The 60,948-nt window shown below is 40.4% G+C and overlaps 4 protein-coding genes across 4 annotated transcripts in view; all 4 read right to left on the bottom strand.

The window, feature by feature from the left end:
- Positions 1-1,362: 1,362 nt before the first annotated feature.
- Positions 1,363-9,090, bottom strand: gfral (GDNF family receptor alpha like). Its single transcript, XM_061837759.1, is given in 11 exon segments — positions 1,363-1,453; positions 2,044-2,116; positions 2,225-2,305; positions 2,393-2,649; positions 5,139-5,451; positions 5,543-5,599; positions 5,755-5,897; positions 6,214-6,331; positions 8,363-8,422; positions 8,425-8,426; positions 9,029-9,090. Coding segments are annotated over 11 exon segments (1,257 nt in total).
- A 5,264-nt stretch (positions 9,091-14,354) lies between these two features.
- hcrtr2 (hypocretin (orexin) receptor 2) lies at positions 14,355-28,862 on the bottom strand. The gene is made up of 7 exons (XM_061837758.1): positions 28,652-28,862; positions 21,198-21,376; positions 19,121-19,364; positions 17,072-17,187; positions 16,735-16,955; positions 16,503-16,624; positions 14,355-14,557 (listed from the first exon to the last, which is right to left on the bottom strand). Exons 1-7 carry the CDS (start codon positions 28,860-28,862, stop codon positions 14,355-14,357), a joined length of 1,296 nt encoding a protein of 431 aa, XP_061693742.1.
- A 2,061-nt stretch (positions 28,863-30,923) lies between these two features.
- Positions 30,924-41,783, bottom strand: fam83b (family with sequence similarity 83 member B). Its single transcript, XM_061837036.1, has 4 exons — positions 41,316-41,783; positions 39,240-39,404; positions 36,323-36,447; positions 30,924-34,446 (listed from the first exon to the last, which is right to left on the bottom strand). The coding sequence occupies exons 1-4, from the start codon at positions 41,775-41,777 to the stop codon at positions 32,502-32,504; spliced, it is 2,697 nt and encodes an 898-aa protein (XP_061693020.1). The 5' UTR covers positions 41,778-41,783; the 3' UTR covers positions 30,924-32,501.
- A 16,690-nt stretch (positions 41,784-58,473) lies between these two features.
- Positions 58,474-60,948, bottom strand: part of mlip (muscular LMNA-interacting protein) — an 11,718-nt gene continuing 9,243 nt past the window's right edge. Inside the window, exon 10 of the mRNA XM_061837757.1 lies at positions 58,474-58,989. Within this exon, the coding sequence (XP_061693741.1) occupies positions 58,780-58,989 (210 nt within the window). The 3' untranslated portion in view covers positions 58,474-58,779. The remainder of the gene's footprint in view (positions 58,990-60,948) is intronic.

The raw sequence follows: 60,948 nt of genomic DNA, 5'->3' as shown, positions 1-60,948 counted from the left end.
ACGAAAATAACACTAACAACGGTGAAAGAACGAAAATAGGTGTAGAAAATGGGAAATAGAACATTGTGTGTTGGTGTAAAATGGAAAAGGTGTTTCATGCATTCATTGCAGATGGGAGCGAAGGGGAGAGCGAGAGGAGAAAGTTGAGATTTTGTCCGAAGCTAGTAATTTGCTCGTATTGTAAGTCTGGCAAACGCTTGCAGTGCCTATTAATGAATCCAGATCAACCAGTCTCTGGGAGTGGTCTCTCTCTGGGCACATCACAAGAAGCACCGAGACCAACAGATTTTGTTGAAGACCAAAAAGATGTAGAAAAGCAAAACAAGAACCATAAATTCATAACACCAAAAATGGTTGTTCTTCAGGCTTCCTTTGGAGAATATGAAGGTGAAAGGGAGGAGGGGTGCCTGGGGAGCTGATAGCAAGACAATATCTAAGGAGTTAGAAAGGCAAGAGAGCGGGAGTTAGTGGTCAAATACCCTCAGGAGGTGTCGGAGGGGTCTATACCAGACCACCCCCATCAGTTTTTGACCCATAAAATGGGTTTAAAACAACATATTAATATCAATTCCACACAGGTCAAGCATATCAATAGACAGTTTAAACTTCATTCTTGGCACATCAACTGTTAATGGATCAAATCATATTTCATTCTCCTTGGAGTTAAATCAAGTCAAACAGTTCTCGAAATTTCACAACTGAGCTTGCAAAATTGACACAATGATACATCATGGTATACATTTGAAATATTTCTTCAGAGTGTGTGAAATATCAAAACAGACATTTATCCTTGGTTTCGCTGGTTGCAGTGCTCAATTGCCAGTGGCCACCTTGCATGCATGTTTGAATATCAAGCAAATGGTTTGTTGCTGTATGTGCATCCCATAGTCCATCGGGCCCCTCTTGGGTTCCTGCCAGTTCAAATGAGAAAAAGGTCTTGGATGACGGAAAACCAAAATTGCTGCTAATTACTTTAGGGTCCACTAGGGGTCTCCTCGTGGGATTCTCACAACAGGACGGCTACGAAGAATGCAGTTTATCAAGCCTTGGGGAGTCACTGTGTCACCTCAATTTGCGGGGAGCGTGTCCATTAAAACACTTCATTGTTGTTATACAAACCATTTAACACACTTTAGACATCTTGCGAAACATGTACATTAATTTATTCATGAACTGAACACTGATGTTTATAGTTTAATGCAAGGTTACTTTTTTCCAGGCAACATTGCAAGAGATGTACGAAAAGAAGTAAACGAGGTTAAGGATGGATACCAATAACAATAACATCTCATGGCAATCTAACTGGGTCATCCTTCTAGTTTGACAGGAGTTCAAAGCGGTACAAAATGACCAAAATCATATTTACGGAAAATCTTGCGTAGTAACAATGCAATGACTTTTTGGAAGAGGTTGGAATCTGGTTTTGTCTTGCTTCTTGGCTCTTCTCCCCACCCTACAACACAAAGATTTATTTTCACAATACAATACATGGAAGCCTCTAATTTCAAATACCCCAAAAATGTACAGTTTGGAGTTCAATCTAAATGTTTTGATAACATATGCCCCAAAATTATTGTGTGTGACATCCCCACATTACTCCGTTTAGTGGTTGTTCTAAAGATATCACTAATTTCATAAATACTGATAAATTGCCACACGGTGAAAAAAAAAATCCCTCTGCATGCACCTTCTGTTTCCCTCACCTGAAAGGTTGAGTACTAGGAATTTATTTTGTTTATTGCCTTTATTATACAGTGGGTACCTTATCTTTGCATAATTATGGGTGCAATGCATATTCAAGTGTTACATTAAACATATTCATAAATGTCTTAATGATGGGATAAATTCATTCACCATGCTAAAACACTATTGTACAATCCTATATTACTATTGCTACTATTCAAACACTGTTACATTATTTTCCATGAACACATTTTTTTTTAAATTGGAAGTGATTCATTTGGTTGTCTTGGACTTTGGAGGTTCCACTCAAATGATAACATTGCTTATCAGGTGTTCCTTATCAAACATTGATGGACTCACCGTATTTTACACAAAAGTGCCATTAACAGAATTCCCACCAGCAGTGCAGCCGCGCAGCTATAGATCAGATAATCTGATAAGACAAATAAGACATGCATCAATTAGATTCAGATTCAAAATGCACGTCTTGTATAACAGAGATGGTTTTATAGCAAAGTTGAATATTTGCCTGGACCATTACCAGATAGCCTGCTCTGTCCTTCATCTGATTCACTGACTGGGGGAGGATTAGAAGGACCATTATCCCTCATCCATTGGGTCTCTTGCCATCCAAATGAAAAAAAAATCCTTGAATATTGGGTATAATTAATAATAAGGGCTGGCTGTGAATCATGGACACCTTACTCACTGAAGTGTGATCTGTTGTGAAGCACATCATGAATCATGTTGCACACGTAGAGATCAGCACCGTGCACTTGTTGACATGAGCACGGATGGTGCAGTGCAGTGCCCAGAGTGGCCACGAATGCCTTTCTGCATTCCAACTCTCCTCCGAGGATGAGAGCTGGATTCATGAGGCGGAAACATTCACTTTGAAGAGCTACGTCCGTGCATTTTGACACCTTGGAGCTCCAGCACTTGCCTTGAAAACTTGCTAACAATTCTCTGCAAGACAACAGAAGCAGGCAAAACTTCTTAAAGGTCAAGTGTCATCCCTATAAACATTCTAAAATAGATACTGTAATGAAAAATAAATATAACGTTATTCACTTCAATGTCTATACGAAAAAATAAAGCGTGTAAATAAAACAAGTTGCGGAAGTGTCATTTGACGACATCCAAGTGGTCACCATATTGCATCCCTGTACGTGACATCACCCCGGACATCTGCATTTGAAAACAGCGGTGGCCCCTATTGTGGGAGATGAACACGCCCCTTCTGACACAGAAGCTCTTTTCGAAAAGGAGAACACCACATAACTGAGTGAAGTTACCGGGGCAATATTACACTATTGTTTCGAGCCATATTCAGATGATATACGATCACGGCCAAACCGCCTCCCCGTCCGATCCACTTCCGCGGTGGAGATGAGCCATCGCAGTCCTTGTCAGCCAGGGTGGCTCAACTTCGCTGCCGAGCAGGGCCGCTTCACAGCATTGGCGTCGCACGCGGCTGAGTGCACCATTGCGGGCAGCGTTGTTCATAGCCGCTGCCATCCACAAGGCCAATGCGGCAGCAGCCTTGTCAGCCAGGGTGGCTCATTTTCGTCGCCGAAGTGGCTTATCACGGTGCCGAGCCGGGCCGCTTTACGGTGTTGTCATCGCTCGTGGTTGAGTGTGCTATAAACAATTGTTTATCACTGCTGCCATCGGCGGTGTTGTTCATTGCGGACAACAGCGGCGACTATGAACAACCCTGTCAGCAATGGCACACTCAGCCGCGTGCGACGCCAATGCCGTGAAGCGGACCGGCTCGGGAGCAAAGTTGAGCCACCCTGGCCGACAAGGGCCACGATGGTTCATCCGAAGGCTGCCGCGTTGTGCCCAGGCTGCCTGGCTGAAGTCATGCACGTCCGCGAGGCATGATGCGGCAGCCTTCGTGGGCAAGCCGATGTGGAAGCCGTCCGACGCGCACATCGACACATTTAGCACCCCTGTCATACGTACGCAGATCTTTTCTTACATTATGAGAGACGGATTACGTGGTCCGCCCCAAACTATTAGTTTTTTTAGTAGCTGTATACACGCCTATCTGTCATTTGGAACCCATGAAGCTCTCGTTATTTGCACCCGTGCAATAAATTTTTCATGAGAAACGGGTCTCTTGCAAACTTATGAAGGGTAAATCCATCCTCCTGAGTGTCAAGCAATGTCCAGCAATGCAACGAGCCGGCGTTTTGGCTAACACGAAGGAACAACGAGCTACCTTCCCGGAGGTAAAACTAATAGAAACAAATGAGTCCACTTGAGCGCGGTCCTGCCATGCACGTGACTTCCTTCTTCTTCTCGAAAACAAATCCCTCGAGAGGATTTTCATGGCGGGAGTTACAAAAAGCGAAAAAAAAAGGCATGGGTACATGTCGGTTGCTGTTTTTTAAATTAATAACATACTAAAAATCATGCATTTCATGACAATGGCCCTTTAATCATGGTTTTAAAAAGTTTTTTTTTAATTGTAAAAGAAAGAAACAAAATGAAAAATACACAGAATAAATAGTCTTGTTTGCCATACAGTCCTAAAACTTTTTGGGGCTATTATATAAAAGTAAAACTTTGATTTTAAACTACACTACAATCTTAACTGACCAACATAATCCAATTCCAACCTCATAAAAAAATAATGGAAATGCAATCAGTTCTGAGTAAAAAAAAAAAAAAGAAAGAAAGAAAGAAATCTGTCTACTGTGTTGTGTACGGGCATGTTTTAAGTTATAACTTTACATTTTGATACATACAAGTGCACAATTAAATAACATAAATCGATGTAAAAATAATAAGAGTAAAATAATAAAGCAGTCTTGACAATAAATTCCCGACTGCAGGAGCCACACGTGTCCTCAGAGGTAATTGGCAAACTGCTTATGTCACAGTAATGTCCTTCATTTTGCAACGCTCCTTCTGTAAAATTATTCACTCACTTTGTCCGTTATTTTCAAACTTTTGTGTCCATCCTAAACACGCAACAAAGAATCGATATGAAATCCTTGATTCCGTAAGCTGTTGGCTCTGTCTTGCGTGTGACTGCCACAGTCTTGTTTCTTTGCTGTCTTACCTCATAAGTTAACTGACATGACATAAGCGCTTCAAAATGAAATCATTTTTATAAAATGCTCCTACTTTGATAGAATTAGTGATTAGTGAGCTCCGTTTCATTTGTTCTGTGTGCTTGGGGTAGTGCAAATGGAGGTCAGGGGGTCGAAAAGCATGAAGTGATGCATGGGATAATGGTGGTCTAATTACAGATTTTAATTGACTTCATTTATTTGTTCCCACATTTTTGCAATAAAATTGAAGCTCTAACTTAATGTATAATCAATAACAAAATAAGACCCATTATGAATTTCATCTCTTCAGATGTTTTTTTTTTCCCTTCAAAAAGGAATAATCGATTTGAGCAGTTTATTGTTTGTCAGTAAATTATGCACCGTGCCTACCTGCAATGATGATCCTCCACACAGCGTCTCACAGCCTCCTGACAGACCCAAGGGTCATCTTCACATGCGCTGCCATGTATAGCCGCTTTCATTTGTACGCAGCTTACATCTGAAGGATCACAGTCACACATGGCCAGCCTCATAGCTAAGTTGTGTTCCACGATACTGTAGAACTGTTGAGTTTCTTGACCGCATTTGTCATGGCCACACCGGGCCTTCATGCAAGTCTGAAGGACAGGTGCCAAACGCTTGTTACAAACAGAATCACTCACACATAGTCTCACTTGTTCTGTGCATGATTCGGCAGCATCCTCTAGAAAAAAGAAAAAAAAAAGACGTGTACACATCAACTCCGTGAGTGAGGTAAATGTCACGTTGCTTGTGCGAAATTTATAAATAATTACCAATATCTATAAAACTATTTGATTGCCCGTCAGTCAGTGTACTTGTCTTGTGTGGAGCTATAAAAAAAAAAAAAACAATCAGACTGATTAGTTTCATCAAATTCGACGAAGGTCTGTTATTCCAGTAGCTAGTGCCACAAAAGGCATTATTCATACATGTGATCGCCTTTGGTAAACAACAAATGTCATGGCTTGTGTGGCGGATACAGCACCTGGCTTCAGCTCGCATTGTGCCAACACCTCTCGTACGGTCCCGCCTTCATCCCAGGCACACACACAGTCTTGCGACCCATCAAATCTGAGTAATGCACCCCGGATTGTCATGTTACACACTTCTGAGCCTGTCGTGTGACAAGAGAGCGGAAAAAAAGCAGACGGGTGGAGAAACAGGTTTTGTACATGTGAGCATACGCTTGTTTGTTCAAAAGGCTGTTTTATGTTTTATGCTACTCCTCAATGCACAACAGGGAGGATAAGTCACGGCTATTGTCTCTCTATTAAGTTATATAGACTTTGCTCCGGGCTATGACCCTTGCAGTTCAAACTTAAAAGCAAATCAATTCAAGAGCTGCAAGCGCTGAGGTTCCTGAGGAAACATAATTATTTCTCCAATAATGCATCAAGAAAATTCAAATAAAGCTTGAAAGTGATGGAAAAAAAACATAAATTTACCTTCACAGATGCTCTTAAAGAGAAACTTTTGCTTTTTGCATAAAAGTGAAATGCATGTAGCACAATCTGATTGGGAAGTGCTGCTGGCAAGGCTGCAAATGTGAGGCACTAGAAATCCTAAAGTGCAAAAAGAAGAAGAGAAGAAATAATTTAATCTCCTGACCAAAATTATTCATGTGCTGCCCAAATTCTGAGTGGAAACAAATTCTTAATTTATTGAAGGGTTGGTATCTCTCAGGACATAAATTACAGTATTTGTAAATTATTAAAATCCCCAACAATTTTAAGGAAGCGGTAGATATGGGAATGTCATCAGTCTTTGCCAACTTGAAGTTGTATTTTGATTTCGGACAAGACAAAAAAACTTGACTGGACTTTCAAGGATCTGCTAAGACATACCCTCCTCCTTGAAGTATCACCTTATCGTGGTGGAGGGATTTCAGTCTCCCAGTGACCCGAGGAGGGAAGTTGTCTGGGCTTTATGCCTCTGGAAAGATTACCTACGGCAATGAGGTCCTAGGTGAGGAATCACACAAAGCACAGCTCAGAAGACTCCTTTGATGCACTGAAAAACAATTTGCTTGGACGTGGGTCATCGGAGCGCGCCTCTGGAGTCAGACCTGAAGATGGGGCTCAAAGCCAAGCACCTGATGGCCGAGCCTGCACCCACAGGCTGAAACGGGTAACATGGGTTCCCTTCCCATGGGCTTACCACTTGTGGGAGGGTCCGTAGGAGTCGGGTGCCATATGAGCTGGGCGGTGACCTTGGAGATCCGATCCCCGGCTAAAGAAGCTCGTTTTAGGGACATGGAGTGTCACCTCACTGGGAGGGAAGTCGCCAACTGTTTGTATGTTGGGATTCACACTAGTGGATGAGGGGATAGCCTCCCATTGCCTTCAGGTAGTGGGACAGGTCCTGACTATCACTTCTGCCTGTGCACCAAACAACAGTTCAGAGTACATATCCTTTTTGGAGTCCTTAGAGGGGGTGCTGGAGAGCACTCCCACTGGGAATTCCCCCCACCCCCTCCCATCAGAACCCGAGTGATGTTCTGAGTTCAACTATCTTGGGGTCTTATTCATGAGTGAGGGAAGAATGGAACAGGAGATTGACGGGCAGAATGTTGCTGCCTCTGCAGTGATAGTGACTTTGTATTGGTCCATTGTGGTAAAGAAGGAGCTAAACTGAAAGGCAAAGGTCTTAATTTACCGGTCGATCTACGTTAGTACCCTCACCTAGTGTCACCAGCTGTGGGTCATGACTGACAAGATCCTGGATACAAGCAGGCAAAATGAGTTTCCTCCACATAGTGTGGGGTCTCCCTTAGAGATAGGATGAGAAGCTCGGTCATCCGGGAGGGGCTCAGAGTGGAGCCACTGCTCCTCTGCACTGAGCAAAGGTGGGCGGGCCATCTGATTCGGGTGCTTTCCGGATGCCTCCCTGGTGAGGTGTCCACATCCCAGAGGGAGGAGACCGTGGGGACAACTCAGGACACGCCTGTAAGAGTTGAAGTGAAGTCTGGGCATCCCTGCTGAAGCTACCGCTTGGATGGATTATTTTCATTATTTTTATTATCTTTTGACAGATGTACAGGTATTGAAAAGTGTTATGAATCATTTTGAACATGGAAGAAAATGTGAGTGAGTCACTTAAATGTATATCTTTTCACAACCACCTGTGGTATTTCCACATCTCAGCTCAGCTTTGTAAACGCTCTTATTTCTTTAACAACAGTTATACAAGTGTAATAAAAGTCAACCAATAATAACATTTAAATAATGAAGCGTCTACCATTGATCCTAAATAAACTATCTGATTTTTTTTTTTTTTTTTTAGAAAATATAAAGAAATCCAAATTTTGCCCACTACATTTTAGAAAATATTGGGCCCAGATTTGATCATTTTTCTTTTGTTTGTCTCTTAGGGAAAACACCAATGTAGCAAACCTTATTTGTTCATCCATCCGTCCAACCATCCATCCATTTTCTGAGCTGCTTTTCCTATCGTACTAAGAAAATCGAGCTGATGACTCACTCTGGGCCAAAACAAAGACTCGGTACAATTCTTCGTCATGATATGATGCACAGTCTTCAATTTCTCCACATCATCTGAGTGCTGAAATCAATAGCGAAATGAGTGTGACTCACCGAGAATGACAGCAACTTGCACACGTGTTCTCTGCATGGTGGCTGCTGTGAGGACAAACAAGCACTGCTTTAAACCCCTGTTGCTGTCCTTATTCTGAAAGCTGAGAAACACGCCCACATTCAGGCCAAATGCATTTATAAAGGCTGCACCTTTTCTATTATAAATAACAATATAAACCCTTCCCCCTCAAGTCAATGATATGACAGCATATATTGTAATGTAGTGTATCCTATTACCTGTATTATCTTGTTATCACATATAATGCAAGGCTAGTTCAAGCCCAAATTTTATATTTTATATTTTTATATTTTATTATGGTTTGTGAGTATGGAGAGTTTTGAGCACAGCAGGAAAAATGAGATATGAGAAGAAAGCAGACAGTTTATTAATCAAAATCGCCAAGTTTTTCAATATGTGTCATAATTATGAACGAGGGTTAATTGCGAACCGGCAGAGAAAACAGCAAGAGTCAGACACCATTATACTTTATAGTACGGCTGGTTGTCAGTGTAAGCTTGGGAGAATGTCATGGTAAGGAAAGAGAGTGACCATTATAAAGATGTGAGTATTTTAATCTCAAAATGGTGAACTACTGTATATTAAATGTTGATTAACAGAGAATTTGGAATATAAATGTAGCCTCACTTCAGAAATGCTACACCCACTCGAGTCTCTGACCAAAGCCAAACCCACTCACCTGGACTGTAAACAAGCCGACGTTAGCCATGGTTGCTACATTGGTATTTATTGGATTTACCGTATTTGTAATACAGCACTGCTATTCCGCAACAAATTGTTCATGGTTTGAAGTTTTATTTTGCACAATATACAATCACTTAAAAATAAAAAATGAGATAATAAACTTACCTGTCACTCAGAAATGTTGCTTATTTTGCATTGGTTCCAAATCTTCTCAAATGTCTGTGGGCCTGTCTCCTCAACCTTGTTTTGTCTCAGGATCTTTCCAATTCCTTCTTTTGAACTTCTGTTGGACTAGGTGCATTTTTACCAGTAATTTCAGGAAAGTTCCTGAAGCCCAAGGCTGCGGAGGTATACACTTGAGTTCATGGCAAATGACTGACACATCATCAGTCACAACTCATTATTTTTTCCCACCCGGAGTGGTTTTTAAAGATAAGGTACCAGATGGGGCCATAGAGGTTTTGTTTATTTTATTTTATTATTAGATCATTTTACTTATGTACTACTGACAGGTTTTAGACAAACAGACAAAATGGGCCTTTTTTGGGGGGATTCCAAACCCTCCCTTTATTGTTCATATCAGTTATGGAAAAAAAAAAAAGTTTTGAGATTATTCACTTGTGAGATAATAATCCCCCAGAAGGACTTTACCCAGCTCAGGAAACAGGAGATCTTGTTGTCTGTCAAACGGGAGAGACAAGACTTTATGATCATGATTAACTCCCTGGACTGTCCTCTCATTTAGACCCGAGAGTACCTGCAGAATTTCAGCACTACATAGTCAAGGCTGAAGAATTTGTTTCTTATCTAATCATATTACACTTCAAATACGGCTCATCTCCTATAACGCAACATGTTTTTAGACAATTTCCACTTGTTCCAAGCACATATTTTTCTTTAAATACATAGAATAAATTGTCGGGGGTTTTCTTTTGTTATTCCATTGGTACATTTCTTGATTTTCCCTGATTGCAAATTTTGATTTAGTTAAACTCAAATTTTCTCACCCGTTACTTTTCAGGTGAGGAGTCTTATTTTAAGCATGACGTTCCTTATTTTAATTGTAAACAGGTGACTTTTGACTATAAATAAGACAAGACATGCTTGACAAGATTTGAAAATGTTGTTGGTTACTGTGTTGTGTTTCTTGCTCACAGGATTTTGTATTGCATTTCTTTCACAGATTATGTGATAGCTTTATAGTAATTGGAGTACTAAACTGGGTTGTGTTCTGGTTTCTCTTTTCTGTCGGTCTGTCCCCATCTGATGACGTTCCCTCTAAATAACTAAATAGAAACAACCACAGAGAGAGTGTATGGATTTTGGAAACTCCCATGGTGAACAGACAAATTGCTCCAGCATGGGATAAAAATCCACGATTCTGCTTAATCAAGCGGTTGGGCATCAGTTGATGAGGATAATTTGATATTAAAGGCATCTACTTTGACTCCCTGAGACTTTGTAAGTCAAGCACAACGTACTGTAGTTCTGCAGATCTGAGTGAAATATCTCTCCGAGCAAACAGATGCATTCATTCAACCATTTTTTAAAGTAAAAAACAAATTAGAGATGACATTTTCACCAAAGGATAGATTTTTAATACAACATCTTTACTAAGCAATGCCAACATGTACATAATCCAATCTTAGAACAGATCCAACCCTCATTTACTAAAAAAATGTCAACATGTACATCCATGTAATCCATCCAGCCAACCATTTATCCATCCATCCATTTTCTGTACAGCTTATCTTCATTACAGTCACAGGCGTGGCGCAGCCTATCCCAGCTATATATCTTGAAAAAGATCAAACCCTTCATTAGGTTCTTATGGCATCACTTTTTAAATGTATTTATTTATTGTATAGAAATGTTCATAACTTTGAAATGTTGCCAGCACCAAAGAACAGTGAGAGTGCAAGAAGACTTTCTTTCATCTTCTTTAATGCGTCACAAATGGCACCCTTGCAAGAAAATTGTCACATTTATTGTCTCCCAGATCAAGAAAGTTTTTGTAGTGAGATGATGTGGGCCCAAACTGTTGCTTCGCCTCACAGGGCAAAATGCCCATCTTAAATCGCATGAATTCATAGCTTGCTTGTCAAAAAAAAAAAAAAAAAAAAACGGCGCTGGTGGATATACGAACATGTTTGGTAAAATGTGCTTTTCAATCTGTTGCAGTACATGAAGGAGTCCTTACATTTTAGTATTGCATCATCATCATTCATTGGCTACAGTGCCTCTGAATTGACAGACTGAGGTGGTGGCCCCCGTTTTTAAGAAGGGGGACTGGAGAGTGTCGTCCAACTAAAAGGGATAATGAATAAGCCATTCGACTGTCTCCCTTGGATAGTCCTCTGGGGGGTGCTTCAGGAGGGTGGGATACTGGATCCCCCTACATGGGCTGTTCAGTCCCTGTACAACTAGTGTCAGAATTTGCCCCACAGCTGTGGCAATGAGTAGACTTGGTTTCCGGTGAGGGTTGGGCTCTTCGGTTCATAACTTCTATAGACAGAATTTCAAGAACTTTCTTTGCAGCCAAGCTGTAAAGGGAGTCTAGTTTGGTGGCCTCAGTATTGCATCTCTGGATTTTGCAGATTTTGTGGTTCTATTGGCTTCATTGAGCTGTGATGTCCAGCTCTCACTGGAGCGGTTCACACCTGACTGTGAACCAGTTGGTATGAAAATAACAACCTCCAAATCAGAGATCATGGTAACCAGTCGGAAAAGGGTAGAGTGCCCTCTGAGGGTCGGGGATGAGATTTCATCCCAAGTGCAGGAGTTCAAGTATCTCGGGGTCGTGTTCATGAGTGAGGGAATTATGGGATGGTATGTCGACAGAAAGATCAGTGCAGCTTCTGCAATGATGAGGACCTATCATCGGGCCGTTGTGGTGAAGAAGGAGCGATGCCGAAAAGGAAAGCTCTCGATTTACAAGTGGATCTACGCTCCTGGCCTCAACCATGATTATGAGCTATGGATCTTGATAGAAATAGCAACATCCCGGATATAAGTAGCCAAAATGAATTTCCCTAACAGGGTGTCCGGGCTCTCCCATGGAGATAGAGTGAGAAGCTCAGTCATCCAAGAGGGGCTCACAGTAGAGCTACTGCCCATGGAGAGGAGCCAGATGAAGTGGCTTTGGCATCTGATTACGCTGCCTCCTGGATGCCTCCCTGGTGTTCTGGGGGAGTTCCATCTGGAGGACACCCTGGGGACAATCCATGGCATGCTAAAAAGACTACATCTCCCAATTGGCCTGGGAACGCCTCGGGAATCCCCCCGAAAGAACCAGATGAGAGGGAAGTTTGGGCTTTTCTGGTAAGACTACTGCCCCCAAGACCCATACATAGTTATACATACATACAGTACATACATACATGCATACAAAATCAAATTTTAAAAAAGAACTAACCCTCATTAGTTTCTTATGAGATCTCTTTTTAAAAAATATCTCTTCAATCCAATGTCTCATTTTGAAGAGGGAGTGCATGACTTTGAAAACTTGCACCAAAGAACACAAGAAGAGCGCAAGAACACTTTCTTTCATCTTCTCTAGTGCATCACAAATGAAAGCCTTTCAAGAAAATAGTATCTTTCCAAAGAGTCTGCATTTCCCAAGAGGAAGAAAGTTTTTGTCAAGTGATGATGATTTGGACTTTTGTTTCGCCTCGCAGCACAAAATGGGTATCAGAAATAGCCTGAATTCATAGCTTATTTGTCAAAAAACAGTAATGGTGGATATGTGAACATGCTTGGCTAAATATACCACTCTGGGCAAAAATTTTTTTTTTCTTCTTCAAAATTTTAATACAAATATGACTGGTGGTACAGTGGGAGACTGGCTAGCACATCTGTTTCACAGTTCTAAAGACCTGAGTTCAAATCTGAACTCGCCCATGTTTGTTTTGCATGTTCTACCTGTGCCTGTGTGGGTTTTCTCCAGGTAATCAGGGTTTCCTCCCACATTCCAAATCATGCATGATTTGTTGATTGAAGATTTTAAAATGCCCGTAGGTGTGAATGTGAGTGTGAATCGTTGTTTGCTTACTTGTGGCCTGCATTTGGCCGGTGACCAGTTGTGGGTGTACCACGCCTTTCACCCAGAGTCAGCTGGGATAGACTACAGTACACCTGCGACCCTTGTGAGGATAAGCAATTCAGAAAATGGATTGTAGCCCCTAATTTTGCTTTGTATAACAGTAAAAGCACACTGTTTTAAAGAATTGTACAGAAACTTGGTAACTTCAAACTGCTAACAAGACAGGTGTGACAACAGCAGGAGCAAGTTTACAAAAGTACAAAGCAGTACAAATCAGCTTTTCTTTTTTTTTTTTTTTGCCACGTGCAACGACAAGAACAACTCAACAGAGTAGCAACAAAGTCAGAAAGTATGTTGTTCTAACTTCAAAGAGACAACTTTAAAGAACCCTGTGTGTCCGTATTACCCACCAAAAGATTGAAAAAGAGGATGAAACATTTGCCAAAACAAATAAGATGTTTTGTTTGCACTGTTTGATATACGGTATAAACTGTCAGTAAAAAGATTGGATAGAACTTCTCATTCACAGTAAGAGTGACCACAGTATGTTCAAACTTCAGTTTTTCGTTTTTTTATTTTTTTGTTTTTGCTAGTATTCCCACTAGCTAACTTACAAGTAATAAATACATTAAGTGCTTGTAAATGAGGTCCCAAATTGGAATCTTTACAATTTAAAGCTCATTATTCCTTATGAATGCAAATTACCAATCAATTTGAAATGGCAGTTCATTAAAGATAATTGGATCAACTCACAGTTAGCCACGTCGGGGCCTAACCTTATTTGAGAATATGGTTCAGGTTTATGACTTATATGTCTGAGAAAGTCACTATTGATTAAATTACAACCAAATAAAATCACATCTGAATTAGTTTGAATTGAGGTAGAGCTGTCGCAAGTCGTGTCGGTGCACGTCCGGACTGTCCTTGCCTGATTTTCATCACTGACAGGCGTTAAGCTTAGGTGACGTGATTGCTTTCAAGAATGTCAGCCTTTGCTTTACAACTGAGGTAAAATGGATTTGCTTTTTTTCAGGATTTGTTTTGAAGACATGCAGTAGTGTGCTGTCAACAGGTGTACTGTATATTTGAGAAGTACAGTAGAGAGAAAAACTTGAAGCAATACAGTGTGAGCTGAAATGAATTCCCCGTGGCTGAGCTTCGCTTTGGAGCAGGTGTGCGCGTTTCATCAAGGCTTCCACAAAATACTGTATGAAAAAATCAAACCCTTGTAAGAGCCCTGAAATGTTTTATGCATTTAAAATCTCAATCTGCTGATGATCTTGCACTATTTGATCTGATATGTGTGACACGTTGTCCATGTTGTTAACGTGAGTGGACAGCGACTTTCGGCTGTCCGTGCTCATTCGTGTGCTCATTCTCTTCGGTCTCTCCTGGCCTTGACCGTGACAACGGCAAGAAAAGGCTGCTTTGAACTCCCCACGGAACTTCCCTGACCAAACAGAAGGAAAGTCAAATGCAGTCAGAGACATTTCAAATGGGATCCTTTGCTATTTTCTCAGTCAATAAACCATGACATCTTTTATAGAAAACATAACTGACTCTGAATTCATTATAATAGTCAACATCTTTAAGGATGAAATGCCAATGCTGTGATATGAAATCCTTCTTTGAAATTCCAGGATGTTCAAATATCTAACCTGTCTACCAATTGTTCTGCTTCGGTTAGCACCCCGATTCACTTCGTCTGTTCTGTCCAGTTTTGCCAGTTATATTGAAAACTGACTCACTTTACTGATTACTTGATCTTTAAATTAACCTAGTTACTTAACTAATTACTTTTCAAAAGTAACTTTTTTGTAAAAAGTAACTTTTTAGTTACTTTCAGCAGCTGTCAAGTACCAGGAATATTACTTAATCACTGTACCAAAACAAAAAAAAAATGCATTAGCTGGTCCCATTGACAATACTCATTTACGGAATGGTGTCATCAGCATGAAAAAATAACGTGAATATGAGTAAAGGTGAAGCCACACATTAACTGAGTAACTGAGAGCAGACTTGAAATACAAAATACAACTTAGATAAATACAAGCAGAACATTCTCAGTGCATCTAAATGATCTCTCTGAACAAGATAGATAGATAGATAGATAGATAGATAGATAGATAGATAGATAGATAGATAGAGATAGATAGATAGATAGATAGATAGATAGATAGATAGATAGATAGATAGATAGATAGATAGAGTGTGCGTGTGTGTGTGTGTGTGTGTGTGTGTGTGTGTGTGTGTGTGTGTGTGTGTGTGTGTATTTTCTCTTTGAATAAACTCAGATTTGTGACTGTATTTCCAGTTTTAGTATGCCAATCCCTCATCAGCACGCTTTGTGTTTGCACCGCTGGCGGCTTAGGCACACGTGAGTGGACTGTCGTGCGGAAAATGTGCAACACGCTAGGTGATGTCATTGCACCAGATGGCTCCACTCAAAAATATTACAGCATTTTAGATATTGTACTCAGTTGTTGTGTGCATTTTAGTTATGGATAGTAAAGAATATAGGGCGTTTCATCCGTTTTATTCATCATTACTAAAACAAAGGCGGAAAATTGGGCTACACTTATGACAAGCAGTGTGACTGAATTAAATGTCTTCATTGACTTGCCTCATGTTCCTAAGCAATACAGTGCATTTATTTGACAAATATCTGTTGTCTGAACATAAACATCATATATTAATATCAAAAGTATATTTAACAATAATTTTGTGAACAACAAAAGTAACTATTGGCAGCCAAATGAAAACAACAATAATCTAACGTCTCATAAGTAACACTTTTATAACACCAGTCTGCATTTTCTCCAAATATCAGAATAATTAAAGAAAATTAAAACATAGGCAGAGCAAGTAATTTACATTCCCCTGCTGGACACCAATACTGTCATAATAATATAATAATAAGTCAAAGAGATCCACCATCTTGCATGGCCGTGTAGCTGAACAGGGCAGTTTGAAAATAAATACATTTTTAATATCATTAAATCAAATGCAAATATATCTTGGCTTGTGTATCTATCACTGTGATGTAAAATGTGGAGTAGAAAAAAATGAATGTTCTTCCATTAGATGGAAGAATACAGGAGATGATATCATTAATAAAGTTAAATAAATCCTGCCTTAATGTGAATTTATCTGTTTTGTGTTTAGTTTTGTTTGATTAAACAAGCGCAGATTTCATACTAAGTGGGTTCATTTGTGAGTAAGCCAAGACAGGATCAACATCATTTTAGTATTCATACTTTTTGTGATATTTTTTTGTGGTAGTGTGTTGTGAGATTCAAAATAGGTGCTTTGGCTCAATTAAAGTTGGTAAACACTGCACTAGAGGGCAGTAGGGAGCTAACACACGTCGTCCACGGGCATGTGAACAAACTCACCGCTGAGGAAATTGTAGATGATGGGGTTGAGTGCACTGTTTGCATATATGAGCCAGTGTGAGAATGTAAACCAAGCGTACACTGTCTCTCGGTCAGTTGTGTTTCTGAAGGTCCCAAAGACTCTGTGGAAAAAGTGCAAATCAATATCAATGAAAGAGTAAATCTCTTTTTATCATCTTGAATTGAAATCACCGAGCTGAGCTAGTGTTGACTGCTCTGATTTATCTGACACCTTTTCATCACATTGAGTACGCTGATCGGCAGGTAGCACACAGCAAACACAAGGAGCACCACAATCAGCATGCGAGCAGTCTTGCGCCTGGCTCGGATCTGTTTGATTTCGGCGCACACAGTGCTGGTCTTGACTCGCACGGGCTCTCCCGGCCCGGCAGCCGACGCCGAGCATTGCATGGTCTTCCACTTCCTCTGCAACACTGACGTGCTGCCAGGAATCTATCGAACATAAATCAATCAAATCATACAGCCAGCATACATACCGTTCATTTAGTGGCGAAGGCCGGTGTAGCGGTGGATTGAAAAGGTGAAAGTTTTCCGTGTGATCCGCTCACCTGTTGACACCACAGCTTGTGACAGATCTGTATGTAGGCCAGCACCATGAGACATAAAGGTGCAAAGTATGTGACAATGAAGAAACAGCTGTGATATACTTTGGCGTAGATCTCATCTGGAAAAAAAAGCAAAGAGCACATCAATAACATGGCTTTTGACTAATCTCAAGGATTGACATTTTTGACCACCTGATGTGTTTCCCAGAGAAATTTGTGTTTAATTGTAAAATAAGGATGGGCAAAAATGAGGGGGAAAAAAAGCCCCTCATGTCTCCCCATCTGTTCTTTGGATACACTGCCTCTAGCTGTGAAACGTAATCAGAAATGTGAAGTAAACAATTTATGTAAATGTTTCCTAGCTGGTGATTTAAGGTACTGCTTACCCGAAATATATTATCGGAATTTATCCTATTAAAGTGGGCGGAAATTGTTACCCCACATTTATTGGGTCATTATTTTTTTTTTTTTAACAGAGGTTTTTTTTTTTGTTTTTTTTGTTTTTTTTTTACATTTATGATGACACTAATAGCCGTTTTGGTCTCATTCCCTACCCATCTCCATTACGGACATTACATTATTACAAACACTGTTTTAAGAATCTCTGTCATGAAGTTTTTTCAATCTTTCTTTTTTTTTAAGTCGCTCGCTGTACTGTTTTTGAATCGCCTTGTCTACTGTGTTGGGAGTCTAACAAATCACTGCAGATGTAAATCAATAGCTATAATGGTGTCTCTAAATGTAGAATGGTTGGAAAGGTATTATTACTCTTGCATGTTTGAAACATTCATTCATCTTCCTCGAACAAAAAATGAAGCTCACTTATATTTTGACACTTGCTATAGTAAATGGTATCATATTTCTGTGATGGATTGACTATATAGTTATTTTGCTATCACTTTCTTATGTGTATTTAGCTTGACGCTACTTGGGTACAATGCGTTCACATATTTAACTTCGGATTCATTACTTGTCATCAAGCAGCTGCACACCATCGCCGTGATTAGCACGAAAGCGCTTGATTTGACTATTACCTTTCTGTGTTGAGTTGAAGATATCAGAATGATGTTTTTTAACCTATATTCTTCACATAATCCAGCTTTCTGTCACAGTGCAACAATTATAGACTTGTTGGACTATATCATCATAACGCCGCATGTGCAACTTAATGTCGCATTCAAGTTATAGCGGTGCCAAAAATGGAGCTTGTCGTTAATATTTTGCTATAATTAGGCCAGTAAATGAAGAAAATCTTTTGTGCAAACCGGTGACGGTAAAGGTAGTTTGTACACAGGCCAAACTCGGGCTAAGATCATTTCAAAGTTTATGATAAATACAATGAAGCTTTCACATCATGACCTTTGTGTAAATATCACATCTCAAGGATAAGCCCATTGAAAATGTCAACATTATACCAACACATACAACATACTTTGTACATATTTATAGTTCAGATGTTAAATCTAGCCCTTCATTGTCGCCTATGTTGTGTTTTTATATTTTCCCTTTCTTCTAAAACACCATCGGACGATTATGATTGAAGTGAAAAGTAATTTGCTATTCAACAACAGCTATTTCCTCTTTTTTTTAATGGTATATTGTGATTGGAATGTATTATTCAATGTTTTTCTTCCAGTAGACTAGCACATGCATTATTGTGTATTTGTAGCGATCCCCCAATTCCAGGCAACCTACTGTAATGACCAGCTGCTCATCAATTGAAAACATATTGAACTCTTACTTTATTGTTAAGATGGGCAAGACAATGGCAGAATCCATTTGCTAATCAAAACAGCAGCAAGTGCAAAAGGACACCAACAGTCTCAGCTGAATTACTGAAAGTTACAAATATGTTGTAAATGTGTTCCTGTTGTAATATTAAAGGGAATGTGTTACGTAGAGACAGCTGCATATAGCATATATAGTGTCCAGTTTGCACCCTTTTGCATCATCCCAAAAGACCCGAAGAAGCTTCGATAGGTTTCAGCGTAAACTATGACTACTGAAAACAAAAAGTAGTGTTAAAAAGGGATCCGTGTGTCAATCACGCACCTTGCCAGTGTTCATCACACACAGTGAACAAACTGGTCTTGTTGGTGAGGGCCGGCAGCAGACTGGTGCTTTCCATCACGATGGCTTGCGGGATCATGATGATGCACGACACTACCCAGATGATGACAATGCTCTTGCAAGCCCTCTTGGCGGTGCTTTTGAACATCAGCGGGTGGCAGATGGCGTACCACCGGTCTTGAGCAATGCAGCTCAGAGTGAGCACTGACACGGAGACGGAGATAGTCTAAAAAGTAAGCAAGGGAACATCAAACTCTCAAGCTATGCACAAACTTGAAATAAGGCGACTAAGCGAGGTGTGCCACGAGAAATTATTTAGATTTTTTTATCATTGGTCCAATATTGATATTTACCTGTAACAAATAATTTATCTATATTGTTCTCAGTGGCTGCTCTGGGTGGTGGGGATCCAAGACATGAAAGGGGGCTTCTGATTTATGTTAACACATTTTATGTCAGGTGAGTGAAGGTGCAGGCAGGAGGGTGTCAGACGACCGAACAAAACAACTCCCCCGAACAAAACAACTCCCCCGATCCGACACACTTGTCTGTTTCAGTCACTTCACTGTTCACTTCACTGTTCTTCACTGTTTAATCTTTTTGCATCCTACCGTGTGCGCTACAAAATGCGTGCCACTGATCAAGTTTCCTGTTTTTCAAAGGTTTTGAATTTTTAAACTAACTCTCACAACATTGGGGCACATCATTTTTACAGCAACACATTAGTCACTTCAAACTGCTGTAATTACGAGAGGACTCTTAATCTTTTTGGACAATTGTAAAAAAAAAATGGCATTACCAAATTACTGGCAACTTTTTCTTTCTCGGTGACTGACTATTTTTTTTAAATGTCTTCATGCCACAAATGTACGGAGCCCCAAAAGAGACATTGGGGGAAAAAAAACGAACTGGTTTCTCATTTTAATAAGTAAGTAAATCATTACAATGAATAATTACTCATTACAATGAGAGTGTCAAAAAACGGCTCCCTATGGGTCGTAGCCTATTTACCTGCTAGCGATAGCTTCTTGAATAAGGAATAAGGGTATTTTATACATGCTCACATGCAATGGACTAGTTACTCATTACAATGAGAAACTTACTCATTACAATGAGAACGTTTCTCATTACAGTGAGAAAGTTTCTCATTTCAATGAGAAACCAGGTTTTTTTTTTAATGTCCCTTTAGGGGCTCAATACAAATGTATGCTCTGTCAATTAAATATCAACCTTCTTTCCTGTCTTCCTAGCAAGTCAAACCAGACTCAAATCTGAATCAATCTCAAAGTGACGTTTGAGGATGTTAAGCTGCAGCCAAAGTACTGTTCTTAAGGTACATGTGGCAGCGTTTGGTACCCGTAAATCCAGTTTGTGCTGCTGTTGTCACTAATGAAGACCAGATCTGGGTAATCGGCCGACCAATTTTTATAGGCAGCCACTCGTGGGAAGGTTCACCACTCTTCCATGTTTTGGAGATAATGGCTCTGACCATGATCTGTGGGACTCCGAAAGCTTTAGAAATGGCTTTGCTTTTCAGACTGATGGAGGTCAGTTACTTTATTTCTCATCTGTCATTGAATTTCTTTGACTGTGCCATTTCATTGCAAATTTAGAGATGTTTTATTTGACTTTTTTTTTTTCAGACATGTTCTGTTTAAAAGTAATTTCTTGGATTGAACAAGTCTGGGTGTAATCAAGCTTAGGTGTCATCCCTGATAAAGAACTTTCCAAAAATGTGAGCCATAATTAATTCATTACATAACAAGGGGGCAGGGAAATTACTTTTTATTATAGGGTCAGGTATGTTTGAATTTTTTTATTCTTCTTAATACATAAAAGCACAATTTTATGTTTAATTGGGTTATCTTTGTCTGATATCTAATTTGTTTGATTATCTTAAAATATTGAATAAATGAGAATGGACGAAGCCTTGCCAGTATAAATGACACCCCCTCAAAAATAGGCAATCGGTCCCGAAACAAAATACTTTCAATTTATGGCCTGTGTTTTAAAAAAAAGTACTTTTACAACTCATCCATACAACGGGTTGATTTCGTACCTGCAGGTAGGGCACAACTTTGCAGAGCATCTCTCCAAAAAACCACGTCTCTGTGATGTCCACCACTAGACTTGCAGGCAGGCAGATGATGGTGACCAAGACATCAGCGAAGGAGAGGTTCACTATGAAATAATTGGTCACAGTCCGCATGTTGCGGTTTTTCCAGACTGCAAAACAAACTAAAAGACAGAAAGCTTTCAATTACAATACTCTCCAAGACAGGATGTGTCGCTTTCACATGGGTGGTGTTGTTGACTTCTAATTGGGTCAAACGACATAACACCCTCTGCCAAAAACAAGTAGTAATAAGAACAGAGAATGTGTGTTTGTCTGTGGATGTACAATTTGGAGTCTGCTGTACAAGTCTACTTTTAATACCATATAATACTCCACTTACTCATACTTATTTAGCGGCACGATATATGCCGTACATATCTTTATCCACCTACCAATGCATTTTCTGAGCCGCTTAGCCTCACAAGGGTCGTGTGAGAGTGTGTGTATACAAATTAGATTGCTCTTGTCCTCATTAGGACGAGAGCTCAAGTAAACCCAAACTGGTCCCTCGTCAGTCCCTGGTAACACAATCTATACGTGTATAATATTCGTCCATCCATTTTTTTTCACCGCTTATCCTTCAAGCGTCGTGGGGAGTGCTGGAGCCTATCCCAGCTGTCAAAGGGTAGGAGGCGGGGTACACTCTGAACTGGTTGCCAGCCAATCACAGTCACACCTATGGGCAATTAAGAGTGTCCAATTAATCTTGCATGTTTTGGGGATGTGAGAGGAAACCAGAGTGCCAGGAGAAAACCCACGCAGGCACGTGGAAAACATGCAAACTCCACCCTGGTGGGGCCGGGATCGAACCCGGGACCCCAGGACTGTGAGGCCAACGCTTTTCCAGCTGAGTCACCGTGCCACACATGCATAATATTTTCCTGTAAATATATGGATCATACAATTATTTTTTTCCAAACTCCTTCTGTCGCTTCTTATATTAGCTGTGGTGTCCGTTTTGATGAGAAGACATCAGAAATGACCCAGAAAAACAACCACCAGCGTATCAATTATTACTTGGAGTTATGTGATTAACATGCAAATTCCCCTAGAAATTAAAAAAGTGGGGGGGGAGGTGAGGCTACTGTAGCTGCAGTTGTGACCAACGTTAACAGGCACAGGGCGATGTATATACAGTGGGTTGTCGTTAAAAACCACTTTGAAACGTTGTGACTAGTTCCTTTAGTGGGGGGTGAAGGGCACACTACTCTGTTGGTGCATATATGATTGGAAACCCCCTCATCATCATTCTTCAGCCTATTTATAACAGTAACAATCAATTTAATTTCCACATATTGTATGATTCACTGTAGTGTCTGATTATCTTAGTCTGAGGGATAATTTTAAATCAGACGTTGCTGATGTCGGACCCAGGAGACTCTCTGTCATTGTTGTTGTTCATTCTAAAGGTAATTAATGGGGTTCATTCAAAGCAAACAGTACAAAGCATGTTTTTTTGGAACTTACATTGAACAACACCAGAAAATTGTGTAAGATACACTTTAACATAAAGGGTAGGGTTAACTAGTTCATTACAAGAATCATTAAGTACGTGAAGCATACCAGGTAATATATTTTATGCGTTCATTAATGCACTCTACAGGCTCTATTTTTGTGACAAGCATGAATCTTGTACAGTCGCCGACGTTCAACTGTATGGAGGCAGATCAAACCGGTAAACTGACATACAGTGAAGAAAAGAAGTATATGAACACCCTGCTATATTGCAAGTTCTCCCACTTGGAAATCATGGAGGGGTCTGAAATTTTCATCGTAGGTGCATGTCCACTGTGACAGAGACAATCTTAAAAGAAAGATCCACAAATCAAAATATATGATTTATTTGTGTGATACAGCCGCAAATAAGTATTTGAACACCTGTCTATCAGCTAGAATTCTGACCCTCAAAGACCTATTAGTCCGCCTTTAAAAGTCCATCTCCACTCTTTGTATTATTCTGAAGATGACCGCGGTCATGTATGGTGAGATTTTGGGAAGAAACCTCTTTCCATCATTGAAACTGGGTCGTGGCTGGGTCTTTCAACATGATAATGACCCGAAGCACACTGCCAGGAAAACCAAGTAGTGATTCCATGAGAAGCATATAAAGGTTCTGGCATGTCCTAACCAGTCTCCTGACCTAAACCCAATAGAAAATCTTTGGAGAGGGCTAAAACGCTGTGTTTCTCAGCGACAGCCCAGAAACCTGTTTGATTTAGAGAGGATCTGTGTGGATGGAGGAGTGGGCCAAAATCCTTCCTCCAGTGTGTGCAAAGCTGGTGAACAACTATAGGAAACATTTGACCTCTATAATTGCAAACAAAGGCTACTGTACGAAATATTAACATTGTTTTTTTCAGGTATTCAAATACTTATTAGCAATTGTATCACACAAATAAATCATTAAAAAAATCATACATTGTGATTTCTGGATTTTTATTTTTGGATTATCTCTCTCACAGTGGACATGCATCTACGATGAAATTATCAGACCCTTCCATGATTTCTAAGTGGGAGAACTTGCAATATAGCAGGGTGTTCAAATACTCGTTTTCTTCACTGTAAGAGTCCAGTATTTTTAAAGAAGGAAGTCTGAGTCTCTCTAGGCGTGAAAACAGCCAACTTCAATCGTGTCCATTAAAAGCGGTTTCTCTCATTGCCTTTAAATGCTCACACTCACAGTCTTATATTGAGACTGTCATGCTCCTGGCTTCCTGCCCAGGCTGGGCGTGGCCAGCCAATTAGTCAGACCACACCTGCCCCTTGTTCCAGCTGATGCCTCCCAGTATATATAGGACTTGGGGGACGACTTGTCCTTCGCCAGATCGTCATCCTTGGTGCTTCGTTCCCGCAATCCCGTTCGCCTGACTTCTGCTCTCCGTGTACCGACCTACGCCTGTCCCTTGACCCCACTCTCGAGCTTGCCGCACGATTACTTCTGCCTTGTTTGGACTCCCTGCCTGATCCCTGACCTTGGACCGAATAAAGGTTTCCTCTATACTGTCTGCCTGTCTCTGGAGTCGTGCATTTGGGTCCACCCTTGAGCCCCGTTCGTGACAGAGACGAGGATGATACGTAGTTGTACTGTTTGACTTATTTTCACTGTTCTTGCCCAGCTTGGCACAGAACGGTGTAAAAAATAGGCAAACGCAGATAGCCTCGTCATTGCAAGAAAAAGGAAATGCCAGTTTTTAACAACCCGCACTAGATGTAGAATAGAGCCCATCCATCCATCTAGCCATTTTCTTAACCGCTTATCCTCACAATAAAAAAGTAGAAATACACACCCATATTAATGTTCTGTGCCTAAACACATGCATGGGACTGATCTATGTTAACTACCCACTAAAGTCCGATTTCTCACCAAGTCATAAATAAATAATAAAGCAATAATTACCAATAAATAACTTATTAATTCCCACAACTGCTATCATGGAAATACAATACCCATTCATCTCCCACTGCAGGTGCGGGTTGTGGTATAGAAAGACAGCACAGTATTTATGTGAGATGTAAATGGCTCAAGCTACTTTAAGGAAAATTTTAGTATTCACAGGTGGCTGACAGACTTTACAAATCCCAAGAGGAAAATATGGATATTGGAGGAAGAAAATAAAAAGTCAGAGTCCCAACATCCATACAAATCCAGAGGCCACCTTTTATGTAAAGCTTTCTTTGCGTATGGCAGTATTGTCTAATGTGATTAGGACAGCAAACTCAGTGTGTGCGTGTGTGTGTGTGTGTGTGGTGTGTGTGTGTGTTTGTGTGTGTGTGTGTGTGTGTGTGTGTTTGTGTGTCTGTGTGTGTGTGTGTGTGGTGTGTGTGTGTGTGTGGTGTGTGTGTGTGTGTGTGTGTGTGTGGGTATGCGACAATGTGTGAATGTGACGGAACTGTGCAGTTGTTTTGTGGTGGTGCTGTGGAGAAGAAGAAGGAGCGCGGAAGTTGCGAACGTCGACAGTGGCAACTCTAGCAACGGCAACCGGGAAAGAGTAGTGATTAGAAGAGGATTAAGTGAATGTGCAGAGCGGATAACAAGGCGGCTAATGGGGCCATTCAGGCAGCAAATCGGTGCTCCGTGCCTTGATTGTTGCCGCAATTCAGCTCAACTGTGCAACGAGAGAACGGAATTAACCCCGAGGGAGAACATCGGCTCCAGCATGCCCGCAACCCTATTGAGGCTGGGCGGTTCGGAATAGTGTTGTTATGTTCGCAAACGATTTGAACAAATATTTTGATGACCGAACTGAGCCGCATCAGGGATTTGTTCTTTTTGCCTGGCCGTTGCCCGCAGGCTTGAGGTGAGCGAGTTGTCTGGGAGCAGAAACTGTTGAAGCGGAATATTCAGCAAATGACCGATGAGCAGCCATCGTCAGGCAGTGCTGTGCAGGAAGAGGAAAGAATTAAGTGAACTGAGCTATTCGTTCCTGAAATGCTGTACTGAGGAGCTGAGTTATTCGTTCACTGAACTCGTGTACTGCGGAACTGAAGAGTGATTCTTTATGGAAAGCGGCTTAAGCGAACTGAGTGATTTATTTGCTGAAGTAGTGTGCTGAGGAATTGAAGAGTGATTCGTTCTTTTGTGATCCGTCAATCCGCGATGTACTAGTACCATGAGTGATTAGTTTCCTAGGGGAGTGATGTACTGCGCAGTGAGTGTACTCATGAGTCATTTTAGGAGCAAGTCCTGACATCTTTGTGGGGATAGCTTTCACTGGCAGCTGTTTCTTCAAGCTAACGGCTAATTTTGAGTCAATGAAGCACACGTTTAAAATAAATGTAAATTAATAATAAATGGACATCATTCCCTCTGTCTCCAATGCAATTATTAAAGCCTTTTTATTTCATCATCACAATAATAACATACATGCAACTTTTACACCGTTTCTCAACATTTCACTAATCAGATGACAATAACAGTAACGTTCAGGACGCCTGGGTGGCAGAATGCAGAAAAGCCACGCCGGGTGGCGAGAGCCTACCTGGACAATAGCAAGCATGTAACGATGGTTGGTAGCTGAGCTTGTTATACACTAAAGTTTTATTATTATTATTATTATTTTTTACCTCCCCACCTTTTCTGCTTTACAATACATGACAACAACAACGCATATTGTGGGTCGGTAAATGTGAACCTCAGGGATGGGTCATAAATGGAATGAGGAAGCTCTTAAATGATTTTATGAAAAGAAAAGAGCAATTCAGTGAACAAATCTTTTGAAAAAAAATTATTTGAGTGGGCGGCATGGTGCATCAGCTGGAAAGCATTAGCCTCACAGTTCTGAGGTCCCGTGTTCGATCCCAGACCCACCTGTGTGAAGTTTGCATATTCTCACCGTACCTGCGTGGGTTTTCTCCCGGCACTCCGGTTTCCTCCCACATTCCAAAAACATGCACCATAAATTGGACACTCTAAATTGCCCCTAGGTGGGATTGTGAGTGTGGCTGTTTGTTTTAATATGCCCTGCAATTGGCTGGCAACCACTTCAGGGTGTACCCTGCCTCCAGCCCACTGACAGCTGGGATAGGGTCCAGCACTCCCCGCGACCCTCGTGAGATACGCGGCTAAGAAAATTGATAGATTTGTGTGATTCAGTGCACTACAAAGAACTGCCCTGCCCATCACAAGTTTGGAAAATGGATTGATACCTCTTTTTCATCAAGTCGTGATCTTCAACTCTCATAGGAGCAGTTCGCAGCAGTGTGAAGCAGCTGGGATGAAAATAAGCACCTCCAAATTTGAGAACATGATCCTCAGTCGGTAAAGGAGAGGCCCCGTAGCTCAGTGGTTAGAGCATTGATTTGGTAAACCAGGGGTTGTGGGTTCGTATCCCACTGGGGCCTCCACTCCCTGAGAAGGGTTGTGTCAGGAAGGGCATCCGGCATAAAAATTGTGCCAAACAAATATGTGCGTTCATCTGAGATGACACTCTGTGGCGACCCCTAACGGGACAAGCTGAAACAAACTTACTATCCCCAGTCTACAGTGATGTGGACTTTTTATTGGTCCGTTGTGGTAAGGAGGAGCAAAGCCGAAAGGCAAAGCTTTCAATTTACCGGTTGATCTATTTCTCAATCCTCACCAACGGTGTGTGCCGTGGCCAAAAGAAGAAGATATCAAATACAAGCAGCCGAAATGAATTTCCTCTGCGGGGTCTCTCCCTCGCAGATAGGGTGAGAAGCCCGGTCATCTGGGAGGGGCTCCAATTAGAGCCGCGGCTCCTCTGCATTGAGAGGAGCCAGATGAGGTGGCTCGGGCATTTGTTTAGGATGCCTCCTAGACACCTCCCTGATGAGATGCTCTGAGTACGTCCCACCAGGCAGAGACCCTGGGGACCCCCCAGGAGATCGTGACATGATAATGTATTCCAGCTAGCCTTGGAACACCACGGGATTCGCCCGGAAGAGGTGGATGAAGTGGCTGAGGAGAGGGAGGAGAAGTCTTGGCATCCGGGCTAGAGCTATTGCCTCCACACTGGATGGATGGATGGATAGATGGCAGTATTTCAAACTCCTTTGTGACACAGCAAAACTGTTCCAGGGCAATGGCATAGGGATCTACTATTCTGCAAGACCATGCATCTGAACATTAATTATTTAAATAAATACATGAACCATCAAATTTAAGAGGTGATGTATCCCATGAGCTTTTACACTCTCTCATGTCCACAAATTAAAGTAGAAATCCTGGATAATGTAACACACTTTATGGACTGAAAACAATCAGATGCTCATTTTCCTTCCCAGAATGCCAACAAACATTTATTTACACTTCAATCAGTCAATGGGGCATTGTTGACGGAAAACGCATGTTTGATGGGAAGGGGGGGTTCAAATAAAAATGAGTAAAACCGTACACAGCCCAAAATTTAAAAATATTTTTTTTTTTTTTCGGATAAACGTTAGTTAATAACAGGTTTTATCATAAGCTCAAGGGTGACAGTAACATTCATGCAATCAACACTCATAAATTACAGCATTAGGAGGGAAGGAGATTAATTTTTAAAAAATGTGATCATCAACTACTGTAAATGCAGTGCAGTTCGACAAAACGGTAATTTGCAACCACAATACCTGTTGAACCTGTAAATGCACTTGGTTATATATGTATGTATCTATGTATGTATGTATGTAGGTATGTATGTATGTATGTTTGTATGCGTGTGCATGGGCTTGTGCGTGTGTGTGTGTGTGTGTGTGTGTGTGTGTGTGTGTGTGTGGTGTGTGTGTGTGTGTGTGTGTGTGTGTGTGTAAATATACCGTAGTACATATATGAAGCAGAACAACATACAACATAACATATTAGATTAACTGTACTCGAATGTCTAAAACTCAATCCTCAATTATTTGGACAAAATCCTAGTGACATATCACTGAAGAAAAAAAAAGAGGAAACTCACCGAGTGAATTGCCGATGAGTGACACGAAGAACACAAAGATGTAAGCCACAATGAGAACCCACTCATAATGCTTGGGGTGCAAATATTCAGTCCAGATGTAATGGAGAAGTTCATCATCATCCACGGTGGAGAGCGCATCTAACTCTGTGTTGTTGTCCCCTTGTGCGGAAAAACAATCCTCACAAGTTAAGTCCCCGGTAGCCCCCGACATGATAATTGTTGGTGTAATATTCCTGTTTTCTTCTGGGCTGGTTGAGTCGCCTTTGCAATGAGATAGCGACAATCTTAGTGTAGGCTGGTTTCAGGTTGACTTTTACAAATAGAGGCTGGTCTGACCACACTGCACTGCCAACAGACACCGTGGCCACTTGCTCACTTAACAAGTATGAAGCTGATGTTGCTGTTCATCCCTTTTCTCTGGCTCTCTCACTCTTGTATCTCACTCTCTCTCGCTCTCTCTTTCTCTCTCCTGTCTCTCTCTCTCTCCTCTCTCTCTCTCTCTCTCTCTCCTCTCTCTCTCTCTCTCTCTGTCTCTCTCTCTCTCTCTTTCTCTCTGTGTGTCTCTTCCATTCTTCCCTTCCAGCCCCCACACCTCCAAAAAAAACAAAATTCTGAGATGTTTTTAATGAAAAAGATACAATTTTATAATTTTGTCCTTCATAAAAATATACACGGACGACATACTTGGCAAAACACAAACCCCTGTAACTCTGAACAGATTATTCAGTGCACTGAACTCACTAAACTGAATTGTTCACCTTTCTAGTAACCTCAACCACTTTTAGTCTGGTTAGAAAAAACTTTAAAACATACAGAAGGGTCGCTATCACGTCATAATATTTTAACATGATAGCGACCTTTTTTGTTGGGGGGTGGCAGCAATACGCTTCCTTACAAACATGTTTTCACCCACTAAAGCACATTTTAAACTCTGATGCCCTTGTGTTCATAATGGTAAATACAGGTAGCAAAAAATAATCTCAATTAAAGCTCAGATGTCTCAAGATAAATATAATATTCCTAATATGAGGAAATGATACAGAAAGTATGAAGAAATCTCTGCACGAAAGCGGTAAAGAGTAAAAACCAAAATTGGATTCCCATGACCTTTGATCCTTCAGGCAGCAATGAATTCAAAATCAGCATGAATGTATACAAGATATTCCCACATGGGCTCAGGAACATCTGTAATTCACCAAATGGTGTTTTCGCAAGTTAGAAGTGGGCTGCAATGTCAAAGTATGGGCAGTCACAATTTAAGAGTGGCGTGACGAAATATTTTATATATTATTTTTAAGGTGTGATTAACGTATATTGGGTATTATAACCTACTGTATACAACGCAGCCTTTCAGGTAAATAAAAAAAAAACACGCAAACCGATTGCTGCTTCCAAGTGTGGATAAACGCAGTGTGTTGTGTTAGGAAGCCATCAGTATTGGAAAAGAGGAGAGTGACTCATTACTGGCATCAGTGGTCTGTTACGACCCGGACATTTTTGTGATGTCATTTTGAAAAGGTCAGAACCTCATTCCGATTATGAAGTGTGGTGGGGGTATCGTGCTTTTGGGACTGCTTTGCTGCCTCGGTGATCGGTGGCGCAATGACCCAAAGGACAGAAGTAATTTAACAACTAAATGGCTTGAACAGAAGAAAATATACCGGATGGAGTGCCCCAGTCAAAGTCTTGAATTCGACCAGATTTGTGGGCTGGAGCATGACCGGATATTGGAAGTGAAATGGTCTTATCTGTAACTTTCTGTCTACGTAAATGTTGGGTTGAGGCTATTGCGGCCAAATGAAGCTCAACCAATTGGTTCATGTTTCCCACCCTTGGCTGTGGTGTTTAAATGTTGTATTCGGTAATATGATTGTCCTATCATTGTGTGTTTTTAGTTTAAAAAAAAATGTCTGTTGTTGTGATTTATTGCAGATCAGATTACTTATTATGACTAATTCATGCAAAAATCCAAGCAGGTACGGAGGAAGGAAATTGAACAAGTGAAAGACTGCTTAAGTATTGGGCTTAATTTGTCACTTTAAATTGACATTGTCATTACACTTTACATTTCCAAGAGCATAGAACAAAGTTCCAGATAGGTGACTGGAATGTATTCATGTAAAGTACATTCATCCATTAATTTCCTATGCACCTCGTTTCATTCAGGATTGTGGGGAGCTGCAGCGCTATCCCAGCTGACTTCTTGAAAAAGGCAAAATACACCCTGGATTGAATGCAAAGTACATGTCTATTTTAATTCAGTTTACCGCGTCCACATAATACAATAATGATGAAAAACAACAGTCGCAATGACAAACCTGCAATGAGCTTTAATAGATGCAGTTTGTTGGGATCCATTCACAAATTCTTGAACACATTTCCCTTGTAATTTAATTCAAAACAGCAGACAAACATTTATAAGAACTTATTTTTTCAAATACTGCAACACTGCACCCTGGACCAGAGCAGTATAGATGGTGACTGACCGTTCATGATTCCATTTGGTATATCTTGAGTCCTTTAGTATGTTTATAAAGCTACACTTATTGCCATATTTATTAGCATAAAGGCAATGCATTTTGATGCAATCCTCATGGAATGGCTGTCCAGCAATGGTTGATTTGACCTCGGTCTTATTTGCATAAGTTTGGTTAACATTGTACTTCAAGTTTGTACGCGTTGTGTACAGGTAACTGCTATATTTTCCTGTCAAATGTATTGTCACATGTAAATGTGCAGTATAGTGCATAAGTGCACAGTAAAAATGGTCCTAATGTAAACAGTTGGCTGGAAGCATCTCCAATATAAACAAAGTAGTACGGACCTACTGTACATACAAAAACTAAAGGTTATCTTTCCAAAACATCTCATGTGATATACTGTATCCTGCCTGTGTTAAGATGTATACAATGTGCCACAATTACTTTTATATAAAGTCTTTGGCACTATGTTGACATAGTCCCGGGGAACTTTGACCTTGACACTATCCATCCATCCATCCATCCATTTTCTGTACTGCTTATCCTCGCTCAGGTCACGGGCACGGTGGAATCCATCCCAGTAATCTTTGTGAGAAAGTCGTTCTACACCCTGAACTGGTCACCGGCCAATTACAGGCAAACAAATAACATTTGCAGTCACATTCACACCTACGGGCAATTTAGCGTCTTCAATTAACCTGGCATGCATTTTTCTGGAATGTGGGAGGAAACCAACGCAGGCAAATCTCGGCCCTGCCTGTGTGGAGTTTGCATGTTCTTTCCAGTTATACATACCTATAACAACCATTGGCACATGTATGGAAAATTTAGAGAGATTGTTGAATATGGGAGGAAAGTGGACTACCCAGATAAAACCCACACAACCACTGGGAAAACGTGCAATCCCTGCAGTGTTAGCAATCCCACTGTTCTGGACAAAAGATCCCCTGCTGCAGCATGATTGGCTTCTGCATCATGGTACGAAAGGGTTAAGAGATGACCATGCCAATTATGTGTCATATTTGTACAAAATAAAAACAGTCAAGTGTGTTATGTTCAGTGAGAGTCGTAATAACACCCCCACACTGAAATCACACACTTCATTTCCTGTCTGGAAGCAGTCGGGCATTCCCTCCCGAAATTCAGTTGCCAATCACAGTGCAGCCGTGCGTGTCCTGCAGCTAATCCTAATCATTTTTCAGTAAGTTTTTACTTGCGTAGAACACAAGTGGGATCCCTAATAACACGCAAACTCCACAAAGCAAGGCCCGGATTGGAATCCCCAACCTCAGAATTTACCCCTTGGTGACAGGGATGGGGAAAGAAATTCAAACAGGCCCCAAATAATAAATTACCTCTGTTGAAATACACTATTTAGTCTTGTGAATGAGGTTGCCCACTCTATGAAAGAATTTCTCAATCTTATTTTCATGGTGTCCTCTCCCAAGTCGGGAAAGGGTGTGGTCAGTAAGCGGGTTTTTAGTTTTCTCCATAGAGCTGTATGGAGAGTATGAAGATTGTTTCTTTTGAATGGAACAAAAAGGCTCAAATCTGCTGTAAAGGCGATTGTCTGCTTTTCGGTCTTTACTCCAGCCCAGTACCTCAATGTCCGGGCTTTTCTTTTTGTCGCCAATGTCAAGCTTACTTTGTGATGTTGTGTCAGAAGAAGAAGAAACTGGAGATGTGTGTCGGTGCTCCTCAGTTCTGAATCTTGGTTTGGAATAGTTTTCATCAGTCTGGTGGTTCTGATCATGCCCTTGGGACGAGTTGCTATGGTGATGTTTTACCCAACTCTCATCCTCAGCTTTAATCGTGTCTGTGCTGTCTTCTGATGTCACACTTGAAGTTTCAACACCTCGAACTCGATCCTCTTTCTTGTCTGGTATGTTCAAGAATGACTTTATCTTTTTGGTACTCTTCTTCAGAAAATTCTGAGAGCCCAGTCTGTTGGATTTAGTCGTCAAATCCATGTGGTCTACGCCCAGGCTTGCAGCAGACAGAGTTCTGGAAGGGGGCTCCTGCCAAATAGAAGTGCACGGGCTATTTGTGTCTGTCATGCTCTTGACATCATAATGAGAGACGGATCGCTGATCCTCATTGAGATTTGACCCATATGCACTATGCTTCATGTTGACTGCAGCGGAGCCTCTTTCTATTTGCATCCTAGCAAAGGCTCCATAAATGGTACCTGAGGAGTCCTGTGTATATGCAGTGTTGGATCTTGGATCTGCCACACTGTGCCTTTTGTGCCAACTGTCACTTAGCATGTCACGGTTTGTATTGACTTGCCCACGTTTGACTCTACCTAAGCTGGCATATGCAGATGGGTACGAGTTTTTCCCACTGCTGTAATCATCCAAAATTTGTAGGCTTTTCCTCTTCAACATGAATTCTTCATTGTTTAGTCTGTTGCTCTCTGGTGGCACCTTTGGATTCCACTGCATTGAAGAGTAGCGCAAAGGGTTGTGAAGTGCTGAGCGGCTGTCAACAGAGGGTGTGTTGTTTATGTGTGAGTTTGCCTCCATCTGCTCCAGTATGGAGGACCTAAGAACAAGGGAAGATCTCATTCTTCCCTGCATATAGCTGTTAGGCGGCTCAAACTGGTCCAAGTAGTCAGATGGCTCGCCAGATGGCACATCAGGGTTTTGGAGGTATGACTCGATCCTCAGTGTACGCATGAATGACTTGGATGTTTTTTTCAGCGTTGGCATGTTTTGCTGCATGAAAAGAATTTGTTTGTCATTGCCATTGTACGATTGGCGAAGTTTTTGACTCCTGTACATCTGTGGCACTAAATAATTATTATCCATTTGGTAATTGTTCTTTCCAATTCCTGTTTCCCGGCAAATATTCCAGTTGCTTGCTCTGGCTCGGACATTCTGCGGGGCTTGTCCATCATGTCTTTCCCCGGCGTAGCTATGCCTTTTGAAGTAGTTAATTGACTCTGCAGACTGAATTTTGGACATGTGGTTCTGCAAACCAATGTCATGTTCAATCACAGGCAAAAAGTGATTGTCGTTGCAGTCTCTTGCGTACTGGTTCCTCTCACAGGTCTTCCGGTAGACAGAGTCCAAAGTGTGCCTTAACTGATCACGTCGATCAATCATTTGTGTGGAATGAGGAGAATATTTTGGCCAACCTTGTAGCGTTGTGTTGTGTCCACTAGAGAGGACCGACTGATCCGGTTGGCACAACTCAGCTGGCACAGTCGACCTCGCATACAGTGTTCTAAACTCCTCATCGTAAGTCCTCACCAGATGGCCTGTGATAACCTGAACCATGCTCAAACTAATCTTTGCACACGACCAAGTGAACCTGTGAAAAAACAAACCAAACATGGTTCAGTCATTAAAGTCAAATTAACCTACCCCCTGCAACAATGTAAACATTCAATATTGTGAGTTTAATTTTAAATTCAGTACTGCATCATTATTAATATTATTATAATTACTATACAACATTTGCCTGTCTCCGAGAGACGTGTACAATCCAAGCAAATCTATTGAGAAATGTTTTTGAGTCTGTTTTATTTCTGTTCTAGATTATCCTCACAAGGGTCACGGTAGTTCTGGAGCCAATCCCCGCTATCGTCAGGCAGGAGGCGGGGTACACCCTCAACTGGTTGCCAGCCAATCGCAGGGCACATAGAGACAAACTGGGTTGAACCAATTGAGCCGTTCCTGCCGAATCAACCCACTTTCACACAGTTGGACTGTTGGACATAATCCACGTCCCCCTCCCGCCTCAGTTACCGCGACGTCACTATAACTCAGCATCCTTAGTGAATCTCTCCACCTGTCACTCATTCGGAAAGACGGTGCCCTTCAAATGCAAGCGGAAAGCAGGTTTTGAATATATCCAACGAGTCTCAAATTTTGGGGAAGATTGAGTAAAATATTTTTAAAATAATCACGTTGTGAAACCTATATGAAAAAGACACAAACGTGAAGTAGGAATGTTTTTTTTTGACTCAAGGAGAAAAACTAACCCGTTTTTTGAAAAGCGAACTTCAAAATTCCCACTTTTCCTGTCTTTGAAAACTATCCATCCATGCATTTTCTGGGCCGCTTATCCTCACGGAGGTCACGGGAGTGGTGGAGTCTACCAGGTACACCTTGAACTGGTTACCAGCCAGGGCACATGGAGACGGATAACAGTCGCTTTCACAATCACACCTCGGGGCAATTTAGTGTGCCCAATTAATGTTGCATGTTTTTGGGATGTGGGAGGAAACCGGAGTGCCTGGAGGAAACCTACGCATGCTCGAGGAGAACATGCAAACTCCACACAGTCGAGTCCGGGATTGAACCTGGGACCTCAGAACTGTGATGCCAATGAGACAGCCAATCAGCCAATCAATATATATACATATACCAATGTGCTGATTGGTTGATCAACGACTTCATTGAAAGCTAGTTTATTTTCAGCCTTGTCATGTGTCTTGTGGCATAGTACTGCAACTATCTGACGGCTAATAGTTTTTTCTTTGTGCCAAAAAAAAATAGGTCATTGGTGTTGGACTATTTTGCAATGTCTCAGAGAACTCAGAAATAATTTGCATTCTATGCACAATTAAATTGCATCATGGGGAACGTCATCTAAATCCTTTGCCAGAACAAATTTGATCAGGGACCTGAAGAATGCCCACAAAGAGGAGCATGCCGCATTCAATTAACGCAGCATGGCGAGGGGAAGGAAAACCCAAACCCGAGGAAACTTTGGACAACACGTGTCCATATAGGCACTACAGTGACAAAGTTACAGTATGTCATTAACAGCATTTGTAAATGCAGTTGAATTAATTTTGTCACAGTAAGTTAGCACCCATTTGTCATGGAATATTGATTTGACGTAAAGTATTTCAGTGGCCAATCGTTGAATGCCCCCTAGGGGTCATTGTCTGTTTCTACCTGTCTTGTGTTTTGAAGTATAAAATGCTAGAGAATAATTTTGAAGATATGTTCCTAGTATGCAGAACACAAGTAAATACAATAAATGAATAGGTTATGTAAATAGAATCCTTGCCCCATCTCGTTGATTGGTTTTCGTTTTTTAAAACTAATTGATTGGTGATCGGCCCCAAAAATCCTCATCGTGTAAAGCCTTGTAATCTTCGCTCATGATATCTAAAGGACGCAAAGTTTAACATCACAGTTTGAGTCAGAGCATGACATTCATGAGTTGTATTCACCTGTAAGAGCCATAAATCACTGTATGACAGTCGAACAAGATAAATTTCTGCTCCATTACTCCATTAAATTTTGTCCCTGACCGACACAGATAATCTTCACCTTTCACAGTGCGCACCCTCATGTTCTGGGAAAAAGAGAAGAAAACATCAAGTCAGCTTGAGTCCTTCATAAAATACATATTTTCAATTTGTCAGTCACTGGCTACACAGCAAGTGAGCACACATTGTTTCATTTTGCCATGTGCACTTTATCAGGATTCGCAGTATGTATGCGTACAGTATGTACAGTATGTGTGTTTTGTAGCCTGGAGTAACTCTTGTGAGAATAAAGAAGGGTACCATTGGTTGCAGACAACACTTTCTTCTTTATTTTTTTACGGTTAAAATAGACAACTCCTCGTGTAAGACCATGTTTTTTTATAGGTGGAACGGTTTATGTAGAGTTGAAGATCAATCAGAAGACCTTTTATCTCTGCTAGAGAAGAACGTCCGACAAAGAACTTCAAAACGTTATCCTACTTGATGTCTAATTGGAGACTTCAGCTCTGTTAGCATCCAGAGGCCACATGTATGTTTTGCTTTTTCAAAAGCTTTTTTTGTGACGGTGCAACTGAAGGGTACAGTTGATAGTGAATAACCCTAGAACCAGAAATTGAGCTTGAATTGACAAAAGAAACTGGCTGGCTGTGCAGTACAATAATAGAGTACCATTAACCCAGATATCGCAAATACAGCATCACTTCATTCCAAAACGCTTTCCCTTTCCGCTCCAATATGTCTCTCATGCAGGGGTCACACAATACAGTAATAATAACAACAAATTTATTTATAGCCCCTTCCAAGGGACTTTAACAATAGCTATTTATTCATTCATTTCAGTTTTATTATAAAGTGGTTAACTTTTTGGTAGATTTAATTTGCGAGTTATGAGCATCTGGTAAAACAGTAGATGCAGAGTAAATAGAGGGTTGATTATTGCATGGAAACGAAATTCAATCGTTATCCCTTATTTCCTTGTTGGGAATATTGTTTTGAAATTAAGAGAGTGATGTTCTTTGTCCCTCGTAGCCATTGACTGACGTTTTCTTTTTTTTCACAGGGCTACAAATTCCTCACAGTGTTTCAAGTCTCTAAAAAGCACATGGGTAAATGCATTGAATATCAAGTTTGAGCTTTTATTTGGCTATAACAATGCATGTTGAAAAAAAAAATATCATGAAAAGTGTCCCAGGAGACTGTGGCTCTTTTAGTTTATCGTGAACTGGTTGTACAAATTGAGTAGCAGAAAGTAAAAATAATAAAAGGTTTTTTAAAAAAAAACACACAAATTCAATTTTGGTACCAATCAAGTCTTGAAAGATAAAGAAAGGGAAAGAGACAAATTTCTCTTTTCAGCACAACAATGGCTCTCAACAAACAATATATCTTATCAAAACAAAGTACATTGATAAGAAACTGAATCAAATTAAAATTACCAGAATAGGGCTGTGCACAAGAAATGCTCTCAAAACCTGCTGGATTTGAAGCCATAGTTTATTAGACCAAGGGGTGCCCATTCATAGCAGTGGCTAAGGGTTTAATTGAGATTTCTGTCTATATAATATCAGCTAATTTTACACTGCACTGTGCAAAGTTATGGCTGACCTTTTTGTTCCACTGTCGTTAATATAAATTGAATTCATTTCCAGTGGGGCATAAGCAAAAAACCAAAGTGTGTGTGGCTCCAGATGCAGATACTCAATGCAGGTTTGAATGTTAATGTCTGTGTAAGCACACTCAGTATTCAAAGAGTTTCCTTTTCTCTCTGCAGGATAACAACAAGTATGTTATTTGTAATATTTGTATGTAATGTTCAAGGGCATTATACTTGAAAAGCAACAATCTCAGTTGGAGATTCAACAGGATAAATTGTAGTCCAAGAACCATTTTTGCGCTAATTCTGGTCAATGCCATGAATATGTACTGTATATTTTTAGACTACCCCAAAACTACTCAGAGAAGTACACGGGGGAAGAATTCTTTCATCTGCTATATTTGCATTTGTTTTTTTTCACGGACTTTAAAGGTTCATTGGAATCTCTGATGGGCAGACATACAGGCTAATGAGACCTAAGAGATTTTATTTTTCAAACAATCCATCCTTCAATTTTCTCTACAGCCTCACTAGGGTCATGGCTATGCTGAAGCCTATCTCTGCTGACTCTGGGTGAAAGTACTCCCTGAACTGGTCGCCAGCCAACTGCAGGGCACATTCAAATAAACAACCATTTGTACTAAAATTTACATCCATCCATCCATCCATTTTCTTTGCCGCTTATCCTCAGAAGGGTCGCGGGCATGCTGGAGCCCATCTATCTATCTATCTATCTATCTATCTATCTATCTATCTATCTATCTATCTATCTATCTATCTATCTATCTATCTATCTATCTATCTATCTATCTATCTATCTATCTATCTATCTATCTATCTATCTATCTATCTATCTATCTATGTTGTTCTCTTAGGGCTCTGGTCCACAATCACCAGTCCACTGCAATTTGGTACCCCCACAACGTTTAACATCTCCGGAGCCCCCCCCACACACACACACACACTACAAGCACCACCACAACCACCATCCACCCTGGCCACTGGCCCAATCGGGAAGGTCCTTTAGGTTGGGAACCATTGTCTTTGGGCACTTAACGCTAATGACAAGGGCACTGGCCATGAACATAAGCAGAGCAAATTACAAGGTCACACGGAGTGACGACATTGAGAAATCAGAGAAGTAAGCACACACTAAGTTGATTCGGTGGATGCATGACAGACAAGTTTGAACAGATGAAAGTGTGACAATGAGAACATGTTTATCACTGAAACTAATCAACTGTATGCATAATCTGAAGTACATTTATGACTACATTTCCTTACCCGGAGTTGTTTCAGTTTTATATCTTGATTCTCCGCCGCTGTGAAGAAAGGTTTCAAGTGAAAATCATCCAAAAGCACGTAGACAGGAACTCCCCGAACGGAGGCGTCGACAGTTTCTTTCAGTATATCGACATCAGTGAACAAATCCATCACGATGGCGATGACCTGCAAGGATGCAGTGAATAAATAAATATTAGCATGCACTGGTACCAAAATTGGGAGCCTTAGACAGGTCAAGTCGATTGGAGGTGATTGAATGAGATGCATCGAGGCCCTACTTGTCATAAGCTGCCAGGTTTAAAAATAATAAGGCAACTACTTGAACTCTACTGCTAACTCCACGGGCGAGAGAAATAGCAGCACCCACCAGGGCCAAAATATAAGATATGTGGAGAAAAGCATTTAGCAAGACAATGCTCATACCACCAGTTACCCCAGGGTCATTTTAATTAAACTTGATATGTATTGTGTTGTAATATATTGATAGTATTTTAAAAGCTGTGCATAGTGAATTGTTTCAAAATAGATTGCTTGAATATAATTGTTTAAAACTTGCAAAGGCAGAAAGGTGATTCTCAGTCGTGTAGCATTAATTGTGTAGCATTAAATTGCTTTTCACCATTTTTCACTTTTACAGATATTCTCTGATCGATCTTCTGTGTACCGACCCCCGCCTGCCCGCGGACCTGCTCTCTACGCCTGACGTCCTGATTACCGCTGCTCCACTTGCCTGTCTGCCTGATCTCCGACTTTGGACCGAATAAACCCTTTTACCAAACTGCCTCTGCGTCTACGGAGTCCTGCATTTGGGTCCTCCTGCGTACCGATGGGTCGTGACAGACATAGAGTATTTTAACAGCTTGAATATGTAGTAATGTGTCGACAAATGAAATATTCTACGGAAAGTAAAAAAATAAATGATTTATTTAATTCAAACGTGAACAGTTGGCTGACCAGGATTAAAACTAAGACGGTATTTGATCATTGTAATGCAGATTTTGTTTACCACATTTCAATCAAGTCTCAACTAAAAATCAACAATTTTTTCCAGTGTGGCATCCATTTTTCCAGGACTAGTAGTGGTATTTGATTGACAATTGTGTGCGGCGGGGCTTTTGTGCATTCAGCAGATATGCCTCAAGTGTCTGAGAACGGGGAGAAGCTCTTGATTTTTGACCATTTTCAGGATCATTGTATATACCGATACTTACCTTTTTTATCGTTTAAATTTGGGTGGGTTGTTAACAACAGTCTTCTCTGTGGTGTGTCAAATTTAGAATTCAGATTTATTTTCACAGCCTAAGGACACACAATCTGTCTGCAATTAAGTGAAGAAGTAGTTTCCTGTGAATCAGAGTATGTTGAAAAGCTCCACACCGTCAGTACAGACCCAAGATTTGAACTCGGGACAGTAGAAAACCTCATGAAGCAGACACTCTAACCACTACTCAACCAGGCTGTCCACAACATTATGTATTTGTTTCTTTCACAGTCAGATATTAAGCACATCTTTCATGTGCAATGCGTCAATGAACAATGTGTCAATGAAACACAAACCACAAATTTGAACTAAGAAATGAAAATAAGTCATTTTAGCCTACATAGCCGTATAACTGTCAGTCGTTTAGCCCTTTTGTGAATGATGGGGGAGTGTGCTTGGACAGGGTGTCAATTATTTTATTCCCTTGCAAACATTTTAACTTTGGACAGGAATCATGTCATGTATATCTAATCACTCTAATATATCTGATTGTAATTAAGAGCAGACACAAGGACTTCCAAAAGGGGTCTATAGCAAGAACAATGCACCATAATACAAAGCGGTGACCATTTGTGAGTCATTCACATTATTTAAAATGTAGTAGATGTAGTTGTTGTAGCATTTTCCCACACTCTCTTGCCGAGAGAAGTTGTCAAACGGGATTCGGGCCGTGAAAATATCAGCAGACACTCCCTGTCGCTGCATGATGGAGGTGAGAGGGCAGCGCTGCCCTCAGAGCCTCAAGACGAGAGCAGCACGCTTAATGTGAATGCCTTATCATATCAAATAATCCAACGGTGCATCTCGTTTTTTACCTGTCTCGCATCCCGGATGTTTTTTAGAATCACTTCTTTAATGGTGGGGCTGTTTTGTCTTGGGGGATGATAGAGGAGATCGATATTGGTCTGTCGATTTTCATGCGTGACCTCGGGCCATCCCAATTCCAAAGCGGGAGCATCCACATCTGAGTGGACAGGCCAGTAGGTCCCAGAGGATGATTGGCTGTCCGCCGTGCTATCAATTTCCTCTACGTGCGTCTGAGGCGGAAGTTCTTTGGCGTTTGATGTAATGAAGCCAAGCTCCTCCTCAGACAGGAAGCTTCCGATGCGTTCTCCTTTAAGGAACTCTTCGTAACTGTCTCTGCCTCCACTCAGGAGGCGATCAATGGCAAGACGATAAGACTCCTTGTAGTGGCCTTGCACGTAATCCCCTGATGTATGCTCTCCCCTTAAGGACGACAGCGAAGAAAACTGGGTCGAGTCCATTGTTTCAGTCATCCTCCCGTGGATCTGCGTAAATAAAAGAAAGAGGATCACGGAGAGTAAATGTAGGAAAGTATAAAGTGTGAATTTATTAATAGGAAACATAATCCCTGAAACTGCATGAGTCATCAAGTGGCAAGTGTTTTTGTTCTTTCAAGTAATAAGTCAATTTTATTTTTATTTTTTTTACATTTTGATTGGCTCTACTATTTCTGCGCAAATGGCAGGAGTTACACTCTGCAAATATAAAAAATAAAACTTGTTCTGTTCGTGAGCCAAATGTAAATATAACCAGCCTGTAATCATGCTATAATTACAGTTTTCGTACAACAACAAAACAATCATGATGGTTTTAAAATTCCCAAGGAGCAAAACAGGAAATAATTGTGGACGTGCAGTACAAGTCGCCGACATCCTCATGATAACTTCTCTGTTCATGTACTATTGTAACAATGACAACTAAACCCCATATTTAATGTCAGAAATGAGTTTTTACTGGGTAACCAAGACCCTCCCACTGTGTGAACGTGTCATCAAATGTCATTAAATTGCTCCTAATGGAAAATATGTTTACATAGCTTTTTCTGTGGGCTGAAAATGTGACTCGGGGAAACTCCCTCATCATTAAAACGCATGAAACCTGTTAACCCTCTTGAATCAAGGTCATGTTCAATCAAACAACGACAGGAGCATGCATACGCAGATGACACAAATGATTCAACAATGCCCTTATCCTTTAGCTGTCAACAGTGGGATTGAGTTGAAAACGTCTTCAGAGTTTAAATGAGCTGCATCTCAAAAGAGACTCAGTCAGGGCCAGAAACACAATTAAGCCAGGAAGACTCTGTTCAACTCAAATATTTTGAAATGTGCAAATCTCTGTTTTATGTGAGATGCTCTGAATAAGAAACTGTCCAATAATCAATTCAATGCATTTTCTACACAGCTTATCCTCACCAGTGTCGTGGGTATGTCGTAACCTATCCCAGCTGACTTTGGTCAATAGGTTGAGTTACACCCTGAACTGGTCATCAGCCAATTGCAAGGCACATTAGAAAATTGGCCATTCACTCTCGCATTCACATAGTCTTCAAATAACCGGCCTACCACGCATGTTCTCGGAAGTACACAGAAAAATCCCACGCAGGCACAAGGAGAACATGCTAACGCCACACAGGAAGGCAGGAGCCTGAATTTGAACCCATAACCTTAGAGCTGTGTGGCGGATCTGCTAACCACCCATGCAGCAAATGCCCGTGTCTATTTTTCTTCAAACACATTGACTTCCCCTATATCAGTCAAATAAAGAACAGATATTTACAAAAGAATATATAAATATCTCTGTCTTTACTTGGATAGTTGGTGATCTCACAATGTGATTATATTCATCAGAGCAGTAGCAGCCACAAATGAAGAAAAGAAGAAAAAGAAAACTCATTTTTACTCAGGGTCACATTGGAACAATTTTTCCTTCTTGCTGTGAGAGAGGAGACTTGTGTGTGTAAAAATTGGAGGAATTGTGACGATTATAATTCAAAGTTTGGATGAGTGTAGACGAGTCCAGATGATGATAGTGGTAGAAAAAATAATGGTAGCATGCGACAAATAAAGTGGGGAGGGTCAGGGAATTGCAGTTACAGAAGAAAGTCGCTGAGACATTGAATATGTTAAATAGAAGTCGGAATACAATCGACCCGCCAACATTAACTGACCTCAGTTTACAATTAAAAACCAACAAAGTTGAGTTTACTTTAACTTCAACAGTACATACAGACAAAGCAGCCAAAAGGCTCAACCTTGATTGATTGATTGATTGGATCGATTTAAATCATGCTGTGGTCTGTTTTTACACTTGCATAACAAGTGAATAAAGCTTTTAGATTGGCAACATTTTGAACCTGGAACAAAATAGTCCCCTTTGCATTATTTTTTGGGGGAAGGAAATTGACCCCCTGTGATGAAATAGAAATGTTAACATTATTAATGTTACAAAGGCAGCCACTAACCGAGAATATTAATTTGTTTGTTTGTTTATTGGGGCTGGGGTTGTCTTGTTTTTAAACTACTTGGATATCTCTGTATAAGTGGGCACAACCATTAAGCAAAAGTAAAAAAAAAAAAAAAAAAAAAAAAGGGGGGGGTGTTGTGTTTGGGGGTGGGCAATTTGTGAGGGCGCAATTATTTTGTGCTCTCTGAAGGGAGGCTTACCGGTCCAACCCAATTGTCAATGATGTGATGTCACAAATTGTGGGTGTGTGCTCCCTTTTACGTCAGAGGAACGCTACAAATTCTTGAGAAAGCCACATTTGACATTATAATGTATTTTGAGGGAGGTTAACCTTTTGCGATAAGAGAATCCTTTATTCATAGTCCAGGTCATATTTTAAGAACTGTAATGGTAAAATATTCCTAACTTTCATACATTTATGTATTTTTCTTAAAAAAAAAAACTAAAGTATTGATTTGTTAGATGACTTCATGTGTAACATTGAGGTCAAAATTTATTCAAATGTATATGTCCAACAGACAAATTAGAGTTTATTCTAAGCTTTATTTATTATTACAGTTTAGTTATTACTCTGACAGTTACAAGCACTGCTCGGATAATGACGAGACCATAACTTACATTTGAAGTGTGAAAATCCTCTTGACTGCTCCCAAACATATCCCAATGAGGTTTATGTACAGGCATCTCCATGGTAATCGTATTCAATATTTGAGGAGGCTCCTGTCCCCCAGCTGGAAGCCACAGAGACAAGGAGGTGTCTGAACATGATAAGCAGTGAGCTGGCTGAGGGTGTTAGTTCCCGTTTTGACATGCAAATGGTCGGTCTGCTTGGAAACTTGCTCACAGGCAACTGTAAACCTGTTTAAGACTTTTAGCCACTCCTTTTCCTCCTATCATTTTCTCTCCTCTCTTTTTGGCACCAAGTTCAGCCCCCTGCAAAAAAATTCCAATGGTGGCAGGTCGCAGAAAGGCTTTGGAGATTGTGCATCAGTGCTGTGAAGCTGAGAGAAAAGTGAGCAAATGATGCATGCGCAATTTTTAGCTTAAATTGCTTTGCATTTCTTCGCTGAACAGACAGTTGCAGTTTCGCAATCACTGATTTCGATGTCGGATTCCGTGCGTGGGAATGTAACCTCTTTTGTACTGCGTTCTATAGGTGTTAGCAGTTTTGTCAAGTATGTTTCTCGGATAAAATGGCGCGATAAATAGAAGAGACAAAATACAATCATCTGTCCTTGCTGTTATTACTTTGGTGGGGTCAGCGCACAAAACCCCTGCAAAAAGTGTGTTATCACTGAATTCCTGCGTGAGGGGCGTGTGTACGCGCGTGTGTGGGTTTGTGCATGTGTGCGTGTCTGTGTGTGTCTGTGGGGGGTGGAGGGGGATGTAAAGCTCCAATTACCCAAGACTGAAAGGAAGTACTCCCTTTGGGGCTCAATACACCAAGATGGATGTCTGTTGCTTATTGACTCAAATGCATGGTGAGTATGCTTTACATATTGCAGGTACCAATGGCCTCTCATGTTCCAGAAGGCAGGAGTCAAAAAGTCCCCATCAGGGTCCAACGTTCCTGCAGGGATGTTTGTTTACTTGTTTGGATCTCATTCAGTTCCTGTGAATTTCTCTGAAAATTTGTGAAAATACAATCTGAGCAAGGCATCTTCATACAGGGCTATTCTGTGTTGCTAATTGCTTTTTAAAGTAGAAAATCAAGGCACGCGTTAAATAATCAACATGAATTTGTTTACTGACACTGGAATACATGAATCACAGGTAAATTACAATGGACTGCATTCCAACAAATGTTGTATTTTGTATGTTCTCCTTTAAAACATTTCTACTCAATGTTTTTCATTTTCGTATAACAGAGAGATTGGAATGAGCCAACAAATGTCAATGTAATGAACATACAGCGTATTCTCATGCTGTGGCTCTTTAGGTCATATCGCTCACTCCGAATGGCCATTTTTAATGAATGAGGCATCTTAAATTGTTTAAATAGGTCTTTAAAAATGGATACCCTTAACTTCACAGATACATTGAACACTCTTTAGAAACTCTCAGCATTAGATAAAAAAAATAAGAAGGACATGATAAGCCCCTTTGAAGATGCATCTTATAAACATTCTTAATAGTCTTAGTAACAGTATAGTAATAATAAAATAGTAATTCTTATTTTAAATGTGGCTAGGATTAATGGTTTTTTTTTTTGGGGGGGGGTGGCATTTAAATCTAAAAAGAACCATATGATCATCTGGAGTGGCTACTTTGTCAGAACAGCCTTCCTACTCGGATCTTTTTTCACAGGCTGATAGTTCTATTCTATAGACTTTAGAATACGACGATCTAAGAAATTTTTCTTCTTGTGTTTTGCTACCAATACCCTACAATGCACATTCGCTTTGCAGTTAGCATGGCTTTTCCATCTTCCCCTGTTCTCTTTCTTAGTCAGTGTATTTCAAGGTTAGCTAGTCCTCATGCTCCTTTCTCGATAATGATGCTTGTCAGAAGTGTAGCTTATTTGATTGAGGATTGACCTAAAGCAGCGGAGCTGCACCGTGGAAGGACAGTGGATATCCATGCCACCTAGCTGGTAGCTAGTAGCTAACGCAGAGCATGTTGGCTAACGGTCCAGCCTTCACCCAATTGTAGTTCCTAAGAATTCAAGAGAGCAAGGGGTGTGAAGGAGTGTTCGGTGTGGGAAGAGCTCAAAGCACAATTAAATCCACCATTTGGCCTGTGTGCGATCAGGCCTTCTCCACACAGAAAAATGTGCAATCATTTGGCTCATTTACAAGAGGGAGGTGCTGATACGTGCTTTTATCACCTGTCGTTCAGGCTAATGCAATGCCCTGCTCTCTGGTCTTCCCAAAAAGAACATCTTCACTTCTTTAGAACTAACTTAGCTGCTCTTGTGCTGACGAAAACCAGAGGGTTTCATGTAGTGTCATGTGGGACTACCTGACACCGGTTTTAAGATCATTATATTGGTTTAACAATGGATTTAAAGGTTTGGTTACTAGTTTTTAGATGTCTCAATGACCTTGGACGTTCATGTTTATCTGATATGCTTTTATCAACCCTCACCGGTCCTGAGGTCCACCTAGTAATTATTAAAAAAAAACTACAACTAAAGCCTACGGAGTTTCTGAATTCAGCTATTATGGTTCATGCTTGTGGAACATTCTCCCAGAGACTGTTGATGCTTTTAAAAGGAGGCTCAAGACTTACAAGATCTGTTTAGCTTTTAATTGAGTTTACAAAATAGCTTTTGAATAATTTCTGAATCATTTATTTAGATATTTTATCTCCTCAAATGTTGATACATGAATTGTATCAATTTATTTGCTTGTTGTCCTATTTTATATTACCTCATAATATCTGTCAGATTTATCCTGTGTTTCTGTGTTTTACTGGAGTGTGACCGACTGGTTGCTACATCCGCCTCACAGTTCAGAGGCTGTGGGTTCAAATCAGGGCTTCAGCCTGCCTTTGTGGAGCCCGCACGTTCTCACAGTGCCTGTGTGGTATTTCTCTGAATACTGTACTCTCATTTCCTCCCAAATAGCAAAAACATGGTGGGTAATCTGAGGACTCGAACTTGCCCGTAGCTGTGAATTTGAGTGTGAATGGTTGTCTATATGCGACTTGCAAGTGGCTGTGAACCAGTTCAGGGTGTGCGCCGCCTCTCTTCCAAAGTCAGCTGGGGTAGGCGCCAGCTCACAGGCGACTCTAATGAGGATAGGCAGTACACAAATGGATGGTACGTTCGATACTGTACCTTAATTGTTAAAATATTAAAGATGTATTCATTTTACTATTCAGTTTTTGTGGCAATGTGGTTGTGATGAAGTAAGTTTTATTATAGTAGGGAATGTATCAATCATTCCCACCGAGAGATGTTGCAACGAGTCAGTAGTGTTGCCATATTGACTGACTTGTGAGACCACCTTTGATTACACGAGCAGTTGCCAAAGTGCTGCTCAATCACTGAGCAGTTATGCCAATCAAAAAGGTTGGACTTAAACACAGTGGCAGACAAACATGCGGCAAGGAAGCTTTTTATTTAGCCAAAATTTTGACTTTGTTTTTAAGCAAGTCAAATCTTAGAGCTTTTTGTATGGCAACTTTTGGGACCATTACCACAATTAAAAGCTAGAATAAGAGCTAATAAGGAGGAGGATAGTAAAAAAATAAATAGTTATTTGAATCATCCTTTATTTATGATTTATGATTTTGTTGAAATAAACAAAACTAGAAACATAAAACTGACCTCACGTTGTGATTGGGTGTTTTGAGCACAGCTACCAGAAACACCAAAAAACAGGTAAAATTGGTAAAAATATAAAGATGGCATGCTACAAAATGTGACCAAAAGATGACAAAAAGACCATTTTGTGGTGCTTTATATGCTGACAACACAAAAAGAAGCAATTTATGTATCCTAATATGTCATTTAATTAGAAAAATGACCTGTATTATTTTTCTTATCTGTACTTCGGTGTCATATTTGAACCTGAATTAATGGCAATAAGGGCAGGAAATGAAATCCTCATTGTCCCAGTGTAATACAGTACTTCATTAACTAAATGAGCTTGCAAAACTTTAATTGCTAGGATTACTTTGTTTTCTCATATCCTTTGAAAAGGAAATTAGTTTAGATTAATTGTGATATTCCACCAAGTGTCCTATCGCATAAGACACTGTGACTTTGATAAGTGTGGAAAAAAAACCTCAGGTACTTGAGCCAAAACGCAGCATAAAGAGCAAGATATGTGCTCCATTGTTCGCCTGCATCTTGTAGTTGGGCGTGAGGAGTTGAGGTAACATGAATTTAGTCATAGGGAGTTTCTTTTCCTGAGGCACTGAGTCATCATTTCAGTCAACTGAATTCTGCATCATCAGGTCTGCAGGCCTTTCTTGATTCTTCTTGCTCAGAAAGCGGGCGAGTTATGTTTTGTTAGTTTTTGTGTGCTTTTGGCATTAAACAGCAACTCGGCTCAAACAGATCATTCCACACTGCGTGTAGTTATGTTTATTAGCAAAGATTACACCGAAGTTCGTTCTGGCCAAACAACTCGTTGAAGCAGTAAAATTTCTCACAGCTGTTTGATCATCTTCCAGATGATGAGCGTTACTCTCGTTAAGTGGCCATCTACAATTTAAAACTAAACTGCAGGTGTTGGCAGATTCAAATTAAAGGGTGAAAAGTAAATACTGGATCAGTTTTTCTCCAGTGCGTACACTTAAGAACAGGAAGTTGGCTTGTTGAACCGGATTGTAAGCACATGACTCCTGACATCTCGCGCTGTGATTTGTAAACATGCAGCTTGACCGTAAAGGCGTTTGCAGCTCAACCCTCCAGTCATAATAATGTGCTCGCTTCTTAAAGGAGCACATCATAATGCATACACAACGTGAAATGAAAGCAAGTGCAAAAGAATGAGGATAATGATAAGATGAATAATGTGATCTAACAAGAAGTGTACACTCAAATCCAATCCAATGAAACACTTCAACCAAGTTGTTTTGTTTTAGTCACTGTAATAAAATTTTACCGGAACAGTGAGACAACAGAACAACTGCATTGCATGCATTTGCTCTGTACAATCTCTTGTCTTTCATGCAAGAAATAACTAGAACATCAACTCCTGGTGTAGTCCTTGGAAAGAAAAATGGAAAATATAGGCCTCAAAAGTCACCCAAAAAAGTTCCACCGAGCAGTTCATTTTGGCTGAACAACTTTCCTAACCTGACACGATGTTCCACACCTTTAATTTCATTTTAATCATTATTTCAAAATACATTGTGCCCGGGGAAGAATACAATTTCTCAGATTTCTCAAGATTTGCCATGCAAACGGCGTAGCGTCATTTGCACACCTGGGAAAAGACTTGTTTCCTTGGCTGGATTATTTATCTCTGGTTATCGACAAAGAAAATAAGTTAAAAAGAAGGATTTGCTCAGCCCTGGAGGCGGTAGACATAATGTCACGAGGGTGACATTACACAGACAATGTCCAGACACCGCTGGGCTTTGAACAAGCACTGCCACAGTTACTGTCAGAGTACCGATAGCAAAGTTAAAAGAAAGAGCTGCGAGTTGTCTCTCTTCAGGGCAAACATGCCACTTCCGGCCCACACACCAATTTTGTCTTGCCTGTGGGATCAATTTGAAGTCAGCGTCACACTGGCCCACACAAAGACATCGGCCAAACATGCACGTTAATTCCATGAGCAGCGTCTTCTTACTTCTATGAACTATACAGTACTCACCCGGAGTCAAATTGAAGTCAACTATGATATACAATCATGAGCAGGGATGCACAAAAAATGCTGAATCTGAATCCACAGATGCACAACATTGCTTACCCATATACAGCATAGAAGTAGGAACAACTATCTCAGAAATAAGTTGTGTGTAATAATGTGAAATGATAGGATAAAAAATATAGAACATGCCAACTGGTATTTATTGAAACTTTTGTACAAAAGCCTTTTTTTTGCCTCCTGTATGGAAAAACAATTTGCATGCAGATTGTTCTGGTGTGATTTTGGCCCATTCGTTCACGCGAGCAGTCTTCAAATCTCAAAGGTTCCCTGGGCTTGTTTTATGGACCTGAAGTTTCACTTCTTTCCAGAGATTTTCAGTTGGATTCAAGTCAGGTAAGCCATGATAGCAGCTTTATTCTATTTATTTATTTTTCTTCTTTGAAATCAATTGAGAGTTTCCTTGGCAGTATGTTTTGGGTCATTATCCTGCGGAAAGGTCCACCCCCGTTTCATTTTTATCATCCTTGTAGATGGTGGTAGATTTTTGTCAAGAATGTCTCGGTACATTTGGACATTCATCTTTCCTTCAATAATGTGAAATTTGCCAGTATCATTTGCTGAAAGGTAGCCCCCACACCATCACGTTACCACCTCCAAACACGTCACTCTTGGTTTGGTGTTTTTAGGGTGAAGTATACGGCCATTTCTCCCCCAAAACGAGATGTGCACTCAATTCAATGTTGCTCTTATCTGACAATTCCCCCATTATTTAACTGGCTTGGTCAAATGTTGCTAGGCAAACTTTAAACAAGCTTTGACATGTTTTTGTTTGTTTTTTCCCCAGCAATGGGATCCCGCATGTTGACTGTGCATCCAGTCCATGGCTCCAGAGAGCATTAGTCACTGTTTTCCTTGTGACAGCAGCACCTGCTAATTCCAGCTCCTTATTCTGATTATTTTTTGCACTCCGCTGTTAGAAATCTTGCGTGGAGCACCTAATTGAGACAAATTTATGCTGGTATCTTTATCTTTGCACTTACATATTATAGCCCCGAATGTGCTCAGTGGAACATTCAGAAGCTTAGAAATGCCCCTGTAACTATCTGACACATCTTCTGGTATTTATTTTCCACTGACAAGGGGATGGATTGCTGTTTGATTTTTGATTGATTTTCAAGTCAATAGCAACTTTGGATATATATTTACTGAGAAAAAAATGGTGGCATGTAAAATACTTATTTCAGATTCTGTACATGCCCAGGGTGTAGTCTACCCTTTGCCCAAAGTCCGATGGTTTGACTCCAGCTCTCCGCAAGCGATCGATGGGTTGGCGGTCAAACAAAGGTGGTCGGGAGTCGCTGAACTGGAGCAGATTTTTCCCAAGGCCCAAGAACTATTGTGTTGTTGGTTGTCACAATAGATGAGACACTTCTTCAAAGAGATCTTTCTATGGAATACCACCTGAAAAAACGAGAAAAGATCGATGAATTTCGGCAATTAAATGGGATGGATGGTGGCCAACCATATACACACGCCTGTGTAGCGATCATTTCAGATAGGAATTATTATTCTCAATCTTGAATTACCAAGAAGTATTTATAATGGCGGCATGGTGGATCAGCTGATAAAGCATTGGCTTCACAGTTCTGAGGACCCGGTTTGCATGTTCTCCCTGTGCCTGCGTGGGGTTTTCTCCGGCCACTCCGGTTTCCTCCCACATTCCAAAAACATTCAACATTAATTGGACACTCTAAATAGCCCTTAGGTGTGATTGTAAGTGCAACTGGTGTATGTCTCCATGTGCCCTGCGATTGGCTGTCAACCAGTTCAAGGTGTACCCTAACTCCTGCCCGATGACAGCTAGGATAGGCTCCAGCACTCACCGCAACCCTCGTGAGGATAAGCAGCAAAAGAAAATGGATGGATGGATATTTATAATGCCAAGTTCACTCAATGAGTATTAAAAAAATAAACCATCTTTCACAGAGAGGTTTACGGAGGTAAGGGTGCGGGACCAATACGCTCCCGTGTACGGAGGCTACATTTTTTTTTTAAGTCATAGTTAATGAATGTGAGTTTGTGTAAAACCAGGGGTCAGTTATATAGATATCGGTATTTGTATTGAAAAAATCTGAGTTGGTCCAGCGCTTGATTGAGAACAGATCCAGCAACAAAGTATTTGTATGCATCCAGACTTTTACATGCTTTCGAACTTTTCTGTGTAAATCTCGACGACTTACTTACCAGATACATGGGTATATCCAGTTGTCCAAGACAAGTGGAAGCAAATTAACAGTCCAATTTATTATCGGCGAAAACATCGACTTTGGCATTAAATATGGACCCTCAATGCCAAGTGTCTCTCATTTTTCCACGTACCTTCATTTATTATCACCTTCTAAATGTTTAACAGTGTCAGAGAAAAGTGGGTGTTGTGCTATAAGACATATTTTCATTTCATCTCAACGGAATTAACTTGTAATAATGCTTTGTTTGAGCGGCAATATGGCGATGTCACATGATTTTATGACGTAGGTGCTCGATGGGATAAGTGGCATTGGAAATTGGTGGATATTTGGAATGGTTTAAAAGTATAAACACAAGGTTTGGACATAAAAAATATAGAACAGATATGAGCCAGGGTTGACATTTCGGTTCTCACAGAATTGTTCAAATTTATAAATTTCGGTTCGCAGGTTCAATGTCTACAGTCCGTCGACTCTGAAAAAGGAAGTGGCAAAAACCAACAAACCGAAGAATGCGCACGAAAACCAAAGTAATTCTTAACTTTGTAAATAACAATCACCTTAGTGCAACATTTAATAGATTAATAAAATTATATTCTGAAAAGGATGTGTTTAAGTTTGACATCCTCCCTCCCACTCCAAGCCTCAGCCGGGGAACTTCAGTGAATGTCAATGGGGTGAGTGAAACAAAAAAAAAACGTCAATGCCAACAGTGAGCAAGCTAAACAGTTGGTTGCACTCATGCACTGAAGTTTTTTTAGCGTTTATTTTAGCATTCAAACCACCATAAGAGCTGATAACAGGCAGAAAAAGTAAACGTGAATTATTTCACCATACCAGAAAGGAAGTAGAAACCGTCTCATTACAAGCTTTAAACTGAGCTCAAATTTCAAAAGGTACATATATACATGTGTACATATAATATACATACCAAATTCCTCACACTCAAAACCACTCAGGATGGGTAATTAATTACTGTAGTTGTCCCTTCAACGTTATCGTATGTACATAATTTATCAAATGATTAAAATTCAACTTGAGCTCATGAGGACGACCAGACGTGACACCAAAGATTACACGGACACATCATCCACGCTCCACCATGCAAGCGCAGTACTTATTAGTCAGGCACATCTTCAGCATCTGCTTGACGCCAGCGTGCACGCACATACACACACACACGCACGCGCGCACACGAACATAAAGAAAACAGCGCCCAGAGTGCTACAGCAGCAAACAATCAGTTCTTCATTTTTGTATCTCCACTTGGATCATGAATCCTTCTGGTTTCTCTTTATTGACCATCTGCCACGTCTCATGTTGTACACAATATGATTTTATACTGATATACAAAGGAAGAAAAGGAGACATCATCATACAATGTGAGCAAGGTTGCATCCCGGGTGGCTTTTGTTTTGGGATACATAAATATTTGTATGCATGGTTGCACATCTTAGGGCAGTCAAAGTTTTGTTTTTATTTGGGGTGAACAATGCATTTCAGTTCATTTTTACCTTCAATTTATAATGAAGGGTTGAGTATGACACTATCAATTATGGTTTTATTTCATGTCCAATATTGTGTGACATTCTAGGCATAGCTCGAACTCCCAAATTGTGGTCAGATTCTTAATTCTACTCGTTTAAAATACTCAAGATTTGAACTACCTTAGCAGCTGGACATAAAACTACTGTGTCCTCCAGAACTGGAATGTTGCAAAATTGTACTCTCATTGGGATTTTTTTTTTTCTATCAACATAGTTGTTAGAACGTGTTCAGGATCATTCGGCCTTGAAGGAGGTCAACGCATTATTGAGTGCTACTCAAGCTGATTTCGGGAACAAAATATGTAATGGCAATTTTCCAGAACATGCCGCAACATGCCATCAAATAATAATATACAGCTTTCAACTTGATAGAGCAGTGTGTGGCTCATTTCCCAAGGTTTTTTTTTCCACCCCTCCTTGATCGAAGCAACATAGGCAATTGTATGTTTGTGATTGGAAGGCATCTCATGCTAAATATAAATGTATCCACATCTGCCAGAGAATAACTTTTCTTCGGTCCATCTGCTCAGTTCATTCACTACAAGAAATAAAACTGAAAAGGTAACTTTTGGCGCTTCCCTGTGTTTATTACAGAAATATAAAAAAACACTCCAACAACAAAACCAATCAGTATTCATCATTCTGGCTCCAGAGCAAACATTTTTGAAAAATATGTTTTATTTTATCAAATGGTCTGAAAATGAAAGGAGTCATCTTACTCTTGTCTTCGTGAATTCTATGTTGCTGGTGTCGGTTCAATACCTCCTGTCGTGTGTGTGAATTTGGTCAAGTTCATATTTTTTCACAGATGGACACTATTGGTCACAGTTCTGAGGACCCGGGTTCAATCTCGGCCCCACCTGTGTGGAGTTTGCATGTTCTTCCCGTGCCCGCGTGGTTTTTCTCCGGGCACTCCGCTTTCCTCCCACATCCCTAAATATGCAACATTAATTGGACACTCTAAATTACCTGTAGGTGTGATTGTGAGTGCGGCTGTTGTCTGTCTACATGTGCCCTGGAATTGGCTGCCAAACAGTTCAGAGTGTACCCCGCCTCCTACCCGATGACAGCTGCGATAGGCTCTAGCACTTCCGCGACCCTCGTGAGGATAAGCAGCTAATAAAATGGATGGACGGATGTTTCCTGAAACATGAAGGTTTTGGAGATGCAAGATTTCCATCACACACAGACTCACAAAAATGCTTATACACAAGCTCATGCACATCTTTTGGTCGTGGTGTCAATGATCAAAGACAACAGCAAAAGAATGAGTCTTTTCTCAAAAACTTTGGGACATTTTGACATTTTAGTCTGACAGCTCAGTGAGGTGGCACACGTGTTGAAACCATGTGGTAGAGAAAAATGTTCAGGAGGGCAGTGTTGAAATAATGAGGAAAGAGTCAGAGCAGGGGTCAGAAGAAGAGAAAAATAATGATGAGGAATGGTCACAGTACTTTCGACATACAGACCACACGCTAATCCTTCCACTGAAGATGCCCTTACATTGGAAAAACTGCGGAAATGAAAGTTGAATTTTTATCCATTCGTCCTTATCATATTTATGTTTGCAGAGAGTCCTTCATTCAACAGGTCACATTCAGACAAGCAAATGTTCACACTCCTATTTACGTTTAAGGGCAATTCAGCGTTTTGCCTTTGGAATGTAAGAGGATGCGGAAGTGCATGGGAAGAACATGCAAACTCCAAACTTGAATCCTTTTTAGTGCTAAGCACATTCCCCACCACGCCTGACAGTGGCGGTTTCTGGGTGTGATTCCTGCAGCCACAAAAGGAAATAACTGTTGGTTTGTTTTAGGATCATGTAGTGTCAATGGGCTTCACAAGCTCACATTTGCCAAACCATTGATGACATCCCCTAATCTAAACCCCCCATATCCAGAGAAAATGCACAGACACGGGGAGAACATGCGAGCTCCATGCAGGCAGAGGTGGGATTTGAACCCCAATCCCCAGAACTGTGAGCCAGATATGCTAAACAGTTCTCACCACGCCGTCCACCTCATTCCATCCATCCATCCATCCATCCATCCAAATTCTTCGCCCCTTATCCTCACGAGGATCGCGGGGAGTGCTGGAGCCTATCCCAGCTGTCAACAAGCAGGAGGCAGGGTACACCATGAACTGGTTGCCAGCCAATCCCAGGGCACATGGAGACAAACAGCCACACTCACAATCACACCTATGGACAATTTAAAGTGTCCAATTAATGTTGCAAGTTTTTTCCATTTTATTTTATATTTTTAATTATGACTGTTGACTGAATTTCCATTGGATTTTTTCTTTGTCACCATATTGAGGAAAAGTGGTACATAAAAAGGTTGGATGATGGATGTTAGTTTAATTGGACTCTCATTAAAAAAAAAAATTAAAATGTGTTTTGCTGTTCCCTCACGGTAATTGAATTTGTGCACATCTTACAAATTCTGTCAGGCTAATCTAATTTATGAGCACAAGTGTGTAATGATCTCTTATTGGCTGACCAAACATATAGCCTCCCCCCCATGCATGACTGGAGCGTTGCCACTGCTCTCGGCAACAGACAATGTGAGAAGGTACCCGTTTTCATTAAATATTGAATGAGCTGCTGATAAATGCTGGAGACTTAAATACAGTATGTCCACGAACCTCATCATCTATACACCCACCGCACCACAACCCCCTCGACTCAAATCTGAGTGCTTGCCAGGGGGATGGTTTCAAATATATAATAATGTCATCCATTTTCTATACAACGATTATCTGGTATGCTGGAAAGTATCCCAGCTATCTGTGGACAGGAGGCAGGGTACACCCTGAACTGGTCGCCAACCAATAACAGGGCACATAGACACAAAAAAACATCAGTATTCTGTCGAGAGTGAAAACTCATTTTGGGATGAAGCTGTATATTATAGAAAAATTATTGCATTGGCTTAACACTTCAAAAATACAAGAGCAATTGAAGAGGCTTTAGGTCCAAGTAAATTATAACCTTGATTTGAAGCCTCTTGAATGGATCTTGTCTTTTTGAAGAGATTAGTCAGGTGTCACCAATTGGAAACATTCCATTTGAGGAAATCGGAATGTTCAAAAACTGTTTTTCTCAGACATTTCAAGTCATGCAGTGCGTAACAATGGAAAGATTAAGGAGGAAGTGGGTAAAAAAATGAGGCAAGCACAAATATCTCTTTTTGTTGCAAACTGTGACCATTAATCATCTTTATTACATGTTCATTGCCTCCGAGGTGCATTGTGTGACCACTGAAAGATATTTGCAAGGCAATTAAAACAAATAGTCAAGTGTGTATGTTTAACTGCAATAATATTATTGTAATACCCAGTACAGGAACCGTTGTGCTGTGAGCGCCGCAATCACTCCCGTTCACTCTTCCACTGGCTTTTCTTTGAGGCCTTTCATCAACTCCAGGAACATCCATGTGATTCTCTTGTACCACACAAAAAAAAAAACCACATTATACAGTCCTCTTTTTGAAGGTTGCAGTTTCACATTGGTGGCTTGAATGGAATCTTTTAATGAAGTACGTGTGAAAGGCTTATACATATGCTGTGTGGTCTAAATGAGAAACAAAGTAATGCTGTACATCAAACAATAGCACTGCAGTGCAAAACAGCCCCAATTTTTATTGGTATTATAAAATGGACCCCCCCAAAAAAATCTCTTTCTCCCAAATATTAACCTGATGAACTATTATATTTAATATAGTTTAGCCTAAGGAACTTCTAATTAAAATGTGTGAACATTATTTGCTGTTAAAATGCTTCCCACTTTACCATTATTTTTACTGGCCACAGGTAATGCTTATGTGTATTTACAAGATAAGAAAATTGAGTATTTGAAGTAATTGGTACTGCAATGTTACATAATGTGCACTATTTATAATATAAAAATAATTGCCAAATTAAAATGGGGCAATTTTACCAAGCTGCTGCAAGTGCTTAAAGTACATTACTCCTCCTTCACACACTTTACCAGATTTACAAATAGTTTTGGGTTAAGGTCGGTCATTATTGGTGGATTGAGAATTATGTCAATTGTAATTAATTGTCAATGAATCACATCTTGAATCTTTTCAGCCAGTTTAGAATTGCACAACTTAAAACCAGTACGGTATCCGTTCTGTATCGACAGTATGTATTTTTCTGAAAACAATACACTTGAAATCAACACCGTAAATGTGAAATGTGGATTTACAGATTGTTTTTAAAATTCATTTTATTTTTTTTGTCCATCACAAAAATATTTTTTTTTTACATTTTAAATGTATTTATTTCGGTCAATTTTGATTACGATACTAACCATGGCCTAAGTCCATGCAGACCTCTGCTAAAGTAACCCACCTCTGGGCAGCAAAACACTGGCATGGAAGCGCGAAAGAGGAGATTCTGCTATGCTGATGGAAAATGAACCTATTTAGCCTGTCACAATCTCTGCTTTATTTTAATTTTTTTTGAATTTGCTGGGTGAGAGTGTTCATTTTCATACGATCATATTTCTCCTCAACAAACTGGACTTTTTAGTGGGTATCAAAATGGACACTCGACTCCTTCAAATTGGCAACAGAAATCAAGCTTTATTGTGACGTTATGAACTGTAATAATTAACTCCCGCTAACAGTTGTAAAAGATGTCAACACGTAAATTATTTAATGCGAGGCGACGTTGAGCTCTTGTCAACCGAGAGACGTTACCATTGGCATGTGCGAATTGCAAATTCAGTGTTGTAGCAGCGATTGCTCGTCTTGCCCTTGGCACTGGCAGTCCATGCCAAGCCACTGGCAAAATGTTAAGGAATGAGGTGAAACTCATTTATCAACGCAACTTTTAAGCATTTATTCATGAGTGTTTGTTTTCACTAGGACACAGCTCATGTTATGTATACAAGTATATATTGTCTTCTCCAAATTCATGTCATGAATGTTTGACTTAAATGTGAGTTTCACGAGCTCCCAAGCAGCGAGCACTGGAGGGATCTTCCTCAAGGTGACTGATCTGGCCTTCAGGCTCAATGATCCGCAATTCACACACGGCACCCAGACTTCTTATTTCGCGTGTCCTCTCTCCTTGCGGCGCTTGCCTTTTTTTTCTACTTGCATGACCCTTTACCCCGGCGTCTTCAAATCCCACGCTTTCCACCTGAAATAGAACGGGACACAAATGCTGTGCAGTTAGGGTCAGAGGTTGAATTGACTGCGGGCACGTTGAATGTCTCATCCATCAGATTCCCATCCCTGGAGTCTTTAAATGAAGATGTTTTAGATTTGGACTTGACATTTCAAGTTGTTTGACCCACTGCGAATTTGCTTGAGAAGCCTTCTTTGCACTATTTAACCAGATTCCTTATTCTTTTTTTTTGCTTCAAGGATAGAAAGTCAAAGCAGCTCCAGATTCATTATCTCTGTGAGGGGCAAAAACACAGTATGAGAGGTTGTGGTTTGTTAGTTTGCGGGATTTAACAAACACTACTGCGCGTGAAGGTCATTTCCATTATGGCAATGAATATAAAGTAAATTTGCAATGTGTAACTCAACCGCATTTCAGGATGAGGAAACTACAGCCAGCACTGAAGTCAAGGTCCAATCTGGAATCCGAGCAGTAAAGCATGTATGGTCACAAATATTACATTTGACTAGTGAACAGGACACAGTGTGCCTTTCATCCAAAATGTGCTGGGGTGGGCTTTGGAGTCCAGCCTCTGTGACCTTGAAAGGGACGAGCAGTTACAGGAAATGGATTGATCCATTGACATGAAATTGAATGCAATATTCATGTATTTTTCTTTTAAAAAATGTAATAAAGCATCACGTATAACATTGCTAGTTGTCCAGGTATAAACAAAATAATGTACACTATAAAATAAATAGCAAAATATAAATATGTAGGTTATGTTATGCATTATATATTCCAGTACCTGTATTTGTAGTTAACATTTTACCCAGTAAATGCAAAATATATTCGTAAGGTGCAGCAACATTGTTGATTACCCTTTCACATCAATCAGAAAGAATTTTTAATGATTGGTTCGGTTTTAATGATCAAACTGATCAACTTTTGCTTATGCTTGTATGCTTTACTGATTTGTTTCACATACAAATGATGCCACTTGTAATTTGGAACGCAACAGAATGGATTATTGTCGAGCTTTGGTCTTTGTATTATTTCACACTTGTACTACTTTTTACTCAGCACGCTAGATCTGCTGTCATTATTGATATATGTTCTCGGTGAAGTAAACATTTGTTATATATAGTGACTTAAAATGTAAAAGTGTTGACTAAACGTTTCTTAGCCACTTATCCTCATGAGGGTCGCAGTAGTGCTGGAGCCTATCCCAGCTGTGAACGGGCAGCAAGTGGGGTCCACCCTGAACTGGTTGCTAGCCAATCACAGGGCACATGGAGACAAACAGCCGCAATCAGAATCACAATTTAGTGTCCAATTAATGTTGCATGTTTTTGGAATGTGGGAGGAAACCGGAGTGCCCGGAGAAAACCCACGCAGGCACGGGGAGAACATGCAAACTCCACATAGGCGGGTCCGGGATAGAACCCGGGATCTCAGAACCATGAGGGTAATTGCTTTCCAGCTGATCCACCGTGCCGCCGGTAGTGGTTCATTCATTTATATATTCTTCTGATTCTGTGAGACAGCATTAAAGCTAAAAACGTACTTTTAGGAGATGCGCTTGAAATTGTACTTTAAAGTTGGAGTAAGTTGGAAAACTTTCTTTACCATGGAAACTAGTTCCATCATCGTCAGTACAGGCTGAAAAAGTTATCCTCTGAATTACCTTCAATGTACCACACTTATTTTCACTGCTTGTCCATTTGCGTACGTGAATAATGCAAACATCTGTCTGGAAGGCCCAGACGAGTACCACCATGACTACAGAAAGACCATCTGTTTTACTCTCGAGTTTGGTACAAGATGAACCCTCCTTGCTCTCCGGTCCGTCTTACGTGAACGAAAAAGGGTGATCAGATCATGTCCGATATGAAATATTAAAAATGAACAAAGTCTAAATATTGGATATGTTTGTCTTTGCAAGCTCTTGAAGACATCTTGTGTAAAACCAAATACATTTTAGATGTTTAA

Source organism: Syngnathoides biaculeatus, chromosome 12, assembly GCF_019802595.1.
Source record: "Syngnathoides biaculeatus isolate LvHL_M chromosome 12, ASM1980259v1, whole genome shotgun sequence".
In the NCBI taxonomy this organism is placed as follows: domain Eukaryota; kingdom Metazoa; phylum Chordata; class Actinopteri; order Syngnathiformes; family Syngnathidae; genus Syngnathoides; species Syngnathoides biaculeatus.
The sequence above is the reverse complement of the archived record's forward strand: the minus strand, read 5'-3'. Positions and strand labels throughout refer to the sequence as shown.

What these genes read in the sequence shown, in the direction of transcription:
- fam83b (XM_061837036.1), bottom strand. Translation starts at nt 41,777, where the DNA reads ATGACTGAAACAATGGACTCGACCCAGTTTTCTTCGCTGTCGTCCTTA. An exon ending in ACATCCGGGATGCGAGACAG is followed by an intron (nt 39,405 to 41,315) that starts GTAAAAAACGAG and finishes GCATCCTTGCAG; the next exon opens with GTCATCGCCATCGTGATGGA. An exon ending in TAAAACTGAAACAACTCCGG is followed by an intron (nt 36,448 to 39,239) that starts GTAAGGAAATGT and finishes TCTTTTTCCCAG; the next exon opens with AACATGAGGGTGCGCACTGT.
- hcrtr2 (XM_061837758.1), bottom strand. Translation starts at nt 28,862, where the DNA reads ATGTCGGGGGCTACCGGGGACTTAACTTGTGAGGATTGTTTTTCCGCA. An exon ending in AAGTTGTGCCCTACCTGCAG is followed by an intron (nt 19,365 to 21,197) that starts GTACGAAATCAA and finishes CTTACTTTTTAG; the next exon opens with ACTATCTCCGTCTCCGTGTC. An exon ending in GTACTCAATGTGATGAAAAG is followed by an intron (nt 16,625 to 16,734) that starts GTGTCAGATAAA and finishes CTTTTTCCACAG; the next exon opens with AGTCTTTGGGACCTTCAGAA.